At 50.3% G+C, this 66,753-nt stretch overlaps 9 non-coding genes across 9 annotated transcripts; all 9 read right to left on the bottom strand.

The window, feature by feature from the left end:
• Positions 1-13,768: 13,768 nt before the first annotated feature.
• Positions 13,769-13,839, bottom strand: TRNAG-GCC (transfer RNA glycine (anticodon GCC)). The gene has a single exon. It is a non-coding gene; the product is annotated as a tRNA-Gly (tRNA).
• A 4,995-nt stretch (positions 13,840-18,834) lies between these two features.
• TRNAG-GCC (transfer RNA glycine (anticodon GCC)) lies at positions 18,835-18,905 on the bottom strand. Its single transcript has one exon. It is a non-coding gene; the product is annotated as a tRNA-Gly (tRNA).
• A 5,001-nt stretch (positions 18,906-23,906) lies between these two features.
• TRNAG-GCC (transfer RNA glycine (anticodon GCC)) lies at positions 23,907-23,977 on the bottom strand. Its single transcript has one exon. It is a non-coding gene; the product is annotated as a tRNA-Gly (tRNA).
• A 5,622-nt stretch (positions 23,978-29,599) lies between these two features.
• On the bottom strand, positions 29,600-29,670 carry TRNAG-GCC (transfer RNA glycine (anticodon GCC)). The gene has a single exon. It is a non-coding gene; the product is annotated as a tRNA-Gly (tRNA).
• A 5,003-nt stretch (positions 29,671-34,673) lies between these two features.
• TRNAG-GCC (transfer RNA glycine (anticodon GCC)) lies at positions 34,674-34,744 on the bottom strand. The gene has a single exon. It is a non-coding gene; the product is annotated as a tRNA-Gly (tRNA).
• A 5,622-nt stretch (positions 34,745-40,366) lies between these two features.
• Positions 40,367-40,437, bottom strand: TRNAG-GCC (transfer RNA glycine (anticodon GCC)). The gene has a single exon. It is a non-coding gene; the product is annotated as a tRNA-Gly (tRNA).
• A 5,002-nt stretch (positions 40,438-45,439) lies between these two features.
• TRNAG-GCC (transfer RNA glycine (anticodon GCC)) lies at positions 45,440-45,510 on the bottom strand. Its single transcript has one exon. It is a non-coding gene; the product is annotated as a tRNA-Gly (tRNA).
• A 4,995-nt stretch (positions 45,511-50,505) lies between these two features.
• On the bottom strand, positions 50,506-50,576 carry TRNAG-GCC (transfer RNA glycine (anticodon GCC)). The gene has a single exon. It is a non-coding gene; the product is annotated as a tRNA-Gly (tRNA).
• Positions 50,577-55,571: 4,995 nt separating this feature from the next.
• On the bottom strand, positions 55,572-55,642 carry TRNAG-GCC (transfer RNA glycine (anticodon GCC)). Its single transcript has one exon. It is a non-coding gene; the product is annotated as a tRNA-Gly (tRNA).
• Between the last annotated feature and the right edge of the window lie 11,111 nt (positions 55,643-66,753).

Raw genomic sequence — 66,753 nt, 5'->3', positions numbered from 1 at the left:
TTATCTTACATAATAGGATATAGGACAAACCAATGCATGTAAATTTTAATGGTAACCTAGTTATGTATATAACCTTACAGCCTAGTGTGTGCATCAGCAATTTTCCTTTACAAGTACCTACTTTTAAACTGTTTCTCCTAATTATTTTCTATTTTTTATTATCTATGGCTTTGTGGGTTTGTGTGTAGTTATTCATTCTTATGCGTGTATATGTGTGTGTGTATGTATTCACACATATTTTTACAGAGGAAAACTTCATCATGTATGTACTGTGATGGAGTAGTACCAAGTACATCATTTCACCACCCAGTTCTCAGTAAGAAACAGTACATATTACACAGAAGAGTCATATCCAGTTTTACTGATAGGATTTGCCTTTAGAAATCCCAGGTGGAGAATCTGATTAGAGAAAACAAACAGATCGGACAGACAAAACTCTCTGGTACTTGATGGGGTGTGCTCACAAGTGCTGAGGGAGCTGGCTGATGTCATTGCAAAGCCACTCTATATTGTCTTTGAGAGGTCATGGCAATTGGGGGAGGTTCCCAAGGGATGGTAGAAGGCAAACATCTCTCCTATCTTCAAGAAGGGCAAGAAGGAGGATTCAGGGAACTACATGCTGGTCAGCCTCACCTTGATCCCTGAGAAGGCGGTGGAGAAAATAATCCTAGAAGCCATTTCCAAAAATATTAAGGACAAGAAGGTGACTGAGAGTAGGCAGTGTGAATTTCTGAAGGGGAAATCATGCTTAACTAACCTGATAGCCTTCTATGATGAGATAACTGGCTCAGTGGATGAAAGGAGAGAAGCTGATACTGTTTGTCTTGTCTTCATTGAGTCTTTCAACACTGTCTTCCATAACAACCTCATAGACCAGCTGATGAAGTACAAGCTAGATAAGGAGACATTGAGATAGACTGAAAAGTACCTGAGTTTCAAGATTCAGGGGTTGTGATCAGTGGCACAAAATACAGCCAGAGGACAGTCACTAGTAGTGTCCCAGAGGTCAACACTGGGTCTAATACTGTTTGACATCTTCATTAATGACCTAGACAATGGAACAAAATGCACCCTCTGCAAATTTTCAAACAATACGAAACTGAGAAGAGTAACTGATACAGCAGATGATTTCATTGCTATTCAGAGGGCCTTGATAAGCTGGAGAAATGGGCAGAGAGGAACCTCACAAAGTTCAAAAAATGGAAGTGCAAAGCTGTGCACTTGGGGAGGAATAAACCCCTGCACCAGGCAGGCTGGGGACTGACCAGCTAGAGAGCAGCTCTGCAGAGAAAGAACAGGGAATCTTGGTAGTCAACAAGTTGACCATGAGACAGCAATATACCCTTGTGGCCAAGAAGGCCAACTGTATTCTGGGTTACATGAGGAAGAACATTGCCAGCAGGTTGAAGGAGGTGATCCTTCCACTCTGCTCAGCCGTGATGAGGCCATATCTGGAGTACTGTGCCCAGTTCTGAGCTCCCCAGTGCAAGAGAGACATAGACATGTTGGAGTGAGCTCATTGAAGGGCCGCAAATATGTTAAGGGACTGAAGCATCTGTCATATCAGGAGAGGTTGAGAGAGCTGGGCCTGTTTAGCCTGAAGAACAGAAGGCCCAGGGAGGGATCTTATCAATGTGTAAAAATAGCTGATGGGGAAGTAAAGAAGATGGAGCCAGACTCTTCTCAGTTCTGCACAGGAAGAGGACAACAGGTAATGAGTACAAACTGACATACTGGAAATTTCATTTAAACATAAGAAAAAACTTCTGAATATTGAGAGTGGTCAAACTCTGGAACAAGTTGACCAGAGAGATTGTGGTGCTTCCATCCTTGGAGATACTCAAAACCTGACAAGATATGGGGCAGGTTAACTCAGTTGGTTAGAGTGTGCTGCTGCTAATGCCAAGGTCGTGGGTTCAGTCCTCGTATGGGCTATGCTGAGGGTTGGACTAGATGATCTCCAGAGGTCCCTTCCAACCTTACCATTCTATGATTCTATACAGTCCTGGGCAACCTGTTCTCTTTGAGCAAGAGGGATGGACTAGACGATGTCCAAAAGACCTTTTCAACCTCTTACTTTGTGTGATTCTGTGATATGCATTTGTAGATCTCTGTTGCCCACTCTCAGTATTTTTTACAAACACTGCAAAACAGCCAGTGCAATGAGGAAGTCTTAGCTCTTCTGTTTTAGTAACTACACAGCTTTCCTTTCTGAATGGGATATTGAACAGAGCTATTTTTTTCTCTAAATGAGTTATTTAACGAGCAAAAGAAAGAATGACAGTGATTACTTAAAAATCCTAAAACTGACTGCCAAGAAGGAGAGGGACAGATGACCTGAATTTTGTGCTGAATCTGTCACTCTCTCAGAAAGTCTTAAAGCAGTAATACTTCTCTTGCCATTAATTGGAGTTTTGCTATTGACTCTGTTCTGACCAGGACATTTTAATTAATTGGAGTTTTGCTATTGACTCTGTTCTGACCAGGACATTTTAATTAGGAAAACTATCTTTTCTTCTTTCCTTTCCAATAGATGAAGGCTAGCATATATCACAAGGTGTTTTTAACAGGGGTATGGAAAACATTCAGCTGAAGAATTTTATTTCTGTTAATTCTGTTGTAGTTTTTCTACTTTTGAAGTGGATCTGTTTAGTATACAAGATACATCTGAGAGCATTTTGATCTGTTTTCCATTGTACTGAGTTACTTAGATTGCTGTTATAGCTTAGGCTTGAGAAACATTAACAGAGCTGTAGCCATTCAAAGTCTAATTTCTTTGGAAAAAAAATTGATTTTGTTAAAATATCAAGTGTCCTGTTGTAACTCACAGGTCATTAATTTTGTTTTCATTTACTTCAGAACTGGAGTAAGACTTTGAGGAGTGTGTTGGATGAAACTATCTTAAAGAATAAAAATCAACTCATCAAACTTTCAGTGACATAAAGTATACACCAGATCACTTGGCTTGTAAAAGTGGATGGTTCCATATCATAGTGCCTTTGAAAATCACCTGGAAATTGTTATATTTCATGGTGCAAACCCAGAATTAATTGTGTATCTTCTATTTCCTTCATGTCTGAGTGAGCAGCATGAAAAAGATGTAGAATAATAAACTTTATAGATGATTTTATCTACTCTGTTGTGGTCCTCTGAGCTCTGTTCATTATGATTCCGGCATGTTTTCCCATTCGCTTCACTCTTCAACTTTCAGGAGAATCCAGATCTTCCTTCTTCAGAAAACACAGTATTTAGGCACTAAGGCACTGAGGCAATGGTAAATTAGCCCACTCTTTGCCAATATATGGAATATGTAAGAATTGATAAATTTGCACAACATGTCCTCTAAAGTCCTTGCAGTCTGATGCTACTTTGAATTGCAGAGGGTCCTGCAGAGGCACAGGAGAGCCATGAGAGTAACTCTGCTTTGGATCAGAGGATTCAGGAGAGCCTGCAAACCGTGAACTAAATGATTTTAGAAAAGGAGAGGAGAAGACAAGCAATATCTATTTGAGTCCACACCCAGTCAGAAGCACTGCTTCTACAAAAAAGGCATCATTTATACACAAACAGTTCAGGTCCAGAGGCTAAACTTTGCAAAAGAAAGGGACTGGCTTTTTATGCATCTTCAGATCATCTGGCATACTGTCACTCCTGGTCTGGTTAGGAATTTTGCAGACATTAAACACTATAGCTATTTTCACTGTAAGAATTTGTATGAACAACATAACACTGAATTAAATGGTATTGCATTTCTATGTATTTCTATTCTGAATGCAGTTAATTTGTGAAAAGGCTTAAAAGTCCTTTAGGGACTTATCCTTGTTGCTTTTGCAGAGAAATACAATGACAGATTTCATGCAGCTGCTTGAGTACAGCTTTTTTCCAATACTATGATATGGTCAATTAATTTTTAAAGCAGTCACTAATAGAAGTTGCCAGTAAACTAGACGTTAGTCTTATGAGAATAAATAGTGACAGATTTTTTTCAATTAACCTAAGAGCAGCACAGCAATTAGTGTATCAGTATTTGTTGTTGTATTTCATTTCCTCTGATGTCTGAATCATTTTTCTGTTTTTCAGTTTGAATGCCTGCAAAAGATTTCTAAGCACTCACTGCTCCACATAATAAATAGAACACTAGCTTGAGAGGTAAAATTGGATTTTATCCAAAGTCCCATCTCTGCTCTGTTGTGTTGTTAAGCTCTCCTCATCCTTCAGTTTTCAAAGAGCTAACTCACTAATGGACGCTATTATCTGCTGATCTTTCTGAGTAAGACCTTTTTTTTTTTTTTAGTAAAAGAGGGTTATTACAGTAAATGCGGGACAGTGTGTTGACTAATATCATCTTCAGAAGATCCAAGAAGTAAAACTGGTCTTAAGAAAGCTGTTGAGTAATTTGACCAAACCTTGATACCATTCCCACTAGTATTACTGCAAAAGAACCAGCACACTAGGGGGCAATCAGTGCAGAAGCAATAAAGAAAGTCTAATTTTGATCTTGTAAACACAATTTTACATTGAGTTAATTTTATCAGTTTTGTTCATGTTATCCCTTAGTGTATGCTAGTAAGAAGTAAATTATGAAGAGAATATTATCTCCTGCATCTGAGGTTGTTTTGAGAAGACTTCTAAATCAGAGAGAAGAGGATGAAGGTAACAGACACTATCTACCTGATGTGCCTCTATTGCATGAACAGCAATGAATACAATATATATTATTAACATTATAGAGGTTAATTAAAAACTATTATAATCATTATTAAAATCAGAATCTTTCTGACTGGCTCCCAATCTGCAGTAACATAGACACCCTTGCATTATTCAACTTTAATGGCAAAGGAGTTGATGGCTCTTTTGCCTTTCGCAAAAAATGCATCACGTTGAAAGGTAGGTCTTGGTAAAGATCTACTTACCTAAAGACATCAGTGTTTCCCTATTTTATCACAAGATCATGATATCAATTTCAGAGCAAATAAGAGCTCTGTTTTCAAAAACCTTGTGAAAAGAAACTAAGAAGCAAAGGTCATAACATTACCTTCACCATTTCCAAAGGCCTTGCCCAGAGTTGCCAGAACAGGTTCCAAGCCCTTACTCTAACCTTGAAGACCAACAATATCAATATCTATGTGTGAAGTAGTTTGCATAGGCTCCCCTTCTACTGAACAGGGACAAAGAGTAACTTTTAAGGTGCACTTCATGTGGCATGGTTTCAATATCTGCTTTAGAATGAGCTGAAGTGCCCATTATCGTCCCATTGATTATTAAAGAAGATCAGATGATGAGATCATACATGTAGGGGTGTCCATTTGGTCAGATGAGGCCTATCTTTTAATGCAACTTTGAAATGGAAAGTAATAATAGCAGTAAATGTTTCTGATTTTGTAGCATTTAGTAGTTTACTAGCATGAGGAGCAGTCCTGCACCAGGAAGCATACTAGACACACCAGTCAAAGCATTTTCCTGTACAAATACAAGGATATTTGGACGCAATCTGTTCCAGCAAACCACAATTCCACTTTTTGCAAACTGTACACATCTGCTGCTGACATAACTGCTTTACAGACAACTTCTTAGTGTAGCATACAGCTGGCAACATGCTAATTTAAGGTGTAACAGAAAAGGCTTATCACATCCTCCTCAGCTCCATTCCAGAGTCAAGAATAGCCCAGACCAAAAAGATTAAGGATCCTACACCAGATCAGAAATGCCATTCAATGAGTGAGTAAGACTCAGCGTCAGATACGAAGCTTCAATTCCTTCCTACGTACACAAAAACAAATGACCAGGATGAGGTGACAGAGTGCCTCCTCAGCAAGTTTGCTGATGATACCAAGCTGGGACGAGTGGCTAATACTGTCACACCAGTCTTCAAGAAGGGCAAGAAGGAAGACCCAGGCAACTACAGGCTGGTCAGCCTCACCTCCATCCCTGGAAAGGTGATGGAACAGCTCATTCTAGATGTCCTCTCCAGACATATGGAGGAAAAGAAGGTGATCAGGAGTAGCCAGCATGGATTCACCAAGGGGAAATCTGAAATCCTGCTTAACCAACCTGACAGCCTTCTCGGATGGAATGACTGGCTGGGTAGATAAGGGCAGAGCAGTGGACATTGTGTACCTTGACTTCAGCAAGGCTTTTGACACTGTCTCCCATCACATCCTCCTAGAGAAGCTCAGGAAGTGTGGGTTAGACGAGTGGACAGAGAGGTGGATTGAGAACCGGCTGAAAGGCAGAGCTCAGAGGGTCGTCATCAGTGGCGTGGAGTGTAGTTGGAGGCCTGTGGCTAGTGGCATCCCGCAGGGCTCAGTCGTGGGTCCCATCCTGTTCAACTTCTTCATCAATGACCTGGATGAGGGGACAGAGTGCCTCCTCAGCAAGTTTACGGATGACCCCAAACTGGAAGGAGTGGCTGATATACCTGAGGGTTGTGCTGCCATTCAGAGAGACCTGGAGATGCTGGAGAGCTGGGCGGAGAGGAACTTCCTCAGGTTCACCAAGGGCAAGTGCATGGTCCTGCATCTAGGGAAAAATAACCCCAGGCACCAGCCCAGGCTAAGGGCTGACCTTGTGGAGAGCAGCTCTGCAGAGAAGGACCTGGGAGTGCTGGTGGATGACAAGTTGACCATTAGCCAGCAATGTGCCCTTGTGGCCAGGAAGGACAATGGTGTCCTGGGCTGCATTAGGAAGTGTGTTGCCAGCAGGTGGAGGGAGCTGATCCTGCCCCTCTTCTCAGCCCTGGTGAGGCCTCATCTCGAGTCCTGTGTCCAGTTCTGGGCTCCCCAGGATAAGACACACATGGAGCTACTGGGGAGAGTCCAGTGTATGGCTACAAAGATGCTCAGATGGCTGGAGCACCTGTCCTGTGAGGAATGGCTGCGAGAGCTGGGCCTCTTCTGCCTGGGGAAGAGAAGGCTGAGGGGGGATCTTATCAATGTGTACAAGCACCTGAAGGGAGGGTGTCAAGAGGATGGGGACAAACTCCTTTCAGTTGCCCCGTGTGACAGGACGAGAGGCAATGGGCAGAAATTGAAGCACAGGAAGTCCCACCTGACCGTGAGGGGGAATTTCTTCCCTGTGAGAGTGACGGAGCCCTGGACCAGGTTGCCCAGAGAGGCTGTGGAGTCTCCTTCTCTGGGGATCTTCAAGGCCTGCCTGGATGCAACCCTGTCTAACATGCTGTAGGTGCCCCTGCTGAGCAGGGATGTTGGACTAGATGATCTCCAGAAGTCCCTTCCAACCTTACTGATTCTATGACTCCCTCAGGATTTATCTGGCTACCATATCAAACTTCCAAGTAGTCTCAACCGTCCAGTCCAACCACCTCATATACTGCTCCAATGGTAACGGATGCAGGAACAAGTCCTGTATCTGTGACATTAAAAGATTTAATACCGTGTGATATTACTGGACTAGAAAAATGAGATTCTAGCCCTCCAGCTGAGAACTGATCAATTCTTTCTAACGCATAAACACTAAGATGGTGGCATTATGGATGGATGTTCTATTTTAGGCCTTTCTTTGCAGGTTTCTAAAAGGTGTTAGTTATAAATTATCACTCCCTCAGTGGCCTGCACAGCTGGATTCATGGTGGTTAAGGCAACCATATTAGCAACAAAGGACCGTGTCTCTCAGCTCCTAGAAATTCTCCATGTACTTTCACTGTTCAAATATACAGTATGGTGTGACATGTTCAGAGTAATCCCAGACTTTCATCTCCTATCCTACTCTCCAGCTATTAGTCACTCAGTTACAGCTGAGACTTAGCAAGGCAAACCCCCTGCCCAAAAGTTGGCATCTGATCTGCAACCTATAGTCAGGCCCTGCCAGCACTGTAGAAGAGCATTCAGCAAATCTAAAAGAGGATAAGGTATGCACAAGCAGAGTAAGCCTGCTCTCACTAACAAAGATCACCACTTGTTATTTTTAACAGGTCTCCATGTTTTACTCAGATAAGATTTAAGGTAAAAGGATACATCCTCTATTGAAGATTAAAACTGCAGTAATTGGAAGAGTCATAAAGGAAAAGTCTTGATTGGCATGCCTTGGAAAGTTTTTAGATATCAGTCTTGTTTCTACTATTATTTTGCTCTCTTTTGTCCTGAGAATATTGGGAAGGTAGAGACTTAGAACAGTGATTTCTTTCTTTGGAAAGGGCCTCCAACTTCTAATAGTCTCTCTCTTCTAAAGAATCCTAACCATGGTCAGAGTAGCCTTCCATTGAAAACACACAGCAACATGAGATGTAATGTCTTTTCCTTCATTAATACTTCCTTCATTAATGGAAGAAAATGGCTTCCTTCATTAATACTTTGATCTCTTGTTATAACCTTGTGAAGGAATATGGAATTGATTCACTTTCTACATACACTAGCAAAAATAGAGAGTATTGCTATATGCATCAGTGGAATTAAAGCAGAATAAAATTATTCTGAGATCACTTGTAATGACATCCAATCAGACATGATTGCTGCAGGAAAGAGTATGCATAAACTAAATTTGCCAGAAATTACTAGTAATTTATAGTTTGGGCTCTTTGGTAGTTCAAAGCACAATGCTATTTACTTGTATTGTTTATTGAATAATAGGCTTAACATAGCACTCACAATATATAAATGCTACCTTGTCTTTCAAATATATTTTGACTGATGAACAGCTCTGAGATGTCACAGAGCAAACATTGCCTTTGAAGTTGGAAAACATCTATTGATTGATGCCTGCCTGAAGAGCTGTCATAGGGAACATGGAATAAAGAAAAATTAAGTGTCATAACATGCCTAGTATTGAAATGTGATGTGTTTATTTTTTATTTTCAAAACAGAGTAATCTGAAAAATGCTCCATGACAATGCATTTAAATAGGGGTAGACATTTTAGGCATGTGTGGAAAAAAAATGGTGGCTTTGATTTAAAGGAAACCATAAAATAATGTAAGTAAATAGATAAAATAAATGCAAAATAAATTCATTTTGGTCCCTTTAATTCACTAGAGTCACTCAGGAATTCTAGAGTTCTGTTCTGTGTAGGGATGCTCATTAAGCTCTAATTATTCTTTGAAAGGCCAGCCTCATCACCTTGGAGTGTAATATTTTTTATAGTTTATAAGCTCAGCAAATCAAAGTCATTATGTCTTAGGAGCAGTTGGATGGGAGGCCGGTTTTGTGAAAGTAGCAGTTTAGATTCAAAAGATGGCATCTTTCCCTTACATCAGTGAATGCCTCAGCTTCATCTTGAGGAGCTATGCTTTCTTAAAAATATGGAGGAAAAAAAAATCTGATCACGTGTTAGACCTACCAAATCATTTTCTGCCACAGATGAATGAAGATTGGCCCTCTTCCAATCTGAGTAATTACACTGACCCTGTTTCAGCAGGATATGATGTTTTCCTTTGAATTTGCCACTCTGATCTCTATCTACTGTCTTAACCTCCTCCTTCCCTATCTTAGTTCCCATACCACTGATTTGATAACCTTCAAGCCATAATTTTGCAGGCTCTTCTCCGTTGTCTCATGTGTTTTGACTTTATTATGAAATCCACCTCTGCTACAGTTAACTTCACACTGGACAAATCAGTTCCCTACTACAGCAATCTCATTGTCAATCACAGATAAATCCTGGAACATGGGGTTTATGTAGGGTGCAAAGAGCTGTCTTCTCCCTCAGGGACACGTGGGCTGCTGCAGTTCACTCACCAGAAATGTCCCTAAGTCATCAAACAAGCTACCCTTTGCTTCATTTTGCTTCGTGCACAGCTGAAAAGATCTATGTATGAAATTGCTTAACTTGGAGGCAGCTGGCACACAGGCAACTGTAAGACGAATGGGAACATCAGCAAGCTACTGTGGGACAAGAGGAAAAGCGTGAGGAAGATATAAGAGTGGATACCATTGTGAAAATAAACAGGGCTCTTTTACTCGAGTAAGAATACTTGACACTACTCTGATGAGTGTGGAAGCCCTTTGTGTATTCAGTCAAATTAAACTATGAAGGCAAGGTTTTTCTGAACATAACTTATTGCCTGAAGAGGCTGAAAGTCCATCTTCCCACAGACTGCTCTGCTGCATTTGCCAGCACTGCCTGGAGATTATGGATCAGAAGCTTTCACTGCTGCTGTCACAGCCACTGCCACATTACTGAACACATCACTGACAAATGGAAGTCAAAAATGATGTGCTTTTTCATGTGAAGTTCACTGTCATGTGCTATATCAGGGCATGTCTCCGATGTGCTCATCTTCTGGTCTCTTCTTTAATAGTGAGAGGAACATGCTCCTGGAGACAATGTCATAAATCTTAGCATAGTTGTTGGGAAACGAGAGCTGATGTCATGTCGAGCTGAATGTTTTCAATCACGTAAACAACAGAGGGAAACCTTATCTAAGAGCACAGGCTGAATTCAGTCCTGACATAGTTGCAACTCATTTAATGAGGAATTTTCCAGGTATTTAGATAATGACAGAACATGGATGTCCCAGTTTCTACTGTACTCAGTAGAACTGTATGTAGAAGCTGGTTCTTTGGGAATGCTACTTGCCATCACTCTACATTTTAACTTTTTTTTTTTAGTCATTCCCTACTTGCCCCCATTCACCCTCTGTCTAAAAAGGGCATGATATCTTTCCTGTTGTTTTCCTATCTAACTTTAATTCTTAGCTGCTATTTGTCCCTATCACCCTGCCACTCTTGTTTAGCAGGATGAACTCAGCATAGTGCTCTCTGCAAACCCAGGCAAGTCAGACCTGTCTCTTATCAACATGGCCTCTGCAGTCCTCTTGCTGAACACAGCATCCCTGACTGCTCACATTTGTCCAGTATTTACTGGGTTATGTTTAAATCAGCAGGCTGTACAATGAAACACTGGCCAGTTGTTGCCATTCATGAAATCAGGTGTAATATAATCACTTGGACTTTCTTTCTCACATGCCCTTTCTTTTCCATCTTAATAGCTACATAAAAGTGTGGGTCATCATCATCCCTGGATGAGAGCATACCCTTTATTCCCTGGTAAAGTGTAATAAATACTCTGTGCTGTTGGTCAGTCTGGGCCTGTTCCATGGGGAGATGTTCAGAAAAACACATACAAGGTCCAGATATAGCTGAGATCCTCAAAACACAGTTTAAGAGGCTTGTATGTTGTCCTGGGCTTTGGTGGGGATGACTCTTTTGAATAAATTACCAAGCCTACTGTTCAGGTATTATTGATCAACTTCTCTGTGTATGGGCAAAGAGTGTGTGAGGGATGGGTGAAAGTTATTGGAGAAGGGGAGAGAGACAATGTGAAGTCCAAGGGAAAATAAGTGCCTGTACTCCATGTGCATCTAATATTATGAATAAGCTGCTTTCAGTGATGGTTTTTTAGCTTAATAATGACTGCAAGATGGGAGTCTTGTCATGGCCCCTTAGAAAGATTTCAAATGCTTTACATCTTTCCTACTTTATTATTAAAAAAGAAAAATGCTCAGTTCTGCCATCCTGGACGTTTCTGGAGTCTTTCTGCAGTTGCCTTCTCAGTGCACTACAGGATGTAAAATAAGAGCTCAGGGAGTAGAGGGGAAAAGCTGATTACTCTATTGGTTTTGACTGTTCCTAAAATAGCCACAGCAAGCTCTGTAGCCTCAAGGGAGGAATTTCTCCCTGTATGCCATTTACCACTGTATGCTTCAGTGGCAACACAAGATAACCTGGGATTCTCAAAGTTGAACTTTTAAAAGCCTTCTTGCTACACTTCTGAAATGAAGATTTTCCTACAATGCCTCCCGTAAGCATGCTCCAGTGCTTACAAAGCATGTGTGCAAAGTCAACTCCCTTTGCTGGCAACTTCCATTCTCCTTATGATTTTGCTCTCTTAAGTAACATGCATGCAGGACAGTACCCTGACGCTCTCCCCCAGGGCCTTTGTCTTTCACTGGCCTATTCCTTTTAATCAGGCTAGAGCAGTACATCGAATATGAGGAAAAACTTGTTTACTGTGAGAGTGACAGAACACTAGAACAAGTTGCCCAGAGAGGTCATGGAGTCTTCTTCTCTGGAGATACTCAAAACCCATCTGGATGCAATCCTGTGCAACATGCTCTAGGTGACCCTGCTTGAGCAGGGAGGTTGGACTAGATGATCTCCAGATGTCCCTTCCTGCCTCAACCATTTTGTGATTTCCAAAACCTATTTTAAGATTATGTGACAGTGAACTTCCCCCTGCCCTGGCCTTTCACCCATACCCTGTTCAAGCAATAACCCCAATGACAGCTGTGATGGATGTGTCCAGTCATGGTGGGTGCATCCAGCTCTCTCTGTGAAGAGATATAACAGCACAATAGCCAAGGGCTAATTGAGCATGCACCAACCAAAATACGGCTGGTATGCAAATATGACTATTAGTTAATCATCTTACCCCATAAATAGGGGACAGCCCAGAGCCCATTGAGCTCTCCTGCACAGCAGCAGGCTACATGTCAAGATATCCCCTGGAGTAGGGACACCTCTCAAAGTTACTCCTCAAGATCAAGAGATTCCTTACTCATGACAGATCCTTGGTAAGTGACTAATAGCATGCTGAAACTTCACAAACTTTGCTAAGTTGCATCTTGGATTGATTGTGCACGTAATCCTTTAGACATAAACCATTGACCAAGTCTGGAACTATGTTTGGATCCAGCTGCACTCAGACTCCTCTGAGAAGGAGTCTGGAAAGCAAGGGGGTCCACTCTGAACCTCATGACTCAACAGGAGGGTCTCCTTGACAGTTTCATCTGGCCCTGTTCTCTCTGTGCAGTAAATAACCAAGTGAACATTACCATTGTATCTTGTTAAATCACTGTCTTATTTATCATTGAACTCTGATAAATCACTGTCTTATATCAATAAAACATATTGTTGCTTCTCACTTATGAGTGAAGTGCATCACTTATCCACAACAGACTGACAGTAAAATCTCAACGCAGCTGAAGTAAACGTAACAGAAAATGTGAAACCAAGGTGTTATTTATCTGCAGAACAGTCAAATTTCAGATGTGCAATATACACTCCCAGGCTACCCTGAACACTGATAAGCACATTTCCCATCATATCTAAGAAGACTCTGATAAAAATCTTTCATTCAAATGCAGTTTTTTACACTGCAGCACAATCATACTGTTATACAGATCCAGTGAGAGAATAAGCTACCAACATGCTATGCATATCTGTTGAAGCCCTCATCCCTCATTAAAATCCAATAGGCACTATTCCAGATATGGCCTTACGAGGGCTGAGTAGAGTGGCAGGATCATCTGCCTTGACCACACTCTTCCTAATGCACCCCATGACACCATTGGCCTTCCTGGCCACAAGGGCACATTGCTGCCTCATGCTCAATTTGTCGTCCACCAGCACTCCCAGGTCCTTCACTGCAGAGCTGCTTTCCAGCATGTCAGCCCCCAGCCTGCACTGGTGCATGAGGTTATTCCTCCCTAGATGCAGGACCCTGCACTTGCCCTTGATGAACCTCAGGAGGTCTCTCTCTGCCCAACTCTCCAGGTCTCTCTAATTGGCAGCACAACCCTCCGGTGTATCAGTCTCTCCTCCTAGCTTGGGATCATCAGCAAACTTGCTCTCTGTCCTTTCACCTACATCACTGAGGAATAAGTTGAACAAGACTGGACCCCGTAGCAGCCACAGGCTTCCAACTAGACTCTGCACCGCTGAGGAGAGCCCTCCGAGCTCTGCCTTCCGGCCAGCTCTCAATCCACCACACCGTCCACTCCCGTAAGCTGCACTTCCGGAGCTAAATAGGAACGCTGCATTGGCCGGGAATCGAACCCGGGCCTCCCGCGTGGCAGGCGAGAATTCTACCACTGAACCACCAATGCCCCTGCTCCACGCTGCCACTTCCCATCTCTCCTGGCCTTTCTCCTCTACCTCTTCTCGTTCCAGGCCACTGCCCTAATCTTCACTTGAGCCCACCTCTTGCATTGTAACTCACAAGACGCTCTTTCCCCTCCCCTCTGACATGACCTTCTCGCAGCCTCAGGCTCTGAAGAGCTTCTCAGTGGAGAGGACAAGGGCTAGAAGAAAGCATCCTCAAGGCCAGAAGGAGCACCCGGTGCTCAGACAACTTACTCTCGCCATCCCGCTCGCTGAGATGTCCAGAGAGTGAAGGACTTGCAAGCACAGACTTTGAAGCGTGCTTTCTTCCAGCGCTTCCCTCTCAGATAGGTCTCTTGACTCCTGCAAGACAGACGTTTGCACACACTCCCCTCGGTTCCTCTTTCTTCAGTTGGAGGCTAGGGGTTTCAGGAGGAGAAAGTAGGGGCTTTTGATTTGGGAGCACACGTCACCTGAGAAAAGACAAGAATGGGAAGCCTTAGAGTGTGCTGGCGAGAAGACAGGGGGAAACAGCGTGGCAGATCCCTTGCTGCAGGAAAAGCTACACAGAATGGAGCCACAGAGAGCCACTGCCTGTCTGGATGCACAGCCCAGTCACGGAGATTGTGTATTAAGCACAGGAGGTGCTCCGTGGCACGAGCACTCTTGTAGTGACACCAAAGGAAATGCAAGGAACTGTGTTCTCCAGAGGAGTCACGCTCTTTTGCTGCACTGGAAATATAGCACGACTGGCCTCAGCGAGGAGGAGGAGGAGGAAGTGGGAGTGGGAGTCCTTTCCGCTTTTCTCCATGCAGCCATATGAGGCCTGCAGCAGCCTCATAGCAAATGAATAACCAAGAATTCCTCTTGGCGAGAAAAGGCCCAGGCAGAATTAAGATCTTCAGCAAGTCACTCTTCTAGCGAACCATCTACGAGGATTTCCCCGCTGCGGAGCCGGCTGTCAACACTCAAGAAAGCCATTTGCCAATGGCCCCTTTGCTTCCTGAAAGGACACAGAGCCCCAGACTTCTTGAGAGGACAGGAGAGGCTTGGGAGGGGCAGAGGACAAGGAAACAATCAGAGGGCTTTTCCAGCTTGTCCTGCTTAGCCCATGCATCTGTCTTTTGCTGTCTTTTGCGGTAGAGATACCCATGGGGCATGCCCCTTTGGATGCCAATCAGTTTGTGACACCCGGGACTCCAGAGCCTGGGCGCCTCCACAGCCTCAGTGGAGCCGTCAACACACAAAGGGCGCAGAACACAGTCCAAACCGTCAAGGTCCGCTCTTACCAGCCTGCTGGTGGCCCGACTGAACTCTGTGAAAATATAGGCCACCATGCCCCACGCCAAACAGTTCTCCACACCAGAGCGGAACAGCTCCTTCATGAAAGAGAGGATCGCAGCCTTCACCTGCCAGGGAGCGATTGCCAAGGAGGGGAGCGATTAGTCCTTCTCGCCAAAAGCTCAAGGAAAGCTGCCTCTCACCGGTATACACATAAAGTCCCTAGGATCTGTGGAGGGCTGACAAGGAGGCAGAAGATTTCTTAGCTTCTGGTTTCACTGCTGGGCTTCACCGCCAGGCCTCCTCTTTAGCCAATGCAAGAATGCGGCATGCCCCTTCCCCTCGGCAGTCTCTCTCCCGCCTCTTTGCAAGGCTCCACTTAGAGCTCGTCAACCATCACCCGGAAGATGTGCCCAGCTGCTCATTCGGCAGTCCCAGCCACTGGACAAGGCAGTCCCCAAGGCCCCCTCCTCACAGTAGCTCTGCTGCTAGCAGGACAGAGCCGGAAACCTGGGCTAGGTCCAGAATAGCACCCTACTCTCACTTCCTTGCCAGGGTCGACACAGAGGGAAGTGCTTTTGCTGCCACTCACCGCGGTACCATCCCTTCCGCAACCACCTCACCTTACTCCGGTGGTCTCCAAACACAGATCCCACTGCCTTCACAACCAGGCGCATTTTCTCTCTTATTCTCAGAGCTGAAAGAAATACGGATACGCTGCCGCAGAGTGCCCTCTCAACAACAACGTGGTCAAAGGCTCCCTATCCTGCACAACTCGGCGGAAAGCACAGGTCAGAAGTCTGGTGTCAGTAGAAGCAGCAGAAGCTGTGAGCAACTCCGCTTCTACAGGCACAACTATTTTACGGGGACTGCCTCACGCAGACAGACTTAGAGGGATGGGATCTCCCCTGCAATTTGCTGCTGTTTGTGCTTGGAGCCTTCCTGAGCTTAAAACGTCGCCCCTGGGGCAGCCCGGCTTCTAACTCTCCAGGCAGATTCTTCAGCTGCTTCAGTACAGTTCAGCAGAACACAAGTCACCTGGATAACACAACCTTTGTGAGCACTTAGCATCTCTGTGCCTCACCACTGGCGTGACCTTTCTCAGTTGAACCGGGGAGAGGAGCTTGGGCCACGTTTAGTGTGCGTGCAGTCAAGCCCACACCACTCCCCTTACTGTCCTCCAAGTGTTACTTACGGTCACAGCGAACCAAAGATCTGAGCAGGTACAGGGACGTTGTTCTACAAGCCTCGCTCTCCGTCCCTGAAAGGCAAAACCAGCAAGCGCCTCTTTGTGAGAGGCAGGAGAGAGGCCAGCGGAGCAGCCTGAAAGGCAGACTGTCATCTCTCCAGCCGGGAGGCGGTGCAGGGCTTTGCCCCGCATTTGCTCTCTCCACTCCCTTCAGAAAACACTGCTCTTTCTCCTCTAGACAGCCCCAGCCCCGGAGAGAAGGAATCCTGTGAAGGGAGACCCTCAGCTCTTCAGAGCTGACAAGTGGCAGGAAGAAGTTACTAGGGCAGAAGTGAGACCCACCATCCACATTGTTTGTGCTGGCGCCAATCACCAAACCCTTTCCTCAAGCCTTCCCTTGCCCAAAACTGTTGCCTATGGCACACATCTTGTAGGGAAATAGCTGACTGCCTCGTGATCCTGGAGTCTCCATCTTTGGGGGTGAAATTCAAGTCTTTGGATTACTTTGAGAAAATTGTTAGCAATGAGAACCTAAAAGCAGTGAAGTCCATGGAATCTATCGTTCCTCTTCAATTCCTTGCTCAGCCCCTTCCCAGCCTCATCAGGACAAGCTGTGGGCTTCTCCCATCCCACAGGTGAATGCTGTAACACAAGGCTGCTACATAAAACATAAGTAATGCACTGAAATCAGCTCTCTTTCCACCTGCTGTGTTTTGTGTTGAATACAGCCTGGGTAGTTCCATCCACAGCCCAAGCAGTACTACTCCACTCTCTCTCTTTCTAGGGCCTGGCATTTTGCACCCTGCTGCCATACAGGATGCCTGCGGGTGTGACACACACGAGCACCCTTCTGAGTAGAGGCTTGGGTGCTCGAAGTCCTCGTGTGCCCCTACTTCTACAGCTACCTGCCCTCTTCCTGGCTTGCTCCCAGGTCCCATGCCTGCCAGAGCCCTGCCCAGGTCCTCCGTCTTCCTCCCCAGAGCATCACCGAGCTTTCTCTGTGGCTCAGGAGGAGCGTCTCAGGGCACAAGGTCTTCCCAGGCAGCTCTTCCTTCACCAGTCGCTCAGAGGAGCCACGTTTTAGAAAGAACAGAAGAGCACTCCCAGTGCTTCCTGGGAGACTTCTTACTTAGACCTCTCTGGCACTTTGTCATCCAAACAAGGGCGATTCCCCTTCCCCCCTCGCTTCTTCCTCAGGTTTTCCTTGGGCAAGGCCCCCCTGAGGGGTCAGCAACACAAAAACCAGAGTCCAAACACCCACAAATGGCCAGAGGCTACTCCTCCAGGCTCTGGAAGATCAATCCCCGCCTTGCCAGAACACAACCCTCCCACATATGCATTCTGGAATCACTTCACCACCTCATGGCGTTCAAGGTCAGGTTAGGATTCACAGCCCTCTCTACCTCCCTTCCCCCATACACATACAGCTCAGACACACTGCAAGGACAGCAGGTCCGCAGGCACCACAACAGCCCTGCCAGAGCCAGGGGCTTGTCAAGAGGCCTCGGCCACAAGCGAGCACTGCACGAGCTTCTGCTCCACAAGCAAGGCTTTATTTTTGTCAGCTGAGTGCACTGGCTCCCTGCTAGCACGGCCTTCTCACCCTTCACTTTCCTGGGGGAGGTGCACTCTGGTGACCTCCGAGCTGGTCTGAACATTTCACAGCTCTGGCCAGTTGTCTCTGAGGACCTGAGCTGCTGCCTGCTGCACACTGGGATGATGGTCTTCCTGCATCAACTGCAGAGCTGAAACAACACAGGCAGATGCATCAACGACTGTCAAAGCCCGTGACACACTGGTCTCAACTTCCCTGGCTCTCTGAGCACAGAGCGCATCACTTGAGACAGCTGGAAAGCCTCCCCAGGCCTCACTCCTGCAGGGGGGTGGGGAAAAAGGCCTATGTTCTCAAGAGCTTGACAACTTCCCCCAAGTCTGCTTCCATGCAAAAGGCATTCTTGCTTTAGCAGGAACTAGGCTGGGGATGCAAGAGTTCTGAGTCCACATTCACCTGGGATTAAGCCACTCCCTAGCCAAGGTTTGGGGCAGCACACCAGAGAGAAGGGGCAGCAGAGGGCAGCAGAAGGTGCTGATGTCTTTGCCCAGACTAGGAGGCAGTGGAGTGCAGGATGGGCAGTTGTAACCTACCCGTACTTAGAAGACTCATTTCCTGCGCTCTCAGCCACCAGGCATCTGCGTTCTCCAGGATCACACCTACTCACACCGTGCAAATGTGTACACATCAAGACACTTCCCATGGTAGCCCCGGTTCCCAGGCTAGTCTCTGACGCATCTCCGACATTGGTGATGGGCTTTGGGGATCATCAGTAAACTTGCTGGGCAGGCTCTCTGTCCCTTCACCCATGTCACTGAGGAATAAGTTGAACAAGACTGGACCCCGTAGCAGCCACAGGCTTCCAACTAGACTCTGCACCGCTGAGGAGAGCCCTCCGAGCTCTGCCTTCCGGCCAGCTCTCAATCCACCACACCGTCCACTCCCGTAAGCTGCACTTCCGGAGCTAAATAGGAACGCTGCATTGGCCGGGAATCGAACCCGGGCCTCCCGCGTGGCGGGCGAGAATTCTACCACTGAACCACCAATGCCCCTGCTCCACGCTGCCACTTCCCATCTCTCCTGGCCTTTCTCCTCTACCTCTTCTCGTTCCAGGCCACTGCCCTGATCTTCACTTGAGCCCACCTCTTGCGTTGTAACTCACAAGACGCTCTTTCCCCTCCCCTCTGACATGACCTTCTCGCAGCCTCAGGCTCTGAAGAGCTTCTCAGTGGAGAGGACAAGGGCTAGAAGAAAGCATCCTCAAGGCCAGAAGGAGCACCCGGTGCTCAGACAACTTACTCTCGCCATCCCGCTCGCTGAGATGTCCAGAGAGTGAAGGACTTGCAAGCACAGACTTTGAAGCGTGCTTTCTTCCAGCGCTTCCCTCTCAGATAGGTCTCTTGACTCCTGCAAGACAGACGTTTGCACACACTCCCCTCGGTTCCTCTTTCTTCAGTTGGAGGCTAGGGGTTTCAGGAGGAGAAAGTAGGGGCTTTTGATTTGGGAGCACACGTCACCTGAGAAAAGACAAGAATGGGAAGCCTTAGAGTGTGCTGGCGAGAAGACAGGGGGAAACAGCGTGGCAGATCCCTTGCTGCAGGAAAAGCTACACAGAATGGAGCCACAGAGAGCCACTGCCTGTCTGGATGCACAGCCCAGTCACGGAGATTGTGTATTAAGCACAGGAGGTGCTCCGTGGCACGAGCACTCTTGTAGTGACACCAAAGGAAATGCAAGGAACTGTGTTCTCCAGAGGAGTCACGCTCTTTTGCTGCACTGGAAATACAGCACGACTGGCCTCAGCGAGGAGGAGGAGGAGGAGGAGGAAGTGGGAGTGGGAGTCCTTTCCGCTTTTCTCCATGCAGCCATATGAGGCCTGCAGCAGCCTCATAGCAAATGAATAACCAAGAATTCCTCTTGGCGAGAAAAGGCCCAGGCAGAATTAAGATCTTCAGCAAGTCACTCTTCTAGCGAACCATCTACGAGGATTTCCCCGCTGCGGAGCCGGCTGTCAACACTCAAGAAAGCCATTTGCCAATGGCCCCTTTGCTTCCTGAAAGGACACAGAGCCCCAGACTTCTTGAGAGGACAGGAGAGGCTTGGGAGGGGCAGAGGACAAGGAAACAATCAGAGGGCTTTTCCAGCTTGTCCTGCTTAGCCCATGCATCTGTCTTTTGCTGTCTTTTGCGGTAGAGATACCCATGGGGCATGCCCCTTTGGATGCCAATCAGTTTGTGACACCCGGGACTCCAGAGCCTGGGCGCCTCCACAGCCTCAGTGGAGCCGTCAACACACAAAGGGCGCAGAACACAGTCCAAACCGTCAAGGTCCGCTCTTACCAGCCTGCTGGTGGCCCGACTGAACTCTGTGAAAATATAGGCCACCATGCCCCACGCCAAACAGTTCTCCACACCAGAGCGGAACAGCTCCTTCATGAAAGAGAGGATCGCAGCCTTCACCTGCCAGGGAGCGATTGCCAAGGAGGGGAGCGATTAGTCCTTCTCGCCAAAAGCTCAAGGAAAGCTGCCTCTCACCGGTATACACATAAAGTCCCTAGGATCTGTGGAGGGCTGACAAGGAGGCAGAAGATTTCTTAGCTTCTGGTTTCACTGCTGGGCTTCACCGCCAGGCCTCCTCTTTAGCCAATGCAAGAATGCGGCATGCCCCTTCCCCTCGGCAGTCTCTCTCCCGCCTCTTTGCAAGGCTCCACTTAGAGCTCGTCAACCATCACCCGGAAGATGTGCCCAGCTGCTCATTCGGCAGTCCCAGCCACTGGACAAGGCAGTCCCCAAGGCCCCCTCCTCACAGTAGCTCTGCTGCTAGCAGGACAGAGCCGGAAACCTGGGCTAGGTCCAGAATAGCACCCTACTCTCACTTCCTTGCCAGGGTCGACACAGAGGGAAGTGCTTTTGCTGCCACTCACCGCGGTACCATCCCTTCCGCAACCACCTCACCTTACTCCGGTGGTCTCCAAACACAGATCCCACTGCCTTCACAACCAGGCGCATTTTCTCTCTTATTCTCAGAGCTGAAAGAAATACGGATACGCTGCCGCAGAGTGCCCTCTCAACAACAACGTGGTCAAAGGCTCCCTATCCTGCACAACTCGGCGGAAAGCACAGGTCAGAAGTCTGGTGTCAGTAGAAGCAGCAGAAGCTGTGAGCAACTCCGCTTCTACAGGCACAACTATTTTACGGGGACTGCCTCACGCAGACAGACTTAGAGGGATGGGATCTCCCCTGCAATTTGCTGCTGTTTGTGCTTGGAGCCTTCCTGAGCTTAAAACGTCGCCCCTGGGGCAGCCCGGCTTCTAACTCTCCAGGCAGATTCTTCAGCTGCTTCAGTACAGTTCAGCAGAACACAAGTCACCTGGATAACACAACCTTTGTGAGCACTTAGCATCTCTGTGCCTCACCACTGGCGTGACCTTTCTCAGTTGAACCGGGGAGAGGAGCTTGGGCCACGTTTAGTGTGCGTGCAGTCAAGCCCACACCACTCCCCTTACTGTCCTCCAAGTGTTACTTACGGTCACAGCGAACCAAAGATCTGAGCAGGTACAGGGACGTTGTTCTACAAGCCTCGCTCTCCGTCCCTGAAAGGCAAAACCAGCAAGCGCCTCTTTGTGAGAGGCAGGAGAGAGGCCAGCGGAGCAGCCTGAAAGGCAGACTGTCATCTCTCCAGCCGGGAGGCGGTGCAGGGCTTTGCCCCGCATTTGCTCTCTCCACTCCCTTCAGAAAACACTGCTCTTTCTCCTCTAGACAGCCCCAGCCCCGGAGAGAAGGAATCCTGTGAAGGGAGACCCTCAGCTCTTCAGAGCTGACAAGTGGCAGGAAGAAGTTACTAGGGCAGAAGTGAGACCCACCATCCACTTTGTTTGTGCTGGGGCCAATCACCAAACCCTTTCCTCAAGCCTTCCCTTGCCCAAAACTGTTGCCTATGGCACACATCTTGTAGGGAAATAGCTGACTGCCTCGTGATCCTGGAGTCTCCATCTTTGGGGGTGAAATTCAAGTCTTTGGATTACTTTGAGAAAATTGTTAGCAATGAGAACCTAAAAGCAGTGAAGTCCATGGAATCTATCGTTCCTCTTCAATTCCTTGCTCAGCCCCTTCCCAGCCTCATCAGGACAAGCTGTGGGCTTCTCCCATCCCACAGGTGAATGCTGTAACACAAGGCTGCTACATAAAACATAAGTAATGCACTGAAATCAGCTCTCTTTCCACCTGCTGTGTTTTGTGTTGAATACAGCCTGGGTAGTTCCGTCCACAGCCCAAGCAGTACTACTCCACTCTCTCTCTTTCTAGGGCCTGGCATTTTGCACCCTGCTGCCATACAGGATGCCTGCGGGTGTGACACACACGAGCACCCTTCTGAGTAGAGGCTTGGGTGCTCGAAGTCCTCGTGTGCCCCTACTTCTACAGCTACCTGCCCTCTTCCTGGCTTGCTCCCAGGTCCCATGCCTGCCAGAGCCCTGCCCAGGTCCTCCGTCTTCCTCCCCAGAGCATCACCGAGCTTTCTCTGTGGCTCAGGAGGAGCGTCTCAGGGCACAAGGTCTTCCCAGGCAGCTCTTCCTTCACCAGTCGCTAAGAGGAGCCACGTTTTAGAAAGAACAGAAGAGCACTCCCAGTGCTTCCTGGGAGACTTCTTACTTAGACCTCTCTGGCACTTTGTCATCCAAACAAGGGCGATTCCCCTTCCCCCCTCGCTTCTTCCTCAGGTTTTCCTTGGGCAAGGCCCCCCTGAGGGGTCAGCAACACAAAAACCAGAGTCCAAACACCCACAAATGGCCAGAGGCTACTCCTCCAGGCTCTGGAAGATCAATCCCCGCCTTGCCAGAACACAACCCTCCCACATATGCATTCTGGAATCACTTCACCACCTCATGGCGTTCAAGGTCAGGTTAGGATTCACAGCCCTCTCTACCTCCCTTCCCCCATACACATACAGCTCAGACACACTGCAAGGACAGCAGGTCCGCAGGCACCACAACAGCCCTGCCAGAGCCAGGGGCTTGTCAAGAGGCCTCGGCCACAAGCGAGCACTGCACGAGCTTCTGCTCCACAAGCAAGGCTTTATTTTTGTCAGCTGAGTGCACTGGCTCCCTGCTAGCACGGCCTTCTCACCCTTCACTTTCCTGGGGGAGGTGCACTCTGGTGACCTCCGAGCTGGTCTGAACATTTCACAGCTCTGGCCAGTTGTCTCTGAGGACCTGAGCTGCTGCCTGCTGCACACTGGGATGATGGTCTTCCTGCATCAACTGCAGAGCTGAAACAACACAGGCAGATGCATCAACGACTGTCAAAGCCCATGACACACTGGTCTCAACTTCCCTGGCTCTCTGAGCACAGAGCGCATCACTTGAGACAGCTGGAAAGCCTCCCCAGGCCTCACTCCTGCAGGGGGGTGGGGGAAAAGGCCTATGTTCTCAAGAGCTTGACAACTTCCCCCAAGTCTGCTTCCATGCAAAAGGCATTCTTGCTTTAGCAGGAACTAGGCTGGGGATGCAAGAGTTCTGAGTCCACATTCACCTGGGATTAAGCCACTCCCTAGCCAAGGTTTGGGGCAGCACACCAGAGAGAAGGGGCAGCAGAGGGCAGCAGAAGGTGCTGATGTCTTTGCCCAGACTAGGAGGCAGTGGAGTGCAGGATGGGCAGTTGTAACCTACCCGTACTTAGAAGACTCATTTCCTGCGCTCTCAGCCACCAGGCATCTGCGTTCTCCAGGATCACACCTACTCACACCGTGCAAATGTGTACACATCAAGACACTTCCCATGGTAGCCCCGGTTCCCAGGCTAGTCTCTGACGCATCTCCGACATTGGTGATGGGCTTTGGGGATCATCAGTAAACTTGCTGGGCAGGCTCTCTGTCCCTTCACCCATGTCACTGAGGAATAAGTTGAACAAGACTGGACCCCGTAGCAGCCACAGGCTTCCAACTAGACTCTGCACCGCTGAGGAGAGCCCTCCGAGCTCTGCCTTCCGGCCAGCTCTCAATCCACCACACCGTCCACTCCCGTAAGCTGCACTTCCGGAGCTAAATAGGAACGCTGCATTGGCCGGGAATCGAACCCGGGCCTCCCGCGTGGCGGGCGAGAATTCTACCACTGAACCACCAATGCCCCTGCTCCACGCTGCCACTTCCCATCTCTCCTGGCCTTTCTCCTCTACCTCTTCTCGTTCCAGGCCACTGCCCTGATCTTCACTTGAGCCCACCTCTTGCGTTGTAACTCACAAGACGCTCTTTCCCCTCCCCTCTGACATGACCTTCTCGCAGCCTCAGGCTCTGAAGAGCTTCTCAGTGGAGAGGACGAGGGCTAGAAGAAAGCATCCTCAAGGCCAGAAGGAGCACCCGGTGCTCAGACAACTTACTCTCGCCATCCCGCTCGCTGAGATGTCCAGAGAGTGAAGGACTTGCAAGCACAGACTTTGAAGCGTGCTTTCTTCCAGCGCTTCCCTCTCAGATAGGTCTCTTGACTCCTGCAAGACAGACGTTTGCACACACTCCCCTCGGTTCCTCTTTCTTCAGTTGGAGGCTAGGGGTTTCAGGAGGAGAAAGTAGGGGCTTTTGATTTGGGAGCACACGTCACCTGAGAAAAGACAAGAATGGGAAGCCTTAGAGTGTGCTGGCGAGAAGACAGGGGGAAACAGCGTGGCAGATCCCTTGCTGCAGGAAAAGCTACACAGAATGGAGCCACAGAGAGCCACTGCCTGTCTGGATGCACAGCCCAGTCACGGAGATTGTGTATTAAGCACAGGAGGTGCTCCGTGGCACGAGCACTCTTGTAGTGACACCAAAGGAAATGCAAGGAACTGTGTTCTCCAGAGGAGTCACGCTCTTTTGCTGCACTGGAAATACAGCACGACTGGCCTCAGCGAGGAGGAGGAGGAGGAGGAGGAAGTGGGAGTGGGAGTCCTTTCCGCTTTTCTCCATGCAGCCATATGAGGCCTGCAGCAGCCTCATAGCAAATGAATAACCAAGAATTCCTCTTGGCGAGAAAAGGCCCAGGCAGAATTAAGATCTTCAGCAAGTCACTCTTCTAGCGAACCATCTACGAGGATTTCCCCGCTGCGGAGCCGGCTGTCAACACTCAAGAAAGCCATTTGCCAATGGCCCCTTTGCTTCCTGAAAGGACACAGAGCCCCAGACTTCTTGAGAGGACAGGAGAGGCTTGGGAGGGGCAGAGGACAAGGAAACAATCAGAGGGCTTTTCCAGCTTGTCCTGCTTAGCCCATGCATCTGTCTTTTGCTGTCTTTTGCGGTAGAGATACCCATGGGGCATGCCCCTTTGGATGCCAATCAGTTTGTGACACCCGGGACTCCAGAGCCTGGGCGCCTCCACAGCCTCAGTGGAGCCATCAACACACAAAGGGCGCAGAACACAGTCCAAACCGTCAAGGTCCGCTCTTACCAGCCTGCTGGTGGCCCGACTGAACTCTGTGAAAATATAGGCCACCATGCCCCACGCCAAACAGTTCTCCACACCAGAGCGGAACAGCTCCTTCATGAAAGAGAGGATCGCAGCCTTCACCTGCCAGGGAGCGATTGCCAAGGAGGGGAGCGATTAGTCCTTCTCGCCAAAAGCTCAAGGAAAGCTGCCTCTCACCGGTATACACATAAAGTCCCTAGGATCTGTGGAGGGCTGACAAGGAGGCAGAAGATTTCTTAGCTTCTGGTTTCACTGCTGGGCTTCACCGCCAGGCCTCCTCTTTAGCCAATGCAAGAATGCGGCATGCCCCTTCCCCTCGGCAGTCTCTCTCCCGCCTCTTTGCAAGGCTCCACTTAGAGCTCGTCAACCATCACCCGGAAGATGTGCCCAGCTGCTCATTCGGCAGTCCCAGCCACTGGACAAGGCAGTCCCCAAGGCCCCCTCCTCACAGTAGCTCTGCTGCTAGCAGGACAGAGCCGGAAACCTGGGCTAGGTCCAGAATAGCACCCTACTCTCACTTCCTTGCCAGGGTCGACACAGAGGGAAGTGCTTTTGCTGCCACTCACCGCGGTACCATCCCTTCCGCAACCACCTCACCTTACTCCGGTGGTCTCCAAACACAGATCCCACTGCCTTCACAACCAGGCGCATTTTCTCTCTTATTCTCAGAGCTGAAAGAAATACGGATACGCTGCCGCAGAGTGCCCTCTCAACAACAACGTGGTCAAAGGCTCCCTATCCTGCACAACTCGGCAGAAAGCACAGGTCAGAAGTCTGGTGTCAGTAGAAGCAGCAGAAGCTGTGAGCAACTCCGCTTCTACAGGCACAACTATTTTACGGGGACTGCCTCACGCAGACAGACTTAGAGGGATGGGATCTCCCCTGCAATTTGCTGCTGTTTGTGCTTGGAGCCTTCCTGAGCTTAAAACGTCGCCCCTGGGGCAGCCCGGCTTCTAACTCTCCAGGCAGATTCTTCAGCTGCTTCAGTACAGTTCAGCAGAACACAAGTCACCTGGATAACACAACCTTTGTGAGCACTTAGCATCTCTGTGCCTCACCACTGGCGTGACCTTTCTCAGTTGAACCGGGGAGAGGAGCTTGGGCCACGTTTAGTGTGCGTGCAGTCAAGCCCACACCACTCCCCTTACTGTCCTCCAAGTGTTACTTACGGTCACAGCGAACCAAAGATCTGAGCAGGTACAGGGACGTTGTTCTACAAGCCTCGCTCTCCGTCCCTGAAAGGCAAAACCAGCAAGCACCTCCTTGTGAGAGGCAGGAGAGACTTTACACAGAAGACAGACACTGGAAATCGGCACTGGTTAGTCAGTCGCACTGCTCACACAGTTCCTCGCGCTCGCTCACCGGAAAGCCCTTCTTGGCACTCCCTGAACTGATGGGATTAGGTTGGAAGTTTCTCATTTAGACTGGCTCCGCACTAGTGTTCCACTTCCAGGGCCTGCTAAGGAAACCTCGTTGTTTGCCTCTGTAGCGGTCAGTGCTACTTCATTGGGACGGAATGGCCTAACGGTCTGATGATAGGCAACATGATCCTCTTCTGCTTTTACGGAGCAATGTCTTCATCCAAGGATTTGGAGGATGAAGGCTGCGGGAACTGACAATTGTGCCAACTCTTTTCCTGAAAGGAATCACCTGAACGGCCAGGGTCGAATTAGTGGTCCAAATGCCTGAGCAAGCCAGCTGAGAGTAGCATGCTTCTGATGGAGATAGGGGAGCCTGTGTCAGGCACACAGGGTTTTACTTTTTGCATGAAGTAGAATTGTTCTGACAGAAGAATCCTTGAGAGAAGCCCACAGATGCTTGTGCGCATGCTTATGAGAGCCCTCGTGCAGAAAGCCGGTGTCAGTGTCCTCTCGCAATGATGGAGGAGAGGCACCCGCTCCAAGGCCAGCGGAGCAGCCTGAAAGGCAGACTGTCATCTCTCCAGCCGGGAGGCGGTGCAGGGCTTTGCCCCGCATTTGCTCTCTCCACTCCCTTCAGAAAACACTGCTCTTTCTCCTCTAGACAGCCCCAGCCCCGGAGAGAAGGAATCCTGTGAAGGGAGACCCTCAGCTCTTCAGAGCTGACAAGTGGCGGGAAGAAGTTACTAGGGCAGAAGTGAGACCCACCATCCACATTGTTTGTGCTGGCGCCAATCACCAAACCCTTTCCTCAAGCCTTCCCTTGCCCAAAACTGTTGCCTATGGCACACATCTTGTAGGGAAATAGCTGACTGCCTCGTGATCCTGGAGTCTCCATCTTTGGGGGTGAAATTCAAGTCTTTGGATTACTTTGAGAAAATTGTTAGCAATGAGAACCTAAAAGCAGTGAAGTCCATGGAATCTATCGTTCCTCTTCAATTCCTTGCTCAGCCCCTTCCCAGCCTCATCAGGACAAGCTGTGGGCTTCTCCCATCCCACAGGTGAATGCTGTAACACAAGGCTGCTACATAAAACATAAGTAATGCACTGAAATCAGCTCTCTTTCCACCTGCTGTGTTTTGTGTTGAATACAGCCTGGGTAGTTCCGTCCACAGCCCAAGCAGTACTACTCCACTCTCTCTCTTTCTAGGGCCTGGCATTTTGCACCCTGCTGCCATACAGGATGCCTGCGGGTGTGACACACACGAGCACCCTTCTGAGTAGAGGCTTGGGTGCTCGAAGTCCTCGTGTGCCCCTACTTCTACAGCTACCTGCCCTCTTCCTGGCTTGCTCCCAGGTCCCATGCCTGCCAGAGCCCTGCCCAGGTCCTCCGTCTTCCTCCCCAGAGCATCTCCGAGCTTTCTCTGTGGCTCAGGAGGAGCGTCTCAGGGCACAAGGTCTTCCCAGGCAGCTCTTCCTTCACCAGTCGCTCAGAGGAGCCACGTTTTAGAAAGAACAGAAGAGCACTCCCAGTGCTTCCTGGGAGACTTCTTACTTAGACCTCTCTGGCACTTTGTCATCCAAACAAGGGCGATTCCCCTTCCCCCCTCGCTTCTTCCTCAGGTTTTCCTTGGGCAAGGCCCCCCTGAGGGGTCAGCAACACAAAAACCAGAGTCCAAACACCCACAAATGGCCAGAGGCTACTCCTCCAGGCTCTGGAAGATCAATCCCCGCCTTGCCAGAACACAACCCTCCCACATATGCATTCTGGAATCACTTCACCACCTCATGGCGTTCAAGGTCAGGTTAGGATTCACAGCCCTCTCTACCTCCCTTCCCCCATACACATACAGCTCAGACACACTGCAAGGACAGCAGGTCCGCAGGCACCACAACAGCCCTGCCGGAGCCAGGGGCTTGTCAAGAGGCCTCGGCCACAAGCGAGCACTGCACGAGCTTCTGCTCCACAAGCAAGGCTTTATTTTTGTCAGCTGAGTGCACTGGCTCCCTGCTAGCACGGCCTTCTCACCCTTCACTTTCCTGGGGGAGGTGCACTCTGGTGACCTCCGAGCTGGTCTGAACATTTCACAGCTCTGGCCAGTTGTCTCTGAGGACCTGAGCTGCTGCCTGCTGCACACTGGGATGATGGTCTTCCTGCATCAACTGCAGAGCTGAAACAACACAGGCAGATGCATCAACGACTGTCAAAGCCCGTGACACACTGGTCTCAACTTCCCTGGCTCTCTGAGCACAGAGCGCATCACTTGAGACAGCTGGAAAGCCTCCCCAGGCCTCACTCCTGCAGGGGGGTGGGGAAAAAGGCCTATGTTCTCAAGAGCTTGACAACTTCCCCCAAGTCTGCTTCCATGCAAAAGGCATTCTTGCTTTAGCAGGAACTAGGCTGGGGATGCAAGAGCTCTGAGTCCACATTCACCTGGGATTAAGCCACTCCCTAGCCAAGGTTTGGGGCAGCACACCAGAGAGAAGGGGCAGCAGAGGGCAGCAGCAGGTGCTGATGTCTTTGCCCAGACTAGGAGGCAGTGGAGTGCAGGATGGGCAGTTGTAACCTACCCGTACTTAGAAGACTCATTTCCTGCGCTCTCAGCCACCAGGCATCTGCGTTCTCCAGGATCACACCTACTCACACCGTGCAAATGTGTACACATCAAGACACTTCCCATGGTAGCCCCGGTTCCCAGGCTAGTCTCTGACGCATCTCCGACATTGGTGATGGGCTTTGGGGATCATCAGTAAACTTGCTGGGCAGGCTCTCTGTCCCTTCACCCATGTCACTGAGGAATAAGTTGAACAAGACTGGACCCCGTAGCAGCCACAGGCTTCCAACTAGACTCTGCACCGCTGAGGAGAGCCCTCCAAGCTCTGCCTTCCGGCCAGCTCTCAATCCACCACACCGTCCACTCCCGTAAGCTGCACTTCCGGAGCTAAATAGGAACGCTGCATTGGCCGGGAATCGAACCCGGGCCTCCCGCGTGGCGGGCGAGAATTCTACCACTGAACCACCAATGCCCCTGCTCCACGCTGCCACTTCCCATCTCTCCTGGCCTTTCTCCTCTACCTCTTCTCGTTCCAGGCCACTGCCCTGATCTTCACTTGAGCCCACCTCTTGCGTTGTAACTCACAAGACGCTCTTTCCCCTCCCCTCTGACATGACCTTCTCGCAGCCTCAGGCTCTGAAGAGCTTCTCAGTGGAGAGGACGAGGGCTAGAAGAAAGCATCCTCAAGGCCAGAAGGAGCACTCGGTGCTCAGACAACTTACTCTCGCCATCCCGCTCGCTGAGATGTCCAGAGAGTGAAGGACTTGCAAGCACAGACTTTGAAGCGTGCTTTCTTCCAGCGCTTCCCTCTCAGATAGGTCTCTTGACTCCTGCAAGACAGACGTTTGCACACACTCCCCTCGGTTCCTCTTTCTTCAGTTGGAGGCTAGGGGTTTCAGGAGGAGAAAGTAGGGGCTTTTGATTTGATTTTTCACACGTCACCTGAGAAAAGACAAGAATGGGAAGCCTTAGAGTGTGCTGGCGAGAAGACAGGGGGAAACAGCGTGGCAGATCCCCTGCTGCAGGAAAAGCTACACAGAATGGAGCCACAGAGAGCCACTGCCTGTCTGGATGCACAGCCCAGTCACGGAGATTGTGTATTAAGCACAGGAGGTGCTCCGTGGCACGAGCACTCTTGTAGTGACACCAAAGGAAATGCAAGGAACTGTGTTCTCCAGAGGAGTCACGCTCTTTTGCTGCACTGGAAATACAGCACGACTGGCCTCAGCGAGGAGGAGGAGGAGGAGGAGGAAGTGGGAGTGGGAGTCCTTTCCGCTTTTCTCCATGCAGCCATATGAGGCCTGCAGCAGCCTCATAGCAAATGAATAACCAAGAATTCCTCTTGGCGAGAAAAGGCCCAGGCAGAATTAAGATCTTCAGCAAGTCACTCTTCTAGCGAACCATCTACGAGGATTTCCCCGCTGCGGAGCCGGCTGTCAACACTCAAGAAAGCCATTTGCCAATGGCCCCTTTGCTTCCTGAAAGGACACAGAGCCCCAGACTTCTTGAGAGGACAGGAGAGGCTTGGGAGGGGCAGAGGACAAGGAAACAATCAGAGGGCTTTTCCAGCTTGTCCTGCTTAGCCCATGCATCTGTCTTTTGCTGTCTTTTGCGGTAGAGATACCCATGGGGCATGCCCCTTTGGATGCCAATCAGTTTGTGACACCCGGGACTCCAGAGCCTGGGCGCCTCCACAGCCTCAGTGGAGCCATCAACACACAAAGGGCGCAGAACACAGTCCAAACCGTCAAGGTCCGCTCTTACCAGCCTGCTGGTGGCCCGACTGAACTCTGTGAAAATATAGGCCACCATGCCCCACGCCAAACAGTTCTCCACACCAGAGCGGAACAGCTCCTTCATGAAAGAGAGGATCGCAGCCTTCACCTGCCAGGGAGCGATTGCCAAGGAGGGGAGCGATTAGTCCTTCTCGCCAAAAGCTCAAGGAAAGCTGCCTCTCACCGGTATACACATAAAGTCCCTAGGATCTGTGGAGGGCTGACAAGGAGGCAGAAGATTTCTTAGCTTCTGGTTTCACTGCTGGGCTTCACCGCCAGGCCTCCTCTTTAGCCAATGCAAGAATGCGGCATGCCCCTTCCCCTCGGCAGTCTCTCTCCCGCCTCTTTGCAAGGCTCCACTTAGAGCTCGTCAACCATCACCCGGAAGATGTGCCCAGCTGCTCATTCGGCAGTCCCAGCCACTGGACAAGGCAGTCCCCAAGGCCCCCTCCTCACAGTAGCTCTGCTGCTAGCAGGACAGAGCCGGAAACCTGGGCTAGGTCCAGAATAGCACCCTACTCTCACTTCCTTGCCAGGGTCGACACAGAGGGAAGTGCTTTTGCTGCCACTCACCGCGGTACCATCCCTTCCGCAACCACCTCACCTTACTCCGGTGGTCTCCAAACACAGATCCCACTGCCTTCACAACCAGGCGCATTTTCTCTCTTATTCTCAGAGCTGAAAGAAATACGGATACGCTGCCGCAGAGTGCCCTCTCAACAACAACGTGGTCAAAGGCTCCCTATCCTGCACAACTCGGCGGAAAGCACAGGTCAGAAGTCTGGTGTCAGTAGAAGCAGCAGAAGCTGTGAGCAACTCCGCTTCTACAGGCACAACTATTTTACGGGGACTGCCTCACGCAGACAGACTTAGAGGGATGGGATCTCCCCTGCAATTTGCTGCTGTTTGTGCTTGGAGCCTTCCTGAGCTTAAAACGTCGCCCCTGGGGCAGCCCGGCTTCTAACTCTCCAGGCAGATTCTTCAGCTGCTTCAGTACAGTTCAGCAGAACACAAGTCACCTGGATAACACAACCTTTGTGAGCACTTAGCATCTCTGTGCCTCACCACTGGCGTGACCTTTCTCAGTTGAACCGGGGAGAGGAGCTTGGGCCACGTTTAGTGTGCGTGCAGTCAAGCCCACACCACTCCCCTTACTGTCCTCCAAGTGTTACTTACGGTCACAGCGAACCAAAGATCTGAGCAGGTACAGGGACGTTGTTCTACAAGCCTCGCTCTCCGTCCCTGAAAGGCAAAACCAGCAAGCGCCTCTTTGTGAGAGGCAGGAGAGAGGCCAGCGGAGCAGCCTGAAAGGCAGACTGTCATCTCTCCAGCCGGGAGGCGGTGCAGGGCTTTGCCCCGCATTTGCTCTCTCCACTCCCTTCAGAAAACACTGCTCTTTCTCCTCTAGACAGCCCCAGCCCCGGAGAGAAGGAATCCTGTGAAGGGAGACCCTCAGCTCTTCAGAGCTGACAAGTGGCAGGAAGAAGTTACTAGGGCAGAAGTGAGACCCACCATCCACTTTGTTTGTGCTGGGGCCAATCACCAAACCCTTTCCTCAAGCCTTCCCTTGCCCAAAACTGTTGCCTATGGCACACATCTTGTAGGGAAATAGCTGACTGCCTCGTGATCCTGGAGTCTCCATCTTTGGGGGTGAAATTCAAGTCTTTGGATTACTTTGAGAAAATTGTTAGCAATGAGAACCTAAAAGCAGTGAAGTCCATGGAATCTATCGTTCCTCTTCAATTCCTTGCTCAGCCCCTTCCCAGCCTCATCAGGACAAGCTGTGGGCTTCTCCCATCCCACAGGTGAATGCTGTAACACAAGGCTGCTACATAAAACATAAGTAATGCACTGAAATCAGCTCTCTTTCCACCTGCTGTGTTTTGTGTTGAATACAGCCTGGGTAGTTCCGTCCACAGCCCAAGCAGTACTACTCCACTCTCTCTCTTTCTAGGGCCTGGCATTTTGCACCCTGCTGCCATACAGGATGCCTGCGGGTGTGACACACACGAGCACCCTTCTGAGTAGAGGCTTGGGTGCTCGAAGTCCTCGTGTGCCCCTACTTCTACAGCTACCTGCCCTCTTCCTGGCTTGCTCCCAGGTCCCATGCCTGCCAGAGCCCTGCCCAGGTCCTCCGTCTTCCTCCCCAGAGCATCACCGAGCTTTCTCTGTGGCTCAGGAGGAGCGTCTCAGGGCACAAGGTCTTCCCAGGCAGCTCTTCCTTCACCAGTCGCTAAGAGGAGCCACGTTTTAGAAAGAACAGAAGAGCACTCCCAGTGCTTCCTGGGAGACTTCTTACTTAGACCTCTCTGGCACTTTGTCATCCAAACAAGGGCGATTCCCCTTCCCCCCTCGCTTCTTCCTCAGGTTTTCCTTGGGCAAGGCCCCCCTGAGGGGTCAGCAACACAAAAACCAGAGTCCAAACACCCACAAATGGCCAGAGGCTACTCCTCCAGGCTCTGGAAGATCAATCCCCGCCTTGCCAGAACACAACCCTCCCACATATGCATTCTGGAATCACTTCACCACCTCATGGCGTTCAAGGTCAGGTTAGGATTCACAGCCCTCTCTACCTCCCTTCCCCCATACACATACAGCTCAGACACACTGCAAGGACAGCAGGTCCGCAGGCACCACAACAGCCCTGCCAGAGCCAGGGGCTTGTCAAGAGGCCTCGGCCACAAGCGAGCACTGCACGAGCTTCTGCTCCACAAGCAAGGCTTTATTTTTGTCAGCTGAGTGCACTGGCTCCCTGCTAGCACGGCCTTCTCACCCTTCACTTTCCTGGGGGAGGTGCACTCTGGTGACCTCCGAGCTGGTCTGAACATTTCACAGCTCTGGCCAGTTGTCTCTGAGGACCTGAGCTGCTGCCTGCTGCACACTGGGATGATGGTCTTCCTGCATCAACTGCAGAGCTGAAACAACACAGGCAGATGCATCAACGACTGTCAAAGCCCATGACACACTGGTCTCAACTTCCCTGGCTCTCTGAGCACAGAGCGCATCACTTGAGACAGCTGGAAAGCCTCCCCAGGCCTCACTCCTGCAGGGGGGTGGGGGAAAAGGCCTATGTTCTCAAGAGCTTGACAACTTCCCCCAAGTCTGCTTCCATGCAAAAGGCATTCTTGCTTTAGCAGGAACTAGGCTGGGGATGCAAGAGTTCTGAGTCCACATTCACCTGGGATTAAGCCACTCCCTAGCCAAGGTTTGGGGCAGCACACCAGAGAGAAGGGGCAGCAGAGGGCAGCAGAAGGTGCTGATGTCTTTGCCCAGACTAGGAGGCAGTGGAGTGCAGGATGGGCAGTTGTAACCTACCCGTACTTAGAAGACTCATTTCCTGCGCTCTCAGCCACCAGGCATCTGCGTTCTCCAGGATCACACCTACTCACACCGTGCAAATGTGTACACATCAAGACACTTCCCATGGTAGCCCCGGTTCCCAGGCTAGTCTCTGACGCATCTCCGACATTGGTGATGGGCTTTGGGGATCATCAGTAAACTTGCTGGGCAGGCTCTCTGTCCCTTCACCCATGTCACTGAGGAATAAGTTGAACAAGACTGGACCCCGTAGCAGCCACAGGCTTCCAACTAGACTCTGCACCGCTGAGGAGAGCCCTCCGAGCTCTGCCTTCCGGCCAGCTCTCAATCCACCACACCGTCCACTCCCGTAAGCTGCACTTCCGGAGCTAAATAGGAACGCTGCATTGGCCGGGAATCGAACCCGGGCCTCCCGCGTGGCGGGCGAGAATTCTACCACTGAACCACCAATGCCCCTGCTCCACGCTGCCACTTCCCATCTCTCCTGGCCTTTCTCCTCTACCTCTTCTCGTTCCAGGCCACTGCCCTGATCTTCACTTGAGCCCACCTCTTGCGTTGTAACTCACAAGACGCTCTTTCCCCTCCCCTCTGACATGACCTTCTCGCAGCCTCAGGCTCTGAAGAGCTTCTCAGTGGAGAGGACGAGGGCTAGAAGAAAGCATCCTCAAGGCCAGAAGGAGCACCCGGTGCTCAGACAACTTACTCTCGCCATCCCGCTCGCTGAGATGTCCAGAGAGTGAAGGACTTGCAAGCACAGACTTTGAAGCGTGCTTTCTTCCAGCGCTTCCCTCTCAGATAGGTCTCTTGACTCCTGCAAGACAGACGTTTGCACACACTCCCCTCGGTTCCTCTTTCTTCAGTTGGAGGCTAGGGGTTTCAGGAGGAGAAAGTAGGGGCTTTTGATTTGGGAGCACACGTCACCTGAGAAAAGACAAGAATGGGAAGCCTTAGAGTGTGCTGGCGAGAAGACAGGGGGAAACAGCGTGGCAGATCCCTTGCTGCAGGAAAAGCTACACAGAATGGAGCCACAGAGAGCCACTGCCTGTCTGGATGCACAGCCCAGTCACGGAGATTGTGTATTAAGCACAGGAGGTGCTCCGTGGCACGAGCACTCTTGTGGTGACACCAAAGGAAATGCAAGGAACTGTGTTCTCCAGAGGAGTCACGCTCTTTTGCTGCACTGGAAATACAGCACGACTGGCCTCAGCGAGGAGGAGGAGGAGGAGGAGGAAGTGGGAGTGGGAGTCCTTTCCGCTTTTCTCCATGCAGCCATATGAGGCCTGCAGCAGCCTCATAGCAAATGAATAACCAAGAATTCCTCTTGGCGAGAAAAGGCCCAGGCAGAATTAAGATCTTCAGCAAGTCACTCTTCTAGCGAACCATCTACGAGGATTTCCCCGCTGCGGAGCCGGCTGTCAACACTCAAGAAAGCCATTTGCCAATGGCCCCTTTGCTTCCTGAAAGGACACAGAGCCCCAGACTTCTTGAGAGGACAGGAGAGGCTTGGGAGGGGCAGAGGACAAGGAAACAATCAGAGGGCTTTTCCAGCTTGTCCTGCTTAGCCCATGCATCTGTCTTTTGCTGTCTTTTGCGGTAGAGATACCCATGGGGCATGCCCCTTTGGATGCCAATCAGTTTGTGACACCCGGGACTCCAGAGCCTGGGCGCCTCCACAGCCTCAGTGGAGCCATCAACACACAAAGGGCGCAGAACACAGTCCAAACCGTCAAGGTCCGCTCTTACCAGCCTGCTGGTGGCCCGACTGAACTCTGTGAAAATATAGGCCACCATGCCCCACGCCAAACAGTTCTCCACACCAGAGCGGAACAGCTCCTTCATGAAAGAGAGGATCGCAGCCTTCACCTGCCAGGGAGCGATTGCCAAGGAGGGGAGCGATTAGTCCTTCTCGCCAAAAGCTCAAGGAAAGCTGCCTCTCACCGGTATACACATAAAGTCCCTAGGATCTGTGGAGGGCTGACAAGGAGGCAGAAGATTTCTTAGCTTCTGGTTTCACTGCTGGGCTTCACCGCCAGGCCTCCTCTTTAGCCAATGCAAGAATGCGGCATGCCCCTTCCCCTCGGCAGTCTCTCTCCCGCCTCTTTGCAAGGCTCCACTTAGAGCTCGTCAACCATCACCCGGAAGATGTGCCCAGCTGCTCATTCGGCAGTCCCAGCCACTGGACAAGGCAGTCCCCAAGGCCCCCTCCTCACAGTAGCTCTGCTGCTAGCAGGACAGAGCCGGAAACCTGGGCTAGGTCCAGAATAGCACCCTACTCTCACTTCCTTGCCAGGGTCGACACAGAGGGAAGTGCTTTTGCTGCCACTCACCGCGGTACCATCCCTTCCGCAACCACCTCACCTTACTCCGGTGGTCTCCAAACACAGATCCCACTGCCTTCACAACCAGGCGCATTTTCTCTCTTATTCTCAGAGCTGAAAGAAATACGGATACGCTGCCGCAGAGTGCCCTCTCAACAACAACATGGTCAAAGGCTCCCTATCCTGCACAACTCGGCAGAAAGCACAGGTCAGAAGTCTGGTGTCAGTAGAAGCAGCAGAAGCTGTGAGCAACTCCGCTTCTACAGGCACAACTATTTTACGGGGACTGCCTCACGCAGACAGACTTAGAGGGATGGGATCTCCCCTGCAATTTGCTGCTGTTTGTGCTTGGAGCCTTCCTGAGCTTAAAACGTCGCCCCTGGGGCAGCCCGGCTTCTAACTCTCCAGGCAGATTCTTCAGCTGCTTCAGTACAGTTCAGCAGAACACAAGTCACCTGGATAACACAACCTTTGTGAGCACTTAGCATCTCTGTGCCTCACCACTGGCGTGACCTTTCTCAGTTGAACCGGGGAGAGGAGCTTGGGCCACGTTTAGTGTGCGTGCAGTCAAGCCCACACCACTCCCCTTACTGTCCTCCAAGTGTTACTTACGGTCACAGCGAACCAAAGATCTGAGCAGGTACAGGGACGTTGTTCTACAAGCCTCGCTCTCCGTCCCTGAAAGGCAAAACCAGCAAGCACCTCCTTGTGAGAGGCAGGAGAGACTTTACACAGAAGACAGACACTGGAAATCGGCACTGGTTAGTCAGTCGCACTGCTCACACAGTTCCTCGCGCTCGCTCACCGGAAAGCCCTTCTTGGCACTCCCTGAACTGATGGGATTAGGTTGGAAGTTTCTCATTTAGACTGGCTCCGCACTAGTGTTCCACTTCCAGGGCCTGCTAAGGAAACCTCGTTGTTTGCCTCTGTAGCGGTCAGTGCTACTTCATTGGGACGGAATGGCCTAACGGTCTGATGATAGGCAACATGATCCTCTTCTGCTTTTACGGAGCAATGTCTTCATCCAAGGATTTGGAGGATGAAGGCTGCGGGAACTGACAATTGTGCCAACTCTTTTCCTGAAAGGAATCACCTGAACGGCCAGGGTCGAATTAGTGGTCCAAATGCCTGAGCAAGCCAGCTGAGAGTAGCATGCTTCTGATGGAGATAGGGGAGCCTGTGTCAGGCACACAGGGTTTTACTTTTTGCATGAAGTAGAATTGTTCTGACAGAAGAATCCTTGAGAGAAGCCCACAGATGCTTGTGCGCATGCTTATGAGAGCCCTCGTGCAGAAAGCCGGTGTCAGTGTCCTCTCGCAATGATGGAGGAGAGGCACCCGCTCCAAGGCCAGCGGAGCAGCCTGAAAGGCAGACTGTCATCTCTCCAGCCGGGAGGCGGTGCAGGGCTTTGCCCCGCATTTGCTCTCTCCACTCCCTTCAGAAAACACTGCTCTTTCTCCTCTAGACAGCCCCAGCCCCGGAGAGAAGGAATCCTGTGAAGGGAGACCCTCAGCTCTTCAGAGCTGACAAGTGGCGGGAAGAAGTTACTAGGGCAGAAGTGAGACCCACCATCCACATTGTTTGTGCTGGCGCCAATCACCAAACCCTTTCCTCAAGCCTTCCCTTGCCCAAAACTGTTGCCTATGGCACACATCTTGTAGGGAAATAGCTGACTGCCTCGTGATCCTGGAGTCTCCATCTTTGGGGGTGAAATTCAAGTCTTTGGATTACTTTGAGAAAATTGTTAGCAATGAGAACCTAAAAGCAGTGAAGTCCATGGAATCTATCGTTCCTCTTCAATTCCTTGCTCAGCCCCTTCCCAGCCTCATCAGGACAAGCTGTGGGCTTCTCCCATCCCACAGGTGAATGCTGTAACACAAGGCTGCTACATAAAACATAAGTAATGCACTGAAATCAGCTCTCTTTCCACCTGCTGTGTTTTGTGTTGAATACAGCCTGGGTAGTTCCGTCCACAGCCCAAGCAGTACTACTCCACTCTCTCTCTTTCTAGGGCCTGGCATTTTGCACCCTGCTGCCATACAGGATGCCTGCGGGTGTGACACACACGAGCACCCTTCTGAGTAGAGGCTTGGGTGCTCGAAGTCCTCGTGTGCCCCTACTTCTACAGCTACCTGCCCTCTTCCTGGCTTGCTCCCAGGTCCCATGCCTGCCAGAGCCCTGCCCAGGTCCTCCGTCTTCCTCCCCAGAGCATCTCCGAGCTTTCTCTGTGGCTCAGGAGGAGCGTCTCAGGGCACAAGGTCTTCCCAGGCAGCTCTTCCTTCACCAGTCGCTCAGAGGAGCCACGTTTTAGAAAGAACAGAAGAGCACTCCCAGTGCTTCCTGGGAGACTTCTTACTTAGACCTCTCTGGCACTTTGTCATCCAAACAAGGGCGATTCCCCTTCCCCCCTCGCTTCTTCCTCAGGTTTTCCTTGGGCAAGGCCCCCCTGAGGGGTCAGCAACACAAAAACCAGAGTCCAAACACCCACAAATGGCCAGAGGCTACTCCTCCAGGCTCTGGAAGATCAATCCCCGCCTTGCCAGAACACAACCCTCCCACATATGCATTCTGGAATCACTTCACCACCTCATGGCGTTCAAGGTCAGGTTAGGATTCACAGCCCTCTCTACCTCCCTTCCCCCATACACATACAGCTCAGACACACTGCAAGGACAGCAGGTCCGCAGGCACCACAACAGCCCTGCCGGAGCCAGGGGCTTGTCAAGAGGCCTCGGCCACAAGCGAGCACTGCACGAGCTTCTGCTCCACAAGCAAGGCTTTATTTTTGTCAGCTGAGTGCACTGGCTCCCTGCTAGCACGGCCTTCTCACCCTTCACTTTCCTGGGGGAGGTGCACTCTGGTGACCTCCGAGCTGGTCTGAACATTTCACAGCTCTGGCCAGTTGTCTCTGAGGACCTGAGCTGCTGCCTGCTGCACACTGGGATGATGGTCTTCCTGCATCAACTGCAGAGCTGAAACAACACAGGCAGATGCATCAACGACTGTCAAAGCCCGTGACACACTGGTCTCAACTTCCCTGGCTCTCTGAGCACAGAGCGCATCACTTGAGACAGCTGGAAAGCCTCCCCAGGCCTCACTCCTGCAGGGGGGTGGGGAAAAAGGCCTATGTTCTCAAGAGCTTGACAACTTCCCCCAAGTCTGCTTCCATGCAAAAGGCATTCTTGCTTTAGCAGGAACTAGGCTGGGGATGCAAGAGCTCTGAGTCCACATTCACCTGGGATTAAGCCACTCCCTAGCCAAGGTTTGGGGCAGCACACCAGAGAGAAGGGGCAGCAGAGGGCAGCAGCAGGTGCTGATGTCTTTGCCCAGACTAGGAGGCAGTGGAGTGCAGGATGGGCAGTTGTAACCTACCCGTACTTAGAAGACTCATTTCCTGCGCTCTCAGCCACCAGGCATCTGCGTTCTCCAGGATCACACCTACTCACACCGTGCAAATGTGTACACATCAAGACACTTCCCATGGTAGCCCCGGTTCCCAGGCTAGTCTCTGACGCATCTCCGACATTGGTGATGGGCTTTGGGGATCATCAGTAAACTTGCTGGGCAGGCTCTCTGTCCCTTCACCCATGTCACTGAGGAATAAGTTGAACAAGACTGGACCCCGTAGCAGCCACAGGCTTCCAACTAGACTCTGCACCGCTGAGGAGAGCCCTCCAAGCTCTGCCTTCCGGCCAGCTCTCAATCCACCACACCGTCCACTCCCGTAAGCTGCACTTCCGGAGCTAAATAGGAACGCTGCATTGGCCGGGAATCGAACCCGGGCCTCCCGCGTGGCGGGCGAGAATTCTACCACTGAACCACCAATGCCCCTGCTCCACGCTGCCACTTCCCATCTCTCCTGGCCTTTCTCCTCTACCTCTTCTCGTTCCAGGCCACTGCCCTGATCTTCACTTGAGCCCACCTCTTGCGTTGTAACTCACAAGACGCTCTTTCCCCTCCCCTCTGACATGACCTTCTCGCAGCCTCAGGCTCTGAAGAGCTTCTCAGTGGAGAGGACGAGGGCTAGAAGAAAGCATCCTCAAGGCCAGAAGGAGCACTCGGTGCTCAGACAACTTACTCTCGCCATCCCGCTCGCTGAGATGTCCAGAGAGTGAAGGACTTGCAAGCACAGACTTTGAAGCGTGCTTTCTTCCAGCGCTTCCCTCTCAGATAGGTCTCTTGACTCCTGCAAGACAGACGTTTGCACACACTCCCCTCGGTTCCTCTTTCTTCAGTTGGAGGCTAGGGGTTTCAGGAGGAGAAAGTAGGGGCTTTTGATTTGATTTTTCACACGTCACCTGAGAAAAGACAAGAATGGGAAGCCTTAGAGTGTGCTGGCGAGAAGACAGGGGGAAACAGCGTGGCAGATCCCCTGCTGCAGGAAAAGCTACACAGAATGGAGCCACAGAGAGCCACTGCCTGTCTGGATGCACAGCCCAGTCACGGAGATTGTGTATTAAGCACAGGAGGTGCTCCGTGGCACGAGCACTCTTGTAGTGACACCAAAGGAAATGCAAGGAACTGTGTTCTCCAGAGGAGTCACGCTCTTTTGCTGCACTGGAAATACAGCACGACTGGCCTCAGCGAGGAGGAGGAGGAGGAGGAGGAAGTGGGAGTGGGAGTCCTTTCCGCTTTTCTCCATGCAGCCATATGAGGCCTGCAGCAGCCTCATAGCAAATGAATAACCAAGAATTCCTCTTGGCGAGAAAAGGCCCAGGCAGAATTAAGATCTTCAGCAAGTCACTCTTCTAGCGAACCATCTACGAGGATTTCCCCGCTGCGGAGCCGGCTGTCAACACTCAAGAAAGCCATTTGCCAATGGCCCCTTTGCTTCCTGAAAGGACACAGAGCCCCAGACTTCTTGAGAGGACAGGAGAGGCTTGGGAGGGGCAGAGGACAAGGAAACAATCAGAGGGCTTTTCCAGCTTGTCCTGCTTAGCCCATGCATCTGTCTTTTGCTGTCTTTTGCGGTAGAGATACCCATGGGGCATGCCCCTTTGGATGCCAATCAGTTTGTGACACCAGGGACTCCAGAGCCTGGGCGCCTCCACAGCCTCAGTGGAGCCGTCAACACACAAGGGCGCAGAACACAGTCCAGACCGTCAAGGTCCGCTCTTACCAGCCTGCTGGTGGCCCGACTGAACTCTGTGAAAATATAGGCCACCATGCCCCACGCCAAACAGTTCTCCACACCAGAGCGGAACAGCTCCTTCATGAAAGAGAGGATCGCAGCCTTCACCTGCCAGGGAGCGATTGCCAAGGAGGGGAGCGATTAGTCCTTCTCGCCAAAAGCTCAAGGAAAGCTGCCTCTCACCGGTATACACATAAAGTCCCTAGGATCTGTGGAGGGCTGACAAGGAGGCAGAAGATTTCTTAGCTTCTGGTTTCACTGCTGGGCTTCACCGCCAGGCCTCCTCTTTAGCCAATGCAAGAAAGTGGCATGCCCCTTCCCCTCGGCAGTCTTTCTCCCGCCTCTTTGCAAGGCTCCACTTAGAGCTCATCAAACATCACCCGGAAGATGTGCCCAGCTGCTCATTCGGCAGTCCCAGCCACTGGACAAGGCAGTCCCCAAGGCCCCCTCCTCACAGTAGCTCTGCTGCTAGCAGGACAGAGCCGGAAACCTGGGCTAGGTCCAAAATAGCACCCTACTCTCACTTCCTTGCCAGGGTCGACACAGAGGGAAGTGCTTTTGCTGCCACTCACCGCGGTACCATCCCTTCCGCAACCACCTCACCTTACTCCGGTGGTCTCCAAACACAGATCCCACTGCCTTCACAACCAGGCGCATTTTCTCTCTTATTCTCAGAGCTGAAAGAAATACGGATACGCTGCCGCAGAGTGCCCTCTCAACAACAACGTGGTCAAAGGCTCCCTATCCTGCACAACTCGGCGGAAAGCACAGGTCAGAAGTCTGGTGTCAGTAGAAGCAGCAGAAGCTGTGAGCAACTCCGCTTCTACAGGCACAACTATTTTACGGGGACTGCCTCACGCAGACAGACTTAGAGGGATGGGATCTCCCCTGCAATTTGCTGCTGTTTGTGCTTGGAGCCTTCCTGAGCTTAAAACGTCGCCCCTGGGGCAGCCCGGCTTCTAACTCTCCAGGCAGATTCTTCAGCTGCTTCAGTACAGTTCAGCAGAACACAAGTCACCTGGATAACACAACCTTTGTGAGCACTTAGCATCTCTGTGCCTCACCACTGGCGTGACCTTTCTCAGTTGAACCGGGGAGAGGAGCTTGGGCCACGTTTAGTGTGCGTGCAGTCAAGCCCACACCACTCCCCTTACTGTCCTCCAAGTGTTACTTACGGTCACAGCGAACCAAAGATCTGAGCAGGTACAGGGACGTTGTTCTACAAGCCTCGCTCTCCGTCCCTGAAAGGCAAAACCAGCAAGCGCCTCTTTGTGAGAGGCAGGAGAGAGGCTAGCGGAGCAGCCTGAAAGGCAGACTGTCATCTCTCCAGCCGGGAGGCGGTGCAGGGCTTTGCCCCGCATTTGCTCTCTCCACTCCCTTCAGAAAACACTGCTCTTTCTCCTCTAGACAGCCCCAGCCCCGGAGAGAAGGAATCCTGTGAAGGGAGACCCTCAGCTCTTCAGAGCTGACAAGTGGCAGGAAGAAGTTACTAGGGCAGAAGTGAGACCCACCATCCACTTTGTTTGTGCTGGGGCCAATCACCAAACCCTTTCCTCAAGCCTTCCCTTGCCCAAAACTGTTGCCTATGGCACACATCTTGTAGGGAAATAGCTGACTGCCTCGTGATCCTGGAGTCTCCATCTTTGGGGGTGAAATTCAAGTCTTTGGATTACTTTGAGAAAATTGTTAGCAATGAGAACCTAAAAGCAGTGAAGTCCATGGAATCTATCGTTCCTCTTCAATTCCTTGCTCAGCCCCTTCCCAGCCTCATCAGGACAAGCTGTGGGCTTCTCCCATCCCACAGGTGAATGCTGTAACACAAGGCTGCTACATAAAACATAAGTAATGCACTGAAATCAGCTCTCTTTCCACCTGCTGTGTTTTGTGTTGAATACAGCCTGGGTAGTTCCGTCCACAGCCCAAGCAGTACTACTCCACTCTCTCTCTTTCTAGGGCCTGGCATTTTGCACCCTGCTGCCATACAGGATGCCTGCGGGTGTGACACACACGAGCACCCTTCTGAGTAGAGGCTTGGGTGCTCGAAGTCCTCGTGTGCCCCTACTTCTACAGCTACCTGCCCTCTTCCTGGCTTGCTCCCAGGTCCCATGCCTGCCAGAGCCCTGCCCAGGTCCTCCGTCTTCCTCCCCAGAGCATCTCCGAGCTTTCTCTGTGGCTCAGGAGGAGCGTCTCAGGGCACAAGGTCTTCCCAGGCAGCTCTTCCTTCACCAGTCGCTCAGAGGAGCCACGTTTTAGAAAGAACAGAAGAGCACTCCCAGTGCTTCCTGGGAGACTTCTTACTTAGACCTCTCTGGCACTTTGTCATCCAAACAAGGGCGATTCCCCTTCCCCCCTCGCTTCTTCCTCAGGTTTTCCTTGGGCAAGGCCCCCCTGAGGGGTCAGCAACACAAAAACCAGAGTCCAAACACCCACAAATGGCCAGAGGCTACTCCTCCAGGCTCTGGAAGATCAATCCCCGCCTTGCCAGAACACAACCCTCCCACATATGCATTCTGGAGTCACTTCACCACCTCATGGCGTTCAAGGTCAGGTTAGGATTCACAGCCCTCTCTACCTCCCTTCCCCCATACACATACAGCTCAGACACACTGCAAGGACAGCAGGTCCGCAGGCACCACAACAGCCCTGCCAGAGCCAGGGGCTTGTCAAGAGGCCTCGGCCACAAGCGAGCACTGCACGAGCTTCTGCTCCACAAGCAAGGCTTTATTTTTGTCAGCTGAGTGCACTGGCTCCCTGCTAGCACGGCCTTCTCACCCTTCACTTTCCTGGGGGAGGTGCACTCTGGTGACCTCCGAGCTGGTCTGAACATTTCACAGCTCTGGCCAGTTGTCTCTGAGGACCTGAGCTGCTGCCTGCTGCACACTGGGATGATGGTCTTCCTGCATCAACTGCAGAGCTGAAACAACACAGGCAGATGCATCAACGACTGTCAAAGCCCGTGACACACTGGTCTCAACTTCCCTGGCTCTCTGAGCACAGAGCGCATCACTTGAGACAGCTGGAAAGCCTCCCCAGGCCTCACTCCTGCAGGGGGGTGGGGGAAAAGGCCTATGTTCTCAAGAGCTTGACAACTTCCCCCAAGTCTGCTTCCATGCAAAAGGCATTCTTGCTTTAGCAGGAACTAGGCTGGGGATGCAAGAGTTCTGAGTCCACATTCACCTGGGATTAAGCCACTCCCTAGCCAAGGTTTGGGGCAGCACACCAGAGAGAAGGGGCAGCAGAGGGCAGCAGAAGGTGCTGATGTCTTTGCCCAGACTAGGAGGCAGTGGAGTGCAGGATGGGCAGTTGTAACCTACCCGTACTTAGAAGACTCATTTCCTGCGCTCTCAGCCACCAGGCATCTGCGTTCTCCAGGATCACACCTACTCACACCGTGCAAATGTGTACACATCAAGACACTTCCCATGGTAGCCCCGGTTCCCAGGCTAGTCTCTGACGCATCTCCGACATTGGTGATGGGCTTTGGGGATCATCAGTAAACTTGCTGGGCAGGCTCTCTGTCCCTTCACCCATGTCACTGAGGAATAAGTTGAACAAGACTGGACCCCGTAGCTGCCACAGGCTTCCAACTTGACTCTGCACCGCTGAGGAGAGCCCTCCGAGCTCTGCCTTCCGGCCAGCTCTCAATCCACCACACCGTCCACTCCCGTAAGCTGCACTTCCGGAGCTAAATAGGAACGCTGCATTGGCCGGGAATCGAACCCGGGCCTCCCGCGTGGCGGGCGAGAATTCTACCACTGAACCACCAATGCCCCTGCTCCACGCTGCCACTTCCCATCTCTCCTGGCCTTTCTCCTCTACCTCTTCTCGTTCCAGGCCACTGCCCTGATCTTCACTTGAGCCCACCTCTTGCGTTGTAACTCACAAGACGCTCTTTCCCCTCCCCTCTGACATGACCTTCTCGCAGCCTCAGGCTCTGAAGAGCTTCTCAGTGGAGAGGACGAGGGCTAGAAGAAAGCATCCTCAAGGCCAGAAGGAGCACCCGGTGCTCAGACAACTTACTCTCGCCATCCCGCTCGCTGAGATGTCCAGAGAGTGAAGGACTTGCAAGCACAGACTTTGAAGCGTGCTTTCTTCCAGCGCTTCCCTCTCAGATAGGTCTCTTGACTCCTGCAAGACAGACGTTTGCACACACTCCCCTCGGTTCCTCTTTCTTCAGTTGGAGGCTAGGGGTTTCAGGAGGAGAAAGTAGGGGCTTTTGATTTGGGAGCACACGTCACCTGAGAAAAGACAAGAATGGGAAGCCTTAGAGTGTGCTGGCGAGAAGACAGGGGGAAACAGCGTGGCAGATCCCTTGCTGCAGGAAAAGCTACACAGAATGGAGCCACAGAGAGCCACTGCCTGTCTGGATGCACAGCCCAGTCACGGAGATTGTGTATTAAGCACAGGAGGTGCTCCGTGGCACGAGCACTCTTGTAGTGACACCAAAGGAAATGCAAGGAACTGTGTTCTCCAGAGGAGTCACGCTCTTTTGCTGCACTGGAAATATAGCACGACTGGCCTCAGCGAGGAGGAGGAGGAGGAAGTGGGAGTGGGAGTCCTTTCCGCTTTTCTCCATGCAGCCATATGAGGCCTGCAGCAGCCTCATAGCAAATGAATAACCAAGAATTCCTCTTGGCGAGAAAAGGCCCAGGCAGAATTAAGATCTTCAGCAAGTCACTCTTCTAGCGAACCATCTACGAGGATTTCCCCGCTGCGGAGCCGGCTGTCAACACTCAAGAAAGCCATTTGCCAATGGCCCCTTTGCTTCCTGAAAGGACACAGAGCCCCAGACTTCTTGAGAGGACAGGAGAGGCTTGGGAGGGGCAGAGGACAAGGAAACAATCAGAGGGCTTTTCCAGCTTGTCCTGCTTAGCCCATGCATCTGTCTTTTGCTGTCTTTTGCGGTAGAGATACCCATGGGGCATGCCCCTTTGGATGCCAATCAGTTTGTGACACCCGGGACTCCAGAGCCTGGGCGCCTCCACAGCCTCAGTGGAGCCGTCAACACACAAAGGGCGCAGAACACAGTCCAAACCGTCAAGGTCCGCTCTTACCAGCCTGCTGGTGGCCCGACTGAACTCTGTGAAAATATAGGCCACCATGCCCCACGCCAAACAGTTCTCCACACCAGAGCGGAACAGCTCCTTCATGAAAGAGAGGATCGCAGCCTTCACCTGCCAGGGAGCGATTGCCAAGGAGGGGAGCGATTAGTCCTTCTCGCCAAAAGCTCAAGGAAAGCTGCCTCTCACCGGTATACACATAAAGTCCCTAGGATCTGTGGAGGGCTGACAAGGAGGCAGAAGATTTCTTAGCTTCTGGTTTCACTGCTGGGCTTCACCACCAGGCCTCCTCTTTAGCCAATGCAAGAATGCGGCATGCCCCTTCCCCTCGGCAGTCTCTCTCCCGCCTCTTTGCAAGGCTCCACTTAGAGCTCGTCAACCATCACCCGGAAGATGTGCCCAGCTGCTCATTCGGCAGTCCCAGCCACTGGACAAGGCAGTCCCCAAGGCCCCCTCCTCACAGTAGCTCTGCTGCTAGCAGGACAGAGCCGGAAACCTGGGCTAGGTCCAGAATAGCACCCTACTCTCACTTCCTTGCCAGGGTCGACACAGAGGGAAGTGCTTTTGCTGCCACTCACCGCGGTACCATCCCTTCCGCAACCACCTCACCTTACTCCGGTGGTCTCCAAACACAGATCCCACTGCCTTCACAACCAGGCGCATTTTCTCTCTTATTCTCAGAGCTGAAAGAAATACGGATACGCTGCCGCAGAGTGCCCTCTCAACAACAACGTGGTCAAAGGCTCCCTATCCTGCACAACTCGGCGGAAAGCACAGGTCAGAAGTCTGGTGTCAGTAGAAGCAGCAGAAGCTGTGAGCAACTCCGCTTCTACAGGCACAACTATTTTACGGGGACTGCCTCACGCAGACAGACTTAGAGGGATGGGATCTCCCCTGCAATTTGCTGCTGTTTGTGCTTGGAGCCTTCCTGAGCTTAAAACGTCGCCCCTGGGGCAGCCCGGCTTCTAACTCTCCAGGCAGATTCTTCAGCTGCTTCAGTACAGTTCAGCAGAACACAAGTCACCTGGATAACACAACCTTTGTGAGCACTTAGCATCTCTGTGCCTCACCACTGGCGTGACCTTTCTCAGTTGAACCGGGGAGAGGAGCTTGGGCCACGTTTAGTGTGCGTGCAGTCAAGCCCACACCACTCCCCTTACTGTCCTCCAAGTGTTACTTACGGTCACAGCGAACCAAAGATCTGAGCAGGTACAGGGACGTTGTTCTACAAGCCTCGCTCTCCGTCCCTGAAAGGCAAAACCAGCAAGCGCCTCTTTGTGAGAGGCAGGAGAGAGGCCAGCGGAGCAGCCTGAAAGGCAGACTGTCATCTCTCCAGCCGGGAGGCGGTGCAGGGCTTTGCCCCGCATTTGCTCTCTCCACTCCCTTCAGAAAACACTGCTCTTTCTCCTCTAGACAGCCCCAGCCCCGGAGAGAAGGAATCCTGTGAAGGGAGACCCTCAGCTCTTCAGAGCTGACAAGTGGCAGGAAGAAGTTACTAGGGCAGAAGTGAGACCCACCATCCACATTGTTTGTGCTGGCGCCAATCACCAAACCCTTTCCTCAAGCCTTCCCTTGCCCAAAACTGTTGCCTATGGCACACATCTTGTAGGGAAATAGCTGACTGCCTCGTGATCCTGGAGTCTCCATCTTTGGGGGTGAAATTCAAGTCTTTGGATTACTTTGAGAAAATTGTTAGCAATGAGAACCTAAAAGCAGTGAAGTCCATGGAATCTATCGTTCCTCTTCAATTCCTTGCTCAGCCCCTTCCCAGCCTCATCAGGACAAGCTGTGGGCTTCTCCCATCCCACAGGTGAATGCTGTAACACAAGGCTGCTACATAAAACATAAGTAATGCACTGAAATCAGCTCTCTTTCCACCTGCTGTGTTTTGTGTTGAATACAGCCTGGGTAGTTCCGTCCACAGCCCAAGCAGTACTACTCCACTCTCTCTCTTTCTAGGGCCTGGCATTTTGCACCCTGCTGCCATACAGGATGCCTGCGGGTGTGACACACACGAGCACCCTTCTGAGTAGAGGCTTGGGTGCTCGAAGTCCTCGTGTGCCCCTACTTCTACAGCTACCTGCCCTCTTCCTGGCTTGCTCCCAGGTCCCATGCCTGCCAGAGCCCTGCCCAGGTCCTCCGTCTTCCTCCCCAGAGCATCACCGAGCTTTCTCTGTGGCTCAGGAGGAGCGTCTCAGGGCACAAGGTCTTCCCAGGCAGCTCTTCCTTCACCAGTCGCTAAGAGGAGCCACGTTTTAGAAAGAACAGAAGAGCACTCCCAGTGCTTCCTGGGAGACTTCTTACTTAGACCTCTCTGGCACTTTGTCATCCAAACAAGGGCGATTCCCCTTCCCCCCTCGCTTCTTCCTCAGGTTTTCCTTGGGCAAGGCCCCCCTGAGGGGTCAGCAACACAAAAACCAGAGTCCAAACACCCACAAATGGCCAGAGGCTACTCCTCCAGGCTCTGGAAGATCAATCCCCGCCTTGCCAGAACACAACCCTCCCACATATGCATTCTGGAATCACTTCACCACCTCATGGCGTTCAAGGTCAGGTTAGGATTCACAGCCCTCTCTACCTCCCTTCCCCCATACACATACAGCTCAGACACACTGCAAGGACAGCAGGTCCGCAGGCACCACAACAGCCCTGCCAGAGCCAGGGGCTTGTCAAGAGGCCTCGGCCACAAGCGAGCACTGCACGAGCTTCTGCTCCACAAGCAAGGCTTTATTTTTGTCAGCTGAGTGCACTGGCTCCCTGCTAGCACGGCCTTCTCACCCTTCACTTTCCTGGGGGAGGTGCACTCTGGTGACCTCCGAGCTGGTCTGAACATTTCACAGCTCTGGCCAGTTGTCTCTGAGGACCTGAGCTGCTGCCTGCTGCACACTGGGATGATGGTCTTCCTGCATCAACTGCAGAGCTGAAACAACACAGGCAGATGCATCAACGACTGTCAAAGCCCGTGACACACTGGTCTCAACTTCCCTGGCTCTCTGAGCACAGAGCGCATCACTTGAGACAGCTGGAAAGCCTCCCCAGGCCTCACTCCTGCAGGGGGGTGGGGAAAAAGGCCTATGTTCTCAAGAGCTTGACAACTTCCCCCAAGTCTGCTTCCATGCAAAAGGCATTCTTGCTTTAGCAGGAACTAGGCTGGGGATGCAAGAGCTCTGAGTCCACATTCACCTGGGATTAAGCCACTCCCTAGCCAAGGTTTGGGGCAGCACACCAGAGAGAAGGGGCAGCAGAGGGCAGCAGAAGGTGCTGATGTCTTTGCCCAGACTAGGAGGCAGTGGAGTGCAGGATGGGCAGTTGTAACCTACCCGTACTTAGAAGACTCATTTCCTGCGCTCTCAGCCACCAGGCATCTGCGTTCTCCAGGATCACACCTACTCACACCGTGCAAATGTGTACACATCAAGACACTTCCCATGGTAGCCCCGGTTCCCAGGCTAGTCTCTGACGCATCTCCGACATTGGTGATGGGCTTTGGGGATCATCAGTAAACTTGCTGGGCAGGCTCTCTGTCCCTTCACCCATGTCACTGAGGAATAAGTTGAACAAGACTGGACCCCGTAGCAGCCACAGGCTTCCAACTAGACTCTGCACCGCTGAGGAGAGCCCTCCGAGCTCTGCCTTCCGGCCAGCTCTCAATCCACCACACCGTCCACTCCCGTAAGCTGCACTTCCGGAGCTAAATAGGAACGCTGCATTGGCCGGGAATCGAACCCGGGCCTCCCGCGTGGCGGGCGAGAATTCTACCACTGAACCACCAATGCCCCTGCTCCACGCTGCCACTTCCCATCTCTCCTGGCCTTTCTCCTCTACCTCTTCTCGTTCCAGGCCACTGCCCTGATCTTCACTTGAGCCCACCTCTTGCGTTGTAACTCACAAGACGCTCTTTCCCCTCCCCTCTGACATGACCTTCTCGCAGCCTCAGGCTCTGAAGAGCTTCTCAGTGGAGAGGACGAGGGCTAGAAGAAAGCATCCTCAAGGCCAGAAGGAGCACCCGGTGCTCAGACAACTTACTCTCGCCATCCCGCTCGCTGAGATGTCCAGAGAGTGAAGGACTTGCAAGCACAGACTTTGAAGCGTGCTTTCTTCCAGCGCTTCCCTCTCAGATAGGTCTCTTGACTCCTGCAAGACAGACGTTTGCACACACTCCCCTCGGTTCCTCTTTCTTCAGTTGGAGGCTAGGGGTTTCAGGAGGAGAAAGTAGGGGCTTTTGATTTGGGAGCACACGTCACCTGAGAAAAGACAAGAATGGGAAGCCTTAGAGTGTGCTGGCGAGAAGACAGGGGGAAACAGCGTGGCAGATCCCCTGCTGCAGGAAAAGCTACACAGAATGGAGCCACAGAGAGCCACTGCCTGTCTGGATGCACAGCCCAGTCACGGAGATTGTGTATTAAGCACAGGAGGTGCTCCGTGGCACGAGCACTCTTGTAGTGACACCAAAGGAAATGCAAGGAACTGTGTTCTCCAGAGGAGTCACGCTCTTTTGCTGCACTGGAAATATAGCACGACTGGCCTCAGCGAGGAGGAGGAGGAGGAAGTGGGAGTGGGAGTCCTTTCCGCTTTTCTCCATGCAGCCATATGAGGCCTGCAGCAGCCTCATAGCAAATGAATAACCAAGAATTCCTCTTGGCGAGAAAAGGCCCAGGCAGAATTAAGATCTTCAGCAAGTCACTCTTCTAGCGAACCATCTACGAGGATTTCCCCGCTGCGGAGCCGGCTGTCAACACTCAAGAAAGCCATTTGCCAATGGCCCCTTTGCTTCCTGAAAGGACACAGAGCCCCAGACTTCTTGAGAGGACAGGAGAGGCTTGGGAGGGGCAGAGGACAAGGAAACAATCAGAGGGCTTTTCCAGCTTGTCCTGCTTAGCCCATGCATCTGTCTTTTGCTGTCTTTTGCGGTAGAGATACCCATGGGGCATGCCCCTTTGGATGCCAATCAGTTTGTGACACCCGGGACTCCAGAGCCTGGGCGCCTCCACAGCCTCAGTGGAGCCGTCAACACACAAAGGGCGCAGAACACAGTCCAAACCGTCAAGGTCCGCTCTTACCAGCCTGCTGGTGGCCCGACTGAACTCTGTGAAAATATAGGCCACCATGCCCCACGCCAAACAGTTCTCCACACCAGAGCGGAACAGCTCCTTCATGAAAGAGAGGATCGCAGCCTTCACCTGCCAGGGAGCGATTGCCAAGGAGGGGAGCGATTAGTCCTTCTCGCCAAAAGCTCAAGGAAAGCTGCCTCTCACCGGTATACACATAAAGTCCCTAGGATCTGTGGAGGGCTGACAAGGAGGCAGAAGATTTCTTAGCTTCTGGTTTCACTGCTGGGCTTCACCACCAGGCCTCCTCTTTAGCCAATGCAAGAATGCGGCATGCCCCTTCCCCTCGGCAGTCTCTCTCCCGCCTCTTTGCAAGGCTCCACTTAGAGCTCGTCAACCATCACCCGGAAGATGTGCCCAGCTGCTCATTCGGCAGTCCCAGCCACTGGACAAGGCAGTCCCCAAGGCCCCCTCCTCACAGTAGCTCTGCTGCTAGCAGGACAGAGCCGGAAACCTGGGCTAGGTCCAGAATAGCACCCTACTCTCACTTCCTTGCCAGGGTCGACACAGAGGGAAGTGCTTTTGCTGCCACTCACCGCGGTACCATCCCTTCCGCAACCACCTCACCTTACTCCGGTGGTCTCCAAACACAGATCCCACTGCCTTCACAACCAGGCGCATTTTCTCTCTTATTCTCAGAGCTGAAAGAAATACGGATACGCTGCCGCAGAGTGCCCTCTCAACAACAACGTGGTCAAAGGCTCCCTATCCTGCACAACTCGGCGGAAAGCACAGGTCAGAAGTCTGGTGTCAGTAGAAGCAGCAGAAGCTGTGAGCAACTCCGCTTCTACAGGCACAACTATTTTACGGGGACTGCCTCACGCAGACAGACTTAGAGGGATGGGATCTCCCCTGCAATTTGCTGCTGTTTGTGCTTGGAGCCTTCCTGAGCTTAAAACGTCGCCCCTGGGGCAGCCCGGCTTCTAACTCTCCAGGCAGATTCTTCAGCTGCTTCAGTACAGTTCAGCAGAACACAAGTCACCTGGATAACACAACCTTTGTGAGCACTTAGCATCTCTGTGCCTCACCACTGGCGTGACCTTTCTCAGTTGAACCGGGGAGAGGAGCTTGGGCCACGTTTAGTGTGCGTGCAGTCAAGCCCACACCACTCCCCTTACTGTCCTCCAAGTGTTACTTACGGTCACAGCGAACCAAAGATCTGAGCAGGTACAGGGACGTTGTTCTACAAGCCTCGCTCTCCGTCCCTGAAAGGCAAAACCAGCAAGCGCCTCTTTGTGAGAGGCAGGAGAGAGGCCAGCGGAGCAGCCTGAAAGGCAGACTGTCATCTCTCCAGCCGGGAGGCGGTGCAGGGCTTTGCCCCGCATTTGCTCTCTCCACTCCCTTCAGAAAACACTGCTCTTTCTCCTCTAGACAGCCCCAGCCCCGGAGAGAAGGAATCCTGTGAAGGGAGACCCTCAGCTCTTCAGAGCTGACAAGTGGCAGGAAGAAGTTACTAGGGCAGAAGTGAGACCCACCATCCACATTGTTTGTGCTGGCGCCAATCACCAAACCCTTTCCTCAAGCCTTCCCTTGCCCAAAACTGTTGCCTATGGCACACATCTTGTAGGGAAATAGCTGACTGCCTCGTGATCCTGGAGTCTCCATCTTTGGGGGTGAAATTCAAGTCTTTGGATTACTTTGAGAAAATTGTTAGCAATGAGAACCTAAAAGCAGTGAAGTCCATGGAATCTATCGTTCCTCTTCAATTCCTTGCTCAGCCCCTTCCCAGCCTCATCAGGACAAGCTGTGGGCTTCTCCCATCCCACAGGTGAATGCTGTAACACAAGGCTGCTACATAAAACATAAGTAATGCACTGAAATCAGCTCTCTTTCCACCTGCTGTGTTTTGTGTTGAATACAGCCTGGGTAGTTCCGTCCACAGCCCAAGCAGTACTACTCCACTCTCTCTCTTTCTAGGGCCTGGCATTTTGCACCCTGCTGCCATACAGGATGCCTGCGGGTGTGACACACACGAGCACCCTTCTGAGTAGAGGCTTGGGTGCTCGAAGTCCTCGTGTGCCCCTACTTCTACAGCTACCTGCCCTCTTCCTGGCTTGCTCCCAGGTCCCATGCCTGCCAGAGCCCTGCCCAGGTCCTCCGTCTTCCTCCCCAGAGCATCACCGAGCTTTCTCTGTGGCTCAGGAGGAGCGTCTCAGGGCACAAGGTCTTCCCAGGCAGCTCTTCCTTCACCAGTCGCTAAGAGGAGCCACGTTTTAGAAAGAACAGAAGAGCACTCCCAGTGCTTCCTGGGAGACTTCTTACTTAGACCTCTCTGGCACTTTGTCATCCAAACAAGGGCGATTCCCCTTCCCCCCTCGCTTCTTCCTCAGGTTTTCCTTGGGCAAGGCCCCCCTGAGGGGTCAGCAACACAAAAACCAGAGTCCAAACACCCACAAATGGCCAGAGGCTACTCCTCCAGGCTCTGGAAGATCAATCCCCGCCTTGCCAGAACACAACCCTCCCACATATGCATTCTGGAATCACTTCACCACCTCATGGCGTTCAAGGTCAGGTTAGGATTCACAGCCCTCTCTACCTCCCTTCCCCCATACACATACAGCTCAGACACACTGCAAGGACAGCAGGTCCGCAGGCACCACAACAGCCCTGCCAGAGCCAGGGGCTTGTCAAGAGGCCTCGGCCACAAGCGAGCACTGCACGAGCTTCTGCTCCACAAGCAAGGCTTTATTTTTGTCAGCTGAGTGCACTGGCTCCCTGCTAGCACGGCCTTCTCACCCTTCACTTTCCTGGGGGAGGTGCACTCTGGTGACCTCCGAGCTGGTCTGAACATTTCACAGCTCTGGCCAGTTGTCTCTGAGGACCTGAGCTGCTGCCTGCTGCACACTGGGATGATGGTCTTCCTGCATCAACTGCAGAGCTGAAACAACACAGGCAGATGCATCAACGACTGTCAAAGCCCGTGACACACTGGTCTCAACTTCCCTGGCTCTCTGAGCACAGAGCGCATCACTTGAGACAGCTGGAAAGCCTCCCCAGGCCTCACTCCTGCAGGGGGGTGGGGAAAAAGGCCTATGTTCTCAAGAGCTTGACAACTTCCCCCAAGTCTGCTTCCATGCAAAAGGCATTCTTGCTTTAGCAGGAACTAGGCTGGGGATGCAAGAGCTCTGAGTCCACATTCACCTGGGATTAAGCCACTCCCTAGCCAAGGTTTGGGGCAGCACACCAGAGAGAAGGGGCAGAAGAGGGCAGCAGAAGGTGCTGATGTCTTTGCCCAGACTAGGAGGCAGTGGAGTGCAGGATGGGCAGTTGTAACCTACCCGTACTTAGAAGACTCATTTCCTGCGCTCTCAGCCACCAGGCATCTGCGTTCTCCAGGATCACACCTACTCACACCGTGCAAATGTGTACACATCAAGACACTTCCCATGGTAGCCCCGGTTCCCAGGCTAGTCTCTGACGCATCTCCGACATTGGTGATGGGCTTTGGGGATCATCAGTAAACTTGCTGGGCAGGCTCTCTGTCCCTTCACCCATGTCACTGAGGAATAAGTTGAACAAGACTGGACCCCGTAGCAGCCACAGGCTTCCAACTAGACTCTGCACCGCTGAGGAGAGCCCTCCGAGCTCTGCCTTCCGGCCAGCTCTCAATCCACCACACCGTCCACTCCCGTAAGCTGCACTTCCGGAGCTAAATAGGAACGCTGCATTGGCCGGGAATCGAACCCGGGCCTCCCGCGTGGCGGGCGAGAATTCTACCACTGAACCACCAATGCCCCTGCTCCACGCTGCCACTTCCCATCTCTCCTGGCCTTTCTCCTCTACCTCTTCTCGTTCCAGGCCACTGCCCTGATCTTCACTTGAGCCCACCTCTTGCGTTGTAACTCACAAGACGCTCTTTCCCCTCCCCTCTGACATGACCTTCTCGCAGCCTCAGGCTCTGAAGAGCTTCTCAGTGGAGAGGACGAGGGCTAGAAGAAAGCATCCTCAAGGCCAGAAGGAGCACCCGGTGCTCAGACAACTTACTCTCGCCATCCCGCTCGCTGAGATGTCCAGAGAGTGAAGGACTTGCAAGCACAGACTTTGAAGCGTGCTTTCTTCCAGCGCTTCCCTCTCAGATAGGTCTCTTGACTCCTGCAAGACAGACGTTTGCACACACTCCCCTCGGTTCCTCTTTCTTCAGTTGGAGGCTAGGGGTTTCAGGAGGAGAAAGTAGGGGCTTTTGATTTGGGAGCACACGTCACCTGAGAAAAGACAAGAATGGGAAGCCTTAGAGTGTGCTGGCGAGAAGACAGGGGGAAACAGCGTGGCAGATCCCCTGCTGCAGGAAAAGCTACACAGAATGGAGCCACAGAGAGCCACTGCCTGTCTGGATGCACAGCCCAGTCACGGAGATTGTGTATTAAGCACAGGAGGTGCTCCGTGGCACGAGCACTCTTGTAGTGACACCAAAGGAAATGCAAGGAACTGTGTTCTCCAGAGGAGTCACGCTCTTTTGCTGCACTGGAAATATAGCACGACTGGCCTCAGCGAGGAGGAGGAGGAGGAGGAAGTGGGAGTGGGAGTCCTTTCCGCTTTTCTCCATGCAGCCATATGAGGCCTGCAGCAGCCTCATAGCAAATGAATAACCAAGAATTCCTCTTGGCGAGAAAAGGCCCAGGCAGAATTAAGATCTTCAGCAAGTCACTCTTCTAGCGAACCATCTACGAGGATTTCCCCGCTGCGGAGCTGGCTGTCAACACTCAAGAAAGCCATTTGCCAATGGCCCCTTTGCTTCCTGAAAGGACACAGAGCCCCAGACTTCTTGAGAGGACAGGAGAGGCTTGGGAGGGGCAGAGGACAAGGAAACAATCAGAGGGCTTTTCCAGCTTGTCCTGCTTAGCCCATGCATCTGTCTTTTGCTGTCTTTTGCGGCAGAGATACCCATGGGGCATGCCCCTTTGGATGCCAATCAGTTTGTGACACCCGGGACTCCAGAGCCTGGGCGCCTCCACAGCTTCAGTGGAGCCGTCAACACACAAGGGCGCAGAACACAGTCCAAACCGTCAAGGTCCGCTCTTACCAGCCTGCTGGTGGCCCGACTGAACTCTGTGAAAATATAGGCCACCATGCCCCACGCCAAACAGTTCTCCACACCAGAGCAGAACAGCTCCTTCATGAAAGAGAGGATCGCAGCCTTCACCTGCCAGGGAGCGATTGCCAAGGAGGGGAGCGATTAGTCCTTCTCGCCAAAAGCTCAAGGAAAGCTGCCTCTCACCGGTATACACATAAAGTCCCTAGGATCTGTGGAGGGCTGACAAGGAGGCAGAAGATTTCTTAGCTTCTGGTTTCACTGCTGGGCTTCACCACCAGGCCTCCTCTTTAGCCAATGCAAGAATGCGGCATGCCCCTTCCCCTCGGCAGTCTCTCTCCCGCCTCTTTGCAAGGCTCCACTTAGAGCTCGTCAACCATCACCCGGAAGATGTGCCCAGCTGCTCATTCGGCAGTCCCAGCCACTGGACAAGGCAGTCCCCAAGGCCCCCTCCTCACAGTAGCTCTGCTGCTAGCAGGACAGAGCCGGAAACTTGGGCTACGTCCAAAATAGCACCCTACTCTCACTTCCTTGCCAGGGTCGACACAGAGGGAAGTGCTTTTGCTGCCACTCACCGCGGTACCATCCCTTCCGCAACCACCTCACCTTACTCCGGTGGTCTCCAAACACAGATCCCACTGCCTTCACAACCAGGCGCATTTTCTCTCTTATTCTCAGAGCTGAAAGAAATACGGATACGCTGCCGCAGAGTGCCCTCTCAACAACAACGTGGTCAAAGGCTCCCTATCCTGCACAACTCGGCGGAAAGCACAGGTCAGAAGTCTGGTGTCAGTAGAAGCAGCAGAAGCTGTGAGCAACTCCGCTTCTACAGGCACAACTATTTTACGGGGACTGCCTCACGCAGACAGACTTAGAGGGATGGGATCTCCCCTGCAATTTGCTGCTGTTTGTGCTTGGAGCCTTCCTGAGCTTAAAACGTCGCCCCTGGGGCAGCCCGGCTTCTAACTCTCCAGGCAGATTCTTCAGCTGCTTCAGTACAGTTCAGCAGAACACAAGTCACCTGGATAACACAACCTTTGTGAGCACTTAGCATCTCTGTGCCTCACCACTGGCGTGACCTTTCTCAGTTGAACCGGGGAGAGGAGCTTGGGCCACGTTTAGTGTGCGTGCAGTCAAGCCCACACCACTCCCCTTACTGTCCTCCAAGTGTTACTTACGGTCACAGCGAACCAAAGATCTGAGCAGGTACAGGGACGTTGTTCTACAAGCCTCGCTCTCCGTCCCTGAAAGGCAAAACCAGCAAGCGCCTCTTTGTGAGAGGCAGGAGAGAGGCCAGCGGAGCAGCCTGAAAGGCAGACTGTCATCTCTCCAGCCGGGAGGCGGTGCAGGGCTTTGCCCCGCATTTGCTCTCTCCACTCCCTTCAGAAAACACTGCTCTTTCTCCTCTAGACAGCCCCAGCCCCAGAGAGAAGGAATCCTGTGAAGGGAGACCCTCAGCTCTTCAGAGCTGACAAGTGGCAGGAAGAAGTTACTAGGGCAGAAGTGAGACCCACCATCCACGTTGTTTGTGCTGGGGCCAATCACCAAACCCTTTCCTCAAGCCTTCCCTTGCCCAAAACTGTTGCCTATGGCACACATCTTGCAGGGAAATAGCTGACTGCCTCGTGATCCTGGAGTCTCCATCTTTGGGGGTGAAATTCAAGTCTTTGGATTACTTTGAGAAAATTGTTAGCAATGAGAACCTAAAAGCAGTGAAGTCCATGGAATCTATCCTTCCTCTTCAATTCTTTGCTCAGAATTATTTCTGTGCAAGGATAAGAAGTTGGAAATTGCAAATGATTTGTGAGGAACTTTGGATAAATCATTTTTTAACTGAAATCTATTTTATGATTTCTTTGACTATTCTTTACTGGCTGCACAGCTCACTAATAATACTTTGGAAGACTTTGATTTTCATTCTAATGTTATGTAATATTTTAAAGCTCTTTAAAGCAACTCTCTTTGTACTGCCAGCAATGAAAACTCTATAGTTAAGAGTCCCCTGGAGTCCATAGTACAGATAAGTGATGTTGTTTTTCACTGAGATCAGCCTCTTAAGATACCAGCTTACAAAATAAAATGGAAACATGCTGCCAGCAACAACCTGGTAGCCATATTTCTAGATAATGTGATCACAGAAAAGACTCTTTCTATACAAAAATGCTTTAGTCACAGAAAAGAAACAGATGCATTGAGTGCTGTCCAAGGTGCAACACAGAATATATGCTAAGCATTTCTTTAAATCACTTTGTCCACCTTTTTTCTACCAAGAGTTCAAAAGAGAAACATCCAGGTAAAATAGTGGTTGTTTATATACTTGCAATGCAATGATTTATGTGCATTTTAAAAGTCACAATTAACCTTCAAATATAATTCCTCTCTTTTAAAAAATACTCTTGGAACCTCTATGACTCTACAACATATTTGCAAGTAAAATAGTTTGGGTCTTAGTCCTAACTGACAGCAGATTCAGCAGAGAATCAGGAAGTCAAGTTGTTTTGGTGTTATTGAATTGCAAATCACTCACTAGTAATGATGATTTTGTGATACAAAAGCTAAAATAGATTACAATGCATTCTCCTTAGCCCTATGAACTTTCCATGGAAATTAACAGAATTAAACCTCAGAACTTGCTTTATCAATTTAAAGTATGTCAGCATACGCAGATCTGTGGAGCCAGCAGTGTGGTCTGGAGTTTCTTTACCTACAAATGCACTATAAAGAACAATTACAAGCTTAATTATTGCACAAACTGCTATCCAAACAAGAATTTTGCATTTTACTTAAAACATACTATGAATGCCTGAAAAATACAGCTGAGTGACAGCTTCATTGGAAATTAAGGGAATATTTAAGGAAACTTCCCCTTTTCAAAGGTGAAGTGACAAAGTTAGGACTCTTGCTTCTCAAAGGTAATTAGATGTCTTTACTGAGCTCCCTCTGCTGTGGCTGGGGTGGGCCATAGAGCCACCCATAAACCATGGCGGGGTGCAGGCTGGTGCCGTGTGTTCCCTTATCATTAGGTCAGTGCTGGAAATGAGACAGGTGACAGAGCGTGCAATGAATTACCGCAAACGCAGCGAGATCCAGGCCTTGGGATGCGGCCTGTGGACCTGTGCTCTTAGAGACCACAGCTACTGCATCATGAAACAGGAAAAGCCGCTCCAACAAAGAGTACTTATTTTGGAAGGCCAAACATATAGTTTGTGATTCACTGGTCCATTGGCCTTTTCATTGGGTACTATGCAAAGCACAAAGGCTGCCCCAGTAATACTGCATGGTCATCTTGCTGGGCTGGACCAGATGCAGAGGCCTCTGAGTCCAACCCACAGGATTGGTCTCATCTTGCACATGACAGTTTGCACAGGAGGGCCCTTGGGTGGGTCTCCTAGGAGGGGTCCATAGCCCTCAGGCATGTTCCAACTTCTTCATGCCCCTACCACCAACCTTTTGGTGCCCTCTGCCTCCTTGACATTCCCCCCACTCCAGACATTTTAGAGCTTGTTCTGCAGACCTTGTAAAGTGGAAAGCCCTAAACTTGCTTTTTACTTTTGTTAAATTACTTTCTATTCACATTTAAACTTTTCTTATTCGTTCCATTAGATCTTATTAAAGAAAGCTTTATCCATTTTATACCAAGAATTTTATGGATATATGCATTTAATTTATATACCTTTATAAATGTGTGTGTGTATATACTTTATATATGCACATATAGAAATATACATATTGTATGTATAAAAAAATACATATTTATACATATTTGTATAATGTCCGTGTGTGTGTGTGTGTGTGTGTATAATGTATATATTGTATATAAATGTATATATTTTTATATCCGAGCAATTCCTGGTCCAAAGGAAATGGGCTGCCAATCAGAGAGGGCTCTGAGACCACATAGACATAATAATGTCCAAAAAAAGGCAAACAGCCAATTGCAGAGCAATATCAAAGCATGTAGGGTAAGACGTTGCCAAAAATGGCTTCCTGTTCTGACATGCTTCTGGGTAATGATGTTTTGCAAAATGGTGGCACCTTTGTCTTTAGTGGGAGAGGACTTCCTACTCTGATGTCCTATGGGGTAGACAGGACGGGATAGCTGGTCCTGCCAACCATTCACAGGGTTGCCTGCAAACATGTGGGGTATGATGGTGTCAAAAATGACACCATGCACAACAGGCAGTGTGGATGCAGCTGCCTTGGGTGTGGAGCATTAATGCTCTGGACATGGGTTATTCCATGCCAGTTAGCCTCAGAGCCAGGCAACATTTCCATGCATGATTAGTTTATTAATATAGCTGTAGTATTAATATCTTCCTCTTCTCCTGAAGTTCTCTTGCAGTTTCTAGATCAATTCATATAGACAAATCACTTCGGATTTTACCTCCTACAAGGGGAGCATATAGAAAACAACACATCAGTCATAGTTAGAAGAGTCCTCAGTTCCCTGGCTACAGCAGAGGCCTAGCCTCAGCGCTGTTGGTCTTTAACAGCATATTCTCAGAAAAGCTAGTGGACCTCCTCAGGACATAAATAGTTATTGAAAGCTGTGATGACTTATTAACTGTGCACAACAGTGAGGCTGTATTTTAGTTTGAAGAATGACTTTGCAGTATCATTCCCCAACCATCATACTAGACTCTCATGATTTACAGGTGACTCTAAAGCCAACAGTGTCCTGGATCCTGGACTTCTGATTGACTGCAGCTCACACCAGCATGTACCAAGATAGCTATCAGGTCTTTTTACACTTTCATTTTGTCCTATGCTACAGGTGAATTCCCAGGAGGCTGGATTTGGGATCTCCTTGTCACCAGAAGAACCCTGAGAAAGAACTTTTGTGTGAGTCATACTCTTCAACAGGCGTCTAGCACACAGTGCAAGAGCAGGACCATTTTCCTTTCTCAGAATTGCTGTTGACTTCTCTGGAAATATTTAGTGCAGGCCAATGCACTGCCTAGTCCTATAAACTATTGGACAATAAACTCGCTATTCTTCCCTGATTACTCTTTGGAACTATGTTCCTGAGCATTCAAAAGCCATTTAGATGTCTTTCAAGTAAAGAGATACTGCAATCGAATTTCATAAATGTAAATGTCAATGTTCCAGTAATGTGCAATTTTGTAGAATGACTATCCCCCACTGTAAAGCTAAAGAGAGAAAGAGCTCATAACTAGTGTTAATGCTGTCTTTCCTGAAATCATTTTATAATTCCCAAAAGAATGGATCTCATTATGATTGTATTGGAGAGATAGGAGAGATACAGCTCATCCAGTCTGTTTTGATTGTAATGTTCCTTAGGTGGACAGAGTATTGCATATGCCCCAAACTGGCCCCATCTGACTAGTTTGGCACCTATTTCTACTTAAACTAAAACAAAAGAATTAGGCAAAGGAATACACAAGCCCCTGAGAGTCCTGATATGATCAGCACGTTCTCACAGCCTGTCTTACAGAGTCACAGACTGCTCATAACATGGAGATGTAACTACCATTGCTTAAAACACAGCAGGTGTGAAGAAAGCCAATATCAGCACATCATTTACGTTTTATATAGCAGCCTAGTATTGCAGCATTCACCTGTGGGATGGGAGACCTCAACAGCCTGATTAGGCTAGGAGAACCTCTCTCTTGTGAGGTGTGTTTCTGAGTCCCTTTGGCTGATCTGAACTCAGATCTCCTACATCCTTGCAACCTCCTTAGCCTTTCAGCTATGCTATGAAAGATCAGCAATATCTCTTCCTCTAGTCAATTTTAACAGGAAAAGCAAAGAGTACTGCTTTGTTCTGAGAAAGAATAGTCTTAAGGACATATCGTCAGTTGAGGACCACATTAGCTAGAATACATAAACAGAAATGCCTTCCCATAACCCTGACTCACACATCTGACTTCATAGTGCGTAGATGGTCAAAATCATCCCTGTCCTGCGCATTTCAGTTTTTCTTTTTGAACAGGCAGCTAGGTGGCTCCCTGTTCAACCAGCATGTGGTTACGCTTCCCTGGGTGCACTTAAGTGTAAGGTACATCCATCCTTGATTTCAAGCTTTCTAAAGGACTGAAGGAAAGAGCTGAGAGCAAAATCTGACACACATCCTCCACTACAGTGTTCAGCTTATGCTGAAACATTAATGATGATTAATTATCTTTATTCTTACTAGTTCTTTTCACAATGATGATGATGAAAGCATAACAACAAGAATCAGCTATCCTTCAAAAAATGTAGCTAAGTTTTACCGTTTTCTACAACACCCGCACAAAACTTTGATGGAACAGAAATAAAAGTAAGACTCTGATGTGTGTAATGAGAAAACATATTTTTCTTTTTTGGGTAATTGGCCCATTACTGTTAATAACAGCATTTTTGTAGACATTAATACATTAGGGTTTAAAATGTCTATACGCTAAATCACAGGGATATTTTAGATTCAGATGGCTTTGTCAGGCAGTAAATCTTGCAACTATTTGAACTTGACACTGGTGCTAATTGCAATAAAGAATCACTGTAAGTATACTAATAACTATTGCAAAAAAAAGATATTTAGAGCAGACTGCATTACACAGTGTAGTATACAATTCTTGGGTGTGTCTTACAAATGCATATGTAAAACATATGGTTGAGGGATAAAAACAGTACAAAGAAAAAACTGATTGCGGATTGTGAATATAACTGGAAGGGTTTTACTTGGTTAGTGTGCTAACTTACTGTTAGAGTTAAGCCCTGTTGCTAGTTTCAACTGTGCCAGTGCATGATTTTTCCATATTGTCATAGGACTGATGAGGACACATCTAATTTAAAAAATTGATTATCCTATAGCTTGTCTATTAGCTGCTAATTTCTAATGAACTGGTCAAGAAGAAGCAGAAAACTAGAACCTTGGTAAGGTTCCCTAGACTTTGTTCATTATAGAAGAAGATATGTGTCTAATATTTCAATCTCCTGTCCTATTGAATCTAATTGTTCTTACTCAGTGTGCTGTTTATATAGTATGTGAAATAAACTAATTTGTTTATCATTAGTGAAAGATCTTACTTGCAATAGCTCTTATACTGAAAGTCATTTATATGGGTAGATGTCTCACTGTACCTCCCCAGTAACTCCTGGGCTATGGCCAGCATCTAAATATATAAGCTTTACTTGCTTGTTTTGGTTGTCAACAAAGAAAAATGGCAACAATGACCCATTCAGAAAGAACTGATTTTCACACATGCAATAAAGTGTTTTGTTTGAGGGACTCAAATAAAATCTCCTTGTACCCTTTTTTATTCTCAGGATCTAAGGTGAGATTTGGGCTTTTTTTGTTTGTTTTACTTCTTTTATTCTTTCTTTGTTATTAACCCTTTGATTTCTGACATGTCGCAGACTCTCAGTTCAAATGAGATCCTAAGATGACATGGAGATGTGATTTACACAATGACCCAAAAAGATCAGAATCAGTTATCTGGAGCAAAAATAGTTGTTATATTTTTTTAAGAAGAAGAAAAATCACATAAATATATGAATGCACACTAAGCTTCACGTTGACTCAGGTACACGAAGCATCTAGAGCTCCACCTGTGGTCACAAACTACAACATTGCAAGAATAACAGACTTAGTGGGACCACCTGCATGACTGGAATGCTGCAGTGAATAGATACAAGCTCTTTAGGAGGGACAAGCAGAGACGGTGAGGATGGGAATTGCCCTCTATGAAGAAGCAACTCTGATATCTGAAGGGAGGTCTTCTATGGGATGGACAACAGTCAGGTTGAGAGCTTGAGGATCAGGATTGGAGAAGAGGCCAGTAAGGGGGATGTTATGGTGGGAGTGTTACAAACCAGCCAATTACAGTGAGGATGTGGATGAAGCTCTCTTTAAACAACTCAAGAAAGTCTCTGTATCACAAGTCCTAGTTCTCATGAGGGACTTGAAGAGCAACATGGTGGGATGCAAGCAGTTGAGGAGGTTTCTGGAGTGTGTCAGGAATAACTTACTGATACAGGGAGTGGATGAGCCAGCCAGGGTTGGTGCACAGCTGGATCTGCTTCTCACTAACTAGGAAGAACTGGTGATAATGGTGAAGTGATAATGGCAGCCCTGGCTGTCGTGACCATGAGATAGTGGAGTTCTAGATCTTGAGGGTGTGAGGAAGGATAGTAGCAGAGTACAGATCCTGGACTTCAGGTAAGCAGACATCAGTTTATTCAGGAAACTGGTAAGTGAATCCCATGGGATGCAACTTCAAAAGGCAAAGGAGCTCAGGGAATGTCTTTAAGGACAACCTCCTCCAAGCACAAGAATGGTCCATCCAATATTCAGGAAAACAACAGTCCTAACAGGATACCAGTTCATTAAACAAGGAACTCATGACTGAGCTCAAACACAAGAAGGCAGTATACAGGATGTGGAAGCAGGTAACAAAGAAGGAATTTAGAAACATTGCCCAGGCATGTAGGAATGGTGTCAGGAAAGCCAAAGCTCCACTAGAGTCAAGACTTGCAAGGGACATCAAGATCAACATGAAGAGTTTCTATGACATTAGTAGTAAAAGGAAGTGTGGAAGCAGTGTTGAATGGGGTGATTGATTTAGTGATAGCAGAAACAGATAAGGCTGAGAGGCGCAATGTCTTCTTTGCCTCTGTCTTCACCAACAACGTTTCCCAAGTCTCTATGTGAACAGGGTTCAGGAAGGAGGAGAACAACCAGCAGTGGCTGAGGGTTAAGCCAAGGATTACTTGGAAGAACTTGAGCCATGAAAGTCCATGTAACCTGACAGGTTATTTTTAAGAGGGCTGAGAGAACTGGCTGATGTCATGCTGAGACCTTTGTCATCTTTGGAAGGTTGCAGAGATAAAGGGATGTTCCCAATAACTGAGGAACACCAAATATTGCATATATCTATAAGTAAATAAATAAATAAGCCAAATGGACAATTCAGGGCCAGTCAGCTTCACTTCAGTCCCTGGAAAATTCATGCAGAAAGTCCTCTTGGAGCAAGTCCTCTTTGAAGCCATGTCCAGACAAACAAAGAAGAAGCAGGTGCATGGCAACAGTAAGCTTGGTAACCATGGCTAATCATGCCTGACCATCCTGATTGTCTTCTAGGATAAGACTGGATTTATGGCTGAGTGAGGGCAGTGGATGTCATTTACCTCAACTTTAGCAAGTCTTTCATCACTTTCCCCCACAGTGTTCCTGTATCCAAGAATTTTACAGTTTTGATGGGTGAACAACAAGATATATATAAAAAAATGGTTGGATGGTTGGGCTCAGGGTAGTCATTAATGGGTCATACTCTTCCTGGAGACGAGTGACAAGTGCATCATCAGAGAGTCTATCCTGGGACCTGTCCTGTTTAACATCTTTATCAATAACCTAGAGGGAGTGAAGAGGGCATTCTTATCAAGTCAGCAGATAACACTGCATTGAGAGGACCATTTGATACTCTTGAGGGCAGAGCTGCCATTCAGAGGGATCTAAACAGGCTGGAGGAAGGGCCCATGGGAACTTCACGACATTCAGCAAGGACGAATGCAAAGTCCTGAACCTAGGATAGTGTATGGGCTGGTAACTGATGGGCTGGGAAGCAGCTTTGCGGAAAAGGCCAAAGGGATCCTGATAGACAGTGAACTGAGCATGAGCCCACAGCGTGCCCTGGTAGCAAAAAGAGCCAACAGCCTCCTGGGCAATATAAACAGCAGCAGAGCCAGCAGAGCCAGGGAAGTGATCATCTCCTTCTAACTGGTACCTGCATATCACTTCTCAAATATAGCGTCCTGTTTTGCCCCCCATCTGCAAGACAGAAAAGACATTGATAAAAAAAAAAAAAAAAAAAAAAA

Source organism: Rhea pennata, chromosome 1, assembly GCF_028389875.1.
Source record: "Rhea pennata isolate bPtePen1 chromosome 1, bPtePen1.pri, whole genome shotgun sequence".
Classification (NCBI taxonomy): Eukaryota; Metazoa; Chordata; class Aves; order Rheiformes; family Rheidae; genus Rhea; species Rhea pennata.
Note: the sequence above shows the minus strand (reverse complement) of the source record. Positions and strands in the feature narration are given on the sequence as shown.